Source organism: Mastigoproctus giganteus, chromosome 6 (genome assembly GCF_048544385.1).
Source record: "Mastigoproctus giganteus isolate SK-2022 chromosome 6, ASM4854438v1, whole genome shotgun sequence".
In the NCBI taxonomy this organism is placed as follows: domain Eukaryota; kingdom Metazoa; phylum Arthropoda; class Arachnida; order Uropygi; family Thelyphonidae; genus Mastigoproctus; species Mastigoproctus giganteus.
Window position 1 is genome coordinate 215,070,955 of NC_143580.1, and position 72,089 is coordinate 215,143,043.

Consider the following 72,089-nt stretch of genomic DNA (forward strand, 5'->3'; position numbering starts at 1 on the left):
TAAAACATCAAAATTATATTTTTTCCTCTAAGCAAGTATACTTTAAAGAATAGAATCTGGTTGAACAGTATAAACCACAACAAATATTTTTGGGGTCTGGGTAATGAACTATAGAGATTTATAAACTGTCTAAGTAATTCTTTACTTATCTATTTCACTCAGACAAATTATGTATTAAGTGTAGTCAATATACATTCATATGTATTTCTTATAAGTATTATTTTTGTTTACTAAAATTTCTTACTTGGGTTTAACATTTTATTGTATGTGCACGTAGATATCATAAAAATGCGGTGAATTTTTTCTGCACATGATCACAAGAATTCTTATATTACAATCCTTTAGGTTATTGTTGTTGTTATTTCGGTTTTTTTTTTTAGGGGCATTAGCAACTAAGGCCATATTCCTCCGGGGATATGCGGTGGTCATTCCCTGACCTTTCCACATCCTCTGTATTTCGTGGTCATGGGCTCGAACCCCGGTCTAATCAAGAAGCGTATGCTATGCACTGCTGCTCCTGCCCACCTGGCTACGGAGGCGCCACACAATCCTTTAGGCATAACACAAAGCCATGTGTTAAAACTAACAACTCACCATCATTTTTTTTTAAATATTATTTAGGAGAATGGAATTTCACAGACAACTTACTGAGGAGTACAATAAATTAACTTACTCAGAGAATTATTAGGAAAGCGTTTCCATCAGTCTCAAACAGCAAAATCATTGCTGTTTGATGGGACTGATGATAGTACCAAAAAAAATCAACTTTGGACATACAAATAATGAATGAATGTATGTGTTAAAAGGCTAAATGCAACAAGCATTGTTTATAATAGTTTCTTATTATACAATATCTGAAATCCATGGTTGAACCACATCTTGAAAATGGTATATAGGTCTTGAAGTCTCATTTCAGGAGGGATATCAATTTAATTGACGGGATTTTTGATTTGGTAGTTGTTGGCGCATCGGCTTCTGTGGCCATATTGCACCTCCCAAGGTTTTTGCAGTACTTTGATCCAAGCCCGAGGTGGGAATCGAACCCGCGCCCTTTGGGTTGCTGGGCAGGTACTTTACCCACTCGGCTAGCCCGGTCGGCAATTGACGGGATACAAAAGAGAGTAGCAAAAGTGGTTTGGATGCAAGGTGATGTTCTTACAAGACTCCAGTTCAACCTGCAAAGTTTGGAAATTGGCCATCTATGAGAGAATTTGATTGAGGTGTTTGAAGCTTTAAAAGGATTGAGAAAACTGAATTATGCAGTCATATTTTCTCCTTCAAGGATGATAAAAAATAGGACATAAATTAAGGAAAGATAACTACAGACTGAATGTAAGAAAATTTGCCTTTTGTCAACAGTAATCAACTATTGCAACAAGTTGTTACCTAGCTTTGTAGGGTCAAAGAGTTCATGTAACTTTAAAGAGGTAGTACATAAATATGTGGCAGCAGATAAAATATAAAACTAGGGAAACATTTTATTTTTATTTATTATTATTGATAGGAGATGCTATATAAACTTTGCTTCCTTGTTCTCCTATTTTAATAGTAATACTAAATTTTGTCATATTTTCTTCATAGATTGTGAGTAAAACGTAACAAAAAGATAAAAAAAATAGGAATTATTATTATTATGGCGCCATATGGTGCAAGAAAGCCTGAGGCTTTTGCTGCACCAGCCAAAAAAAAAAAAAAAAAAAACTGAGTTACCCTGAGAGAGAGAGAGAGAGAGAGAGAGAGAGAGAGAGGTAGAAGGGAATAATCACCAAGAAAGAGAAGAATAGTGATATCCAGCTCGGAACCCTGTGTGCTAAGCCCATACTCGCCAGATGTGAGCCCCTGGGGTTAATTAATTCAATAAACAGAACTGCTTTTACAATGTGCATTTTAATTAATTTTAACAACACGTGATTATTGTTATATTTAAGTGAAAAAAAAAAAAAAAAAGAGATAAATTGTTTAGAACGAACCCCAGGGGCTTACATCCGGTGGGTATGGGCTTGGCACACCCAGGGTCCTGAACTGGATATCATCATTTTTCTCTTTCTTGGTGATTTCCTTCTCTCTCTCTCTCTCTCATGGTAACTCGGGAATTTTTATTATTATTATTATTTTTTTTTTGGCTGGTGCAGCATAAGCCTCAGACTTCCTTGCACCATATAGCTAATAATAATTGCACTTGCATAGATTACAGTATTCACAATGAATAATTAATAGATATATTCAGTAGTATACAGAAAAATAAGAGTTTTTATTTATCATAAACTATTAGGAAGTAGAGCAAGATCAAAGTTAATACTTAACTATAACTCCTACTTGAATTCCATCTTGTTGTGAATTCGTCATGTAAACATTTCCTGACATTAATTTAAATTACTTCATATTTATAAATATCCACAAATTCTTATAGATAAAAAAAATCCTTTTGCATGCTATTTAGTTCCAATCTAAGCCTATTTTATCAAAAAATAGCTTCTGGTCAAAATTATAACAGAAACCAACTTTGAAGCTACGATTACTACTCCCAAAAGATTTTAGTGTGCATTCATAATATAAACATTTATTTCTAGTCAGGATATAGCTATCAATTTAACCAGTATCACTTAAATTATCACTACTAATTCACCTACTTTCAGAGAAGAAAAACTGAAACTAAAGTTCCGTTTAGGACTGTCTCTCTTTGATAAAACCAGATTATAAACATATGGATAAACGAAAAACGGAAATTCATTTCGTTCAAGTGTCACAGCAACTTTTAAAATCCGAACAGAAGCACCGACTCCCAGCCATAACTGACGAAACATATAATTTGATTTTATTAAAACTAATGTAATTATTTATATTATCGAATACAAGATCATTACAAACTGTGCCCGTGAATTTAGATGAAGCCGCACGCTTCGCGAGCAAATTTTTGTGGCATGTTTGTAACTTGTTTTGTCATGCGGCTTGATGGTCTGCGTTTTGATTGGTCGAAATTGGAGGGAGTGAACGTCACATCGCCCTCCAAACAAACTCGCTATTAGGTATCGTCGCCGCTAACTTGGCATGTCATACGGAGTTGTAATGCGAATGGTGGTGGACGATCTGCGAAGCGGAAGTTTTGTTTGGAGAAAATTTGATAACTGCGATCGTGCCAAGGTATGTAACAATTATGTATTAATTAATTAATTAGATAATTTCTTTCCCTCGACGTTATTAGCGTTCGTTTTAGAGTCGACAGTCCGTCGATCGTAATCGACAACCGAGTATAATTTATGTCAAGATTACTAGGTTTCAGATAAAATGATAAGATAAACGATGTACACCAAAAAAAAATACTATTAGGTGTTATTAATAGGGCAGTTTAAATTATTATTCATTACAGAGATTTAAAGTATCTATTAGTTTTTATTTATAGTTTAAGTTTTCATAATGTTTAGAAGTTGTTTTCATTTTTTAAATAAACAGTTTTAGTAAACAAGTAAATGACAGTGGAATGCAGCCAGTGACTAAATTGTATGATGCAATATAGATTGAATGCTCAGATAAAGTTAGTCCATCTGTTGCTCAAAAGGATTAGCGTCGCGGAATTCATGTCAGGATCATGTGGAGATTGAGCACCCTTTGATTTCTGCTGGGGTGCTAAAGTGACATTCGGCTGGAATTAGTTCTAATGGGTTTAAGAAGTGATGGGAAATATTAAATAATTTTAAATTTTATTGTAAATAGATAACACTAGGGGCCGCTTTGCTCAATAAATAAAATGAAAAATGTAAATAGATGACCATATTTTTTCTTAATGTGCATTGTTTTCACATTTTTTAAGTCATTGTATATAGGGGTCATAAAATGTAAGATTTGATTCACTGTATATGGTTTCTTGGCACAAAAATATGTATTTTGTAAAAAGTTTTTTTTTTTTTAATTTCAGTTTCGTGCTTTTATATGTTAATAACATTAAATATTTCATCCCAAATATCTATGCTACACTTTTTTATTTAAAAAATCAAAAACAACAACAAAGAAACTGGAAGCCATCATTAGTGATGGTAATGAAGCTGAAAATTTGCCAAACCATTCATTTTGGTAGCTTGTCGTCTCCTCACGTAATTCTTATGGTCTGATAACTTTACACACCTCAGGAAAACAAATTGCGATGTTTTGTTAATAGCTCATGAAAAGTCATAGGACATTGGTTAACCTTAAAACTAATAATGAACCAGTTTGAAAAGATTAACGTGCTGGGACAAAAAGATAAAAACTATAGCAAACTCAAACTTAAAAAATTCTCACTTAAAAGTTTTTTTTTTCCTCCCCTCCAAACCCCTTTTTATTTGTACCTAGAGTGTCATTAGCTACGAAGTTGCATGACTAGCCAGAGCTTAAATATACCGGTTCTGGAGGCAGCTCCCTAGCGCCTGAGGCCAACAGGGCTAGACGACATAGACAAGATTCAAAACGTCTGCTGTAAACTTCTGCAGACCTGACGTTTACGGCTTCGCGGTCCCTGCGTGAGATGGCGTTTCTCGGCCACTGAGATGATGCTGCCACTGACCTCGGACTCGTGGCTTATTATCTCTAACTGGCACTGTGCCAAGTTTTGCTTATTTGTATATGAAACCTTCAACCTAACGTCGATCCTATACATATTCGATTCTGTGTATACATATGTATAGGATTACATGTAGAAAACTTGACGAAATGAAGTTATCTTGAACCACCAAGTGTGAAAAGCATTAAGGATATTGAATTCTGTATGTTCAGGTAATATTGAAGTTTACTTTTGTATGCACGTGCATTTTGGAAATGCTGAAACTACCATAGCACCGCAGGGAGCCCCCGCAGAGGGACGCCTTTATGGTACGATTGTTAAAAAGCAGTTCAAAACACTCGCAGTTGGGGCCCAGACTTTGTAGTTACTCCTCTGCATTTTGTTGTTGTTTACAAACATTGTAGCTATCAAAAGTGCTAAACCCAAAAGGCACTTATGTAAAGCATTGAATACTATTTTTGTTAAATGTCTTAATTTTTTGACAGTCCCTGTACACGATTCCCCCAACTAGCTTTTACGCATTGTCAACCACGTGATCATTACGTTTTCTTATGTAAATAATTTCTTGGAAATAAATTCAAGATTCTATTGAGATAGTTAATTTTAGACAATCTAAATTTAGGATGACTTTATGTTTTATATCCGGACGTCAGTTACAGGTCACTCTCCCGCCTAAAAATCCCCATTTCCTGTGATTACGTCATTTGTAATGAAACATTGGCTTTATTGTTAAAAACAGGATACGGAAATGCATATTGCGGTGGCGCTAGCTAATCAAAATGCATTTGAACTGATTATAAGAAATAATTAATGTCATTTGCCACTGTAGGTTTGGATTATCTAATGTATTAATAAATGTTTGAATTTTTTTATCTAAAAGCAAAATAATGGTTTTGAATGAGGAGGGGCTTCTGATCAACACAGGATTGAAATTTGACCTGCAGTTATCTTTTAGAGATTGTTGATGGGGGTGATATGTTTACACTCCCAGATTCAGAGGGCAAATTTATCAGACGTCAAGAAAGGAAAAAATCTAAAAATTTGGTATTACTATTTTACGACCTTTACCGAATGGTATGTAGATCTTGTAAGTTTGGTAAAAGCCAGTGTTGTAAAATGGCTGTTATCAAATTCTTCGATGTGATCGCAGTTATCCAACACAAAAGATTAAAATTACTCTACAAACTAAAATTTTGACCTTTTGTATAGTAAAAAATATTTCCGAAATAGAAACATTTCGAAAATAGGCCATGGGTGCTCATGCCCGGTTTAAATAAAATAAGACACTCCTTGAAATTCAATTTGATAAGCCCCTATCTTGTACTTATTATTATTATTATTTTTTTTTTTTTCCATAGAAGTGCTTCTTCATATGTAAACATACATATGTATTGTTTTATCACAAAGCTTGCATTAACATTTTTTGGGAGGCATCATTTTTGAACATATAGGATTTTTTTATTTAAAAGGCACCAGTGTCTACTCGCTTCTTTTTAGGTTTAGAATATTTGTCCTCTGGACCTATTTTCACATATTTAGGCTGGAATTTTGAATTTGATGTTAAATCTTAACATCAAATTCAAATTCATCAGGTTTTACTATTTCTAAATTGAAATATTGCCGAATAAAGTGCATTTGTTTTTTTTTTAAATGGTAAGCTTATTTCCCGTTCTTGGTTTATTCTAAAAACGCCATCCTTATACTTCTGAAATGAAGGTAAACTGATTTTCTTTGAAGGAGGAAAAGAAAAAAACCACAACGGTTGTATATAATTTCCGCTCTTCGGCACACGCAGATTCTATATTTCGAGCTTCCAATCATTGCACATATTTATTACTTCTTTTTTTTCCCTTCTTCTTCGAATAAAGTCGATTTATGTTTGTTTCAGTTCAGAAGTACACCGATGGTGTTTTTAGACTTAATTTAGGACGGGAAATAAGTTTGTCCTTGAGAAAAGCTGCTGATTTCTAAATTTAAATTTAGAAATCGTAAAATCTGCGCGGTAGGACTTAGTCCAATATTAACACCAAATTCAAAAATTTCAGCCCAAATATGTCAAAAAAAAAAAAAAAAAAGTACAGAAGAGGAACAGCAGAAGCCCAATAAACGAGCTAGACCCGGTTGCCTTATAATTATATACAGTATTTAGTTTTCTACAACTACCATAGGGCCTAATACCTTTCGTGTTTGGGGTTTTCATTAAAAAGAAAGAAAGAGGAAAACAGTGATCATAGTTGTAATAATTGTAGACTAAAATATCGAAGTTGCGTCTCTCATGTCGTGACTGATTTCTGATCAGTACAAAGCTTAAAGCAGAATGAAGACCTTAATTGCCAAGTATCCCCAAAGCTGTTATATGCAGCAGGCTTACGTTCTTCTACGAACCTTATTTCGAAAACTTTTATTCCCATGTAAATAGCTGAAAATACTCTGTCATTTTTGCATTCTACTACGGAATGCGAATCCTTTGAAGCCCTTCAGAGAATAGCGAATACCTACCTTTCCTGTGCATTCCTTGAGCTATGATAATGTCCTATTTCACGCTTGTGTATATTTTTTGTTTATTTTTGTCGCTATTACGGCAGTGCAGTATATTGCTTGACACATACCATTTCATGAGTGAAAGAAAACCTTCAGGTCAGGGTCATTATCCGTGAGTCACCGGTTACCGTTTCATTTGGAAGAGCGCGTTCTTCTTTGTTTCCTGGGTTGTATGAGAGGGGCGGTTGACAGTTGGCAAGATTTACCTCCTGTCGACTGCTGCCGGAGAAGAGAGAGAGAGAGGGGAGAAGTTGTTCGCTGCGTGCTGCAGCGGTTGTGTGTGTGTTGGAGTTCACTGCCACTCCGCTTTCGCTGACCTAAATTCAAACCCCGAAGCCGCTGCCTGTTCTTGCACGCCGTGTAAACTCTACTGGCACGCTTATCTAAGAAATGAGCGCACAAGGGCACTCCAAGTGTACGGCATCGTAAAACAGAAGACGCTGAGAATTACTAATCGACTCCAATGAGAACCATTTATCACACGCGCTTTTTGTCATTACGTGATTATTTTGTTAACAAATGTCCCAACATCTACAGAATTAATAAACTTATTATGCTTATATAGATATGAAGTTAAGGAGTTCTGTATACGATTGAAGTTTCTTAATCGGATAAAAGAATATTGATGCTGCAGAGAACCAGCTTACTCATCGCAAATCAAGATTGCGTTGAATTGTGAAGGACCCACCAGCGAACAGGATAAAGTTCCTTTTAATTGGCCCAACACGACATGGGCTTCGATTATACTTTAGAAACATCAAATATATGTTCATATAAGGAGTAAATGAGTACCACTCCAGAGTATTTGTTGACAAATAAAAGCTAATTGTCCATGTATGCAAAGTGAAGCATATGTTTTGATTTTCTTCTGATAAAACCCAAATTATAATCATTTGAATAAAGTCCGAGGTCCAACTTCTTCCAATTTGGATTCTATTCTCATATTGAGCGGAAGGAAAATAATTAGTTTGATGGGCCTGAGATCCGGGTGATATCCGGTTCATGCTCTCCAAGAAAAGCGAAATCCGTCTTGTTCAGGTTGATTTCTTTGGTGCTAGGTAAGCCATGGTACCAAAACGTGACGTCAAAGAAGTATACACCTAAGGGCCAAAACGAGACAGTGAACCTATACGGATTTCTTTATATAAGAAGTTTGTGCGGATTCTTCATCAGTCTCTGAAAGAAAAAGGATCCATGTAGTCACATGTCAAGTGCCTGCAAAAAGGTGTTTTGCGTACAGAGGCTATTTTTGATATTGTAAATGCTATCTAAATCTTAATTGGAAAATTTTGACTTATTTCTTTGTTTTCACGATGAATTCATTCTTTTGTTAAAATTAGAAAGATGTCTCCCCTAACTGTCACGGTAAATGTTTGTACTTAGTTTTAATAAATGAGATAATGCTGCTGATTATAGGATTATCATAAGTAAAATTATAGTCACTTTATATACAGTCCCTAGTCATTTAGTACCAGCACAGTTACCCGTAAATTTATCGGTCATGTTTAGAGTCAACATTGTGCTAATCTTTCGTTATCTCTCAATGGTATTACATAAAATTGCCCAAAATGTGTTACAGAAAGAATGGCTTTGTTTGGCAAATCATTTATGCAACTTTCAATTTAGTATAAAAAAAAAAAAAAACCTACGGTAACATAATGAGGTAATGAAACTAAATCGGGACATGCTAATATCTGGGGTATTTGTATCCAGCACGTGATTACTTGTCAAAACAAACATGCTGATTTCAAATTATTGTTCTGGATTTTAAGTTATTGGCTGGTGCCTCTGTTAATAATTTATTTCAGTTGTTTAACGTATTCCATTGTACTGATAAGTTTCATGTTGTCTTTAACAGCGATGGATTCTTCATGTGAAAGAGCAACCAGCACTGGAGAACCCCCTACTCCAATTTCTGTGAGCCAGTTACCGGAAGAAAATAGCGCGTCTGCAGCTCCAGAAACCGATAGTGGCTACGAAGCTAGTCCGGCAAGCATTGCTGGCCAAGTGAATTTTACTTTTGACCAGAACCAGTTCGGTGCAGAAGATAGTCACAGAAATTCCTTGACCGCCTTTTTGTCACCTGCTGATAATTCAGACGACGAATCACTTATGATATTTGAGATGGAAGAACTGAATACATCTACTAATTACAGCAGATCCCATAGACGAAACAGCTTTGAGTATTTTGGTGCGACAGACGGGACTAATGCGGAGGGGCAGTTTATGCCTTATGATCACCGCGCAAGCACGCCGATCCCTATTCCTTCGCGCACTGAGCTACAAGGGTTTAGCGACCGTCGGTTGATGCTTTCCACTCACAGGAGACACTTGGAACCAGGAACGCAGCTTGCATCTTCGATTCCGAACTTTGTCCCTGTTGAGCGCGATGCAACTTTTGCAATGTCCATAGATCCCCGCCACCTCTCCTGGCCGACAGTCTTTCGGGATGGGCTACATCCTGTCATGCTAGGATCTCTCGGACATGCACCGTCTAGAAGGAGCATCGGTACTCAAACTTCATCTGTTCCACGAAGAAGAAACAGTGTGGAATCGTCTTCGTCCACATCATCTGAAGAAGAAGGCGTTGACGTTTTCTGTAAGTGTTCCATTTATTATTATTTTTTAAAAAAAAAAAGCATTTTTTATTTTGTCGTGCTTGTGATATCAGTAATTTAATTATTTTATTGGTGTTTAACCAACTTTTATGACAGATACTTATTAGATACAACGCGTGTGGAAATGCAGTTTTAATCCACAAATGGTTCAGCGAAATACAATGTGTTGAACAAGCCAGTAAATATATTTTGTTCTTTTAACTTAGTTATTTTAGGTGGACTTATATTATATTCAGCAGTCTTCATTGCTCACCTGATTAACTCTGTGGACCTCCTACCGGAGTATAATCAGAAAATTGATATATTTATCATAGGCTTAAAACAAATTTTAATTGTATTTGATTGAAATTAAGGCTGATGAAGGGCTGTTAATCTACCAATATTTTCATCCTACAAACCGTCAATTTACAAACATGATAGATCGACGCTCATAGCCTTGGTTCTTTTTTACGAAAACAAAATAACAAATATTTTGACGAACTATTGTAATGAATGTTTATGACTGAAAGCACATTTATTTAATTGTAATTTAAATATTGATCAATCTATTCGATGTACATCGCTAGAGTATTTCTGCATTCAAAGTCCTTTGATAATATTTCCAAAACGTATGTGAAAATATTTTACACCATTATTTAAATCTGCTTTATTAATTGTATAAAAATATGCATTTTCATTAAAATAATTTAGAATGAGTTTTATCGTCGACATAATTATTTTTATCACAACTAAGTTCGTCTGAGCCAGCATTAAATTTTTGAGGAATTAATTTGTTAATTGTTTTAAAAACAAAACATGTATATGACCGATGCGTGTCGCTGCAGTCTTTCTGTATTAAAGTCTGATGATTTATTTCGAAAATGTTCGTGCAGACGTTTAAAAAACATCTTTTAAATAAGTTTTAATAATATTTGATATAATTGAAATTTTTATTTATTTATTTTTTAAATTGAAATTATTAAAATAGCATTTCAATTATAAAAACTTAAAAAAACACTGGGTTATCAACATAACTGATTTTTTGAGATAATTTATTTTGGTGATTTTTTTTTAGATCATTTATTTTGTTGATTTTTTTGAGCTTACGTTCTGTTATTGAAATAAATGAACAGCGCTTGGGCATATATACCAACTTACAGATGAAATCATGCCATTTCTCTGCTGCATTTGTATCTAATTAAGGTTAGGGTTAAGGGGAGAGGTGGAATTAACCATCTGTGTGTTGCTTGATTGTTCGCCTCAGCCATTGACCTGACAGTATTAGCTGCTAATTAGTCACCTGACAGAGCACAGTAGTTACAGGTAATTCCCGGAAGAACTGGGTCTCGTGTGCACTCTGTTCTGTGCTAAAGGCAGGAAGAGCAGTTTATTGACAGACCATGAAATAAAGTGAATGGATAAAACACCTTTTAGTGACACTTGTACGCTGACCTTTGAGAAGGATTAAGTTATTGACCTCTCCGTAAAGTTCATGTTTGTGTTGTCTCTGTAAGCATGTTGATGCCGTGTTTATGAAGTTGGGAGGCTTAATTTCCGGAATTATATATGTGTCAAGGGTGTTTGGTATACGCATATAAAAAACATATTTTGTATTAATAAGCCTGATCGCTAAGATACAATTCTTGACCCAATCTCTTAATTAACTAAAACCGTATATGCTACGTTTTGGGTGTTCTCTGTAACCCTCCTTAGTGTCAAATGGGGGAGGATGGTAGTTCTCAATAATACAGCGAGTGACATCCCCTTACAGTACCAAACTACATGCATGAAATATATCTACCTTTCTTTATTCCGTTTCCCTGTGCATTTTGTTATATTAAACACTTGAAATACTCGTAAAACTAATTAGCATTTAAAATAAAGTTATAAAATGAAATGGTGATGTCAGAAGAGTATTATTATTATTATTATTGAGATGTCATATTATCTGAAGAATAATTATTAGAAGGTAAATTGTAGAAATCTGTCCTTTCATAAAAGTACATATCTGTAACTGTTTAAATATTCTGTGGAATAAGTTTTTGAGTTAAGGTGGCGTCTTATTTAGCATGCGTGCTTAACATTATGTTACCGAAGTTGGACGCCAATGATTCTGGAAACTGTCACTAGTTGCTTTAAACATGTCATTCGACCATTATATCACTCTAGTTCGTGGAGCCAGATCCCGTCTGAAAGTCTCTGCTGATAATCAGTCAGGTGTGACCAGCAAGCACGCTACACTTTCTTTGCTTTGCTTTTACAGCTTGTGTTAGTGTTCGTAATGATGTTGATTGCTATCAGTTGGTCAGTAATGTCTGAAGCGTGGATCATCTGAAGAAATGCAACGCACGAACCCCGAAAAGCAGACGATGAGATGGGTTCATAAACAGTGCTAGCGAGTCAGATACCTTGGCAAGTTGCCAAGACCGAGGAGAGCAGCTTTAGTTGTAGTGTTTATAGACGGAGAAGGGGGGAGGGGAACACAACCTGTCGCTCTTCGGCCCGAGAATGCTTTAGCATGGACCTTGCACGTGCGTACAGTAACTTCGCTTTGGTTCAAGCGAGGCTAGGGCTTCTGAACTGGGGGATGGGTGTTTAGTGAAGTTGAACAATACATTGCATGGTCCAGGGTCACAAAGTTGAGTCACAGCATTTGGAAAATACTCAATAGTGCTAGCTTGACGAACCATAGCAATTATAGATGTAAATAACCTCAGAAACATGGTTTGCTCTAAATAAGATTTATTTCTTTGTTTCTAATTCTATTTTAGTTTTCGTTGCTGAAACAGGAGCCCAATATATATTTTTGCCAACAATCGCAAGTAACTAAGTCAATGGGTTTTTCATCAGTGCTATACCAAAAAACAGTTACTTCAAATACACGTAACTAACTCACTACTGGGAAGGCATGGGTTAAAAAGTAATATAATAGGGTAGTGACGTCATTTCCATTCGTTTAATTTATTCCATTGATCTACTGTCATTTGGGATGCTCGAAAAAAAAAAGTCGGTTTTACCCAATATGAAGTCTCAAAGGAATTGGTGCGTAAAAAGTGGGTGAATGGATTGAACCAATTACCCATGACGTATCTCCTATTAAGGGTGATTAAAATCCATTGGTAGAGAAAGGGTTCTCCTAACTTCGGAAATTTTAATTAAACACTTCCGAGCTGGGCTTTTTCAGGCCGCGGATGCAAGTACTCAGTTATGGCTTGTATTTTATGCTGGGACGGTCTTTGTTCTATTAGCGGAAATTACATTCATTTTGTTGAAAATGATATATAGCTTTAGTCGTTAAAAACGAAGGGAGATTATATTTCGCTTTTGATGTAGAGGGTTATTTTAAGTGATGACAAGGATATTTTCAGTATGTGTTCTCTAACTTCTGTGTCGCTTTTTGTCTACTGTTTAAAAAAAAAAATGTGAAACTTGGGACACTAACTTTCCAAAACCTAAGAGGGAAAACAAGAAAAAAATATGGCAGTTACAATTTCATTTTAATTAAATTCGATTTTTATTAATTACACTTGATTCAGTGATGAGAAATTGTGAACCCACGGAGACAGACGATCCAGATAAACATTCGAAGGCAGACGATCCAGTTAAATTTGAAGGCAGAAGATGTCGTTTTCGCTAAAGAATTATTTCATGCATTTACGCCCTCTTTAGTCAATCATTCTCAGCATTTTGTTTTAGTTGTAATCGATTTTAGAATTCTATACTGTATTATTTATATATTTGAGTATACATATGTACCGTAAGTACCTAGGTATAAGATAATCTATGGTAAAAAACTTCTAGTTTCTTGACATTGGCTATCATTAGATGTAGCGTTCTCATTTACAGCCGTGCAGTCACGTCAGGCCTAAAAACAAACCGTGGCTGTACCGTTGGAGGAAAACTATCACGTTCTGCAGAGAGTACAGCAATGAAGTCATTTGTCTGACACATCAAGCATCTGTTTACAAGCGAACTGTGGCAGCGAGCGCCGTGCTTCAACCGTTAGTCATCCCCGTAGCTGGGAGTATGACATTGCTCACCTAAAAACATCACTCTTTTTTTCTTTCGTTTCGTCTTCTCTCTCTTTCTACTTTTTTTTTTTTGTAAAAGACAAAAGTCCTTTGTGGACAGAGGTGTAAATCAAAAAAAGAAACTCGAGAGCCTTGTAGATAAATTAAAATTAACTCGTGAATTTTATCATACTGTTTCTATCGTGATTCGTGATACATTCATGTTCTTTACATAATAAACTGTTTTTCGTATCAGCATCTTTGTGTTTACTATTTTTGTATAAGCTTGTATTCCCTTAATAAATTGATGGTGTTGTTGGTTAATGTCCAGCAGTGGTCTGCCATCATACTTGGCTTCCACCTCTCTTGATAACATTTCTCTCTGCTGACAGTATCTTGATGAAAACGTTCGCCGTCTTCATTACTAACCTGTCTAGGGTTATTTGGGAAAAAGTGTAAATGGGAATTGGAGGTGGTGTATTTTTAGAGATATTGCAATCGAGATTTTGGTTTATTTTTAATAAATTCTCCTCAACACACCGAGTGGAGGCTTTCAGTGGCGCGAGGAATTTTTTTGGCTTTTTTTCACAACGTAGCCGAGTTATTCGGTCTCAGGAGAGGGTACCATGGTTTTGTCATGGTACTGGGATCTGGAAACTGATTTTTCGTCAGCAAACTGGCAAATCGACAAGAGAACACACGCAATAAATTGTGTGTTCTGTGATCAATTTGCTGTTTGGACGACAAACCAGAGTTTCCGGGAATGTGCTACTAGCTAGGGTAACACACAGTTGTCTGTGGTCTCAGTCGTTGATTCTTATACAACTGCATAGCTCTGTTGTTGCCCTAAAAAAGTCACAAACTTTCTGAAGGATTTCCAAACGTCTAGTTTCTCATATATGCTGTACTTAATCTTAATGTATCTTAAATAAGATTAGTGTTTTTAATGAGCTGTGTCTGCTGTTGATCAATGTCCAGCAATGGTCTGCCATCATACTTGGCTTCCACCTCCCTTGGTAACGTTTCTCTATGGTAGCAGTATCTTGATGAAACCGTTCATCGGTAATGAGCCGAACATTAGCTGTGTAAATGGGAATTGAATTTTGAAGACATATTGCAACGGAGATGTTGGTTTATTTATTAATAAATTCTCCACCAGGATTTTATAGTTCTTGCCTTGTTGATGCCCAAAAAATGCTCGCCAACTTCCTGAAGGATTTCCAGACGTCTAGAGCTCACTTCTTATCCTGACCACCTTATTTGCAGCCAAAATAAAATTCTCACTTTCTATAGATGTGTTATAGACTGTGAGATTTGAATATTCGTTTAACATGAAACTGCTGCAAAGATCTGGAAAACTCCTGACTCCATGTGAAATGTCTTGTAAGCCGAGACCATTATTATATTAAAGAATTTTTTTTATCATAACCTATGTTAAAAACCCTCCCATAACCTATGGGAGGGTTTTTAGATACATTAACAGTACGAATTAAGACATATCCAAGGTTCAGAATTGTCTAGAGCAGGGATCTTGAATCAGTGGATCTCATTTTGTAAGTTAGGTAAATAAAAAAATAATAATTTCTCTGTCATCAATGTAAATAAACAATACAATAGCAAGGTTTCAAAGTGTGTTCTACTGCTTCCGCAAAGGGGATCCCAGAGGTCTGCAAATGTTCCGTTATTTTTTATCATTATGGAACTTCTGCCCGTGCATTACTGTTTTAAAAGATAGGGTTTCGCCGAAGATTTAGATTTATAAAAGAGTTGCACGGCTACAAAAAGATTGAAGCGCTGGTGTATGACAGTGTGTAATCCCTGCCCTTCCACGCTGTCTAAGGAAAACCTGGTTCGAATCCCGAAGAAGGAAAGACTTTTTATGGCCTTTTTACACACCGAGCTTTTCACAGTTTTTAGAGCGAGGATTACACGGTTTTTACATCCGGGAAAAAACGGTTTTCATCCATCAAAATAAACAAGACATCCATTGAAAACATGCAGCTTACAAACTGATGCCTCGTAGCCATAGTTGCTTTAGCACAAAATAATTATGCATTTGGGAGAGAGAGAGAGAGAGAGAGTTTTTGTTTAAATCTCATGGTAGATTGGAGGATTTTTGTTAAAATCGGACCTCCTAGATTAAAAGAAATCAGCACTCCAAAATATTAACATATAATAATAATTAGAAAAATAGCAGTTGTTGGTTAAAGTCAGGCTTTAAGTTTCCCATCCAACGATCAAGTATCAGACTAATACCATATTTTTTCTCAAGTTATTCATTGAGAATAAATATGGCAAAGTACAGTATTTGAATCCATATAATAGTACTGTACCATAAAATGTATAATTTCGAGAGCAACATTAGATGCACATATATCCGATTGCAATGAGCGGACTTTTAAAATGGATATTATGATCACAAATGGTGGTGTGTGTGTGTAAAAATAACTCGCTGCCTATTATTACCCCCAAAGCGTATCAACTTTCCCATCTTCTGCTAGGCTGTTGTTTCACCTGAAGGTCAACCTTCTCGATCATCGATTCCTATTCACGGTGTTCCTCTCGCGCTCCCCAAACTAGGGGGACCACTGCGATAGGAGGGAGGTTACGAGTTGTTAGAAAGCCCCCAGCTCACGAAGACTTGGAGGAAGTCTCGCTATGAAAGAAGCATGTAGGAACCTGTTGAAGGCCACAAACTCAGAAATGACTGCACTTTGCGTGTGCGATTTGGTAAAAGTGGACAAAGAACTCGGTGTTCCACAGCGGAACGGATTGCCCTTTGCGGAAACAGTGGCGAATGAGGTCTGCAGTGATTCACTTCTAAGCGCCTTTTTTAGAAGCGAGGGCGGAACGGGCTGAGGGTTGTTCCCACGGCTTCGTAAAGTATTTGATGCGTTTCAAACTTCGGAGGATCATGCCGAAGAGCAATAACTGTTCCGTCATGTTAGGATTTGTAGTCACGTGACTCTTTTTGTGCATCAATCTGTACATAAGATCGAAAACAAATATACAGAAACTTATTTTGCATTTAATAGTTTGCGTTGAGCCAAAGTTCTTATTGTTCATTGAGTATCTCAAACAAGGTAATCACGGATTTGCATTTCTTTTCTTATATAATGATTATTATTATTTTTCTAACCTGGAAACTGCGGTATGTTCTAAAGGTTTTTAAAGACTCTTGTGAACATGCCGGAGAAAAGTGGCACCATTTTTAAATGTCTCCTAGAACCTGACTGAGGTCCCAGTATGTGTGATTCTCCATAATTCCAAAGATTACTAGTTGGGGCCTCTTTGATTGTCGCCAGAGAGAGGGGAAAAAAATGAACCCGAAGCCATAATGTACTTCAGGTGCCTTCTCTACTAACAATTTGTTGCGCATGGTAGCACTGCTGTAAATGAACTAAAGCTTTAGGTAGTTGTTTAACCTTCAAAGTTTGACACCTACCGTAAGTTTGTTTTATTATACCATGAGAAACTTAAATTATTTACCACATTACACCTGCTTATTAAATAACGAGTGGAGTTTAAATTATATATTAATTATTCAGTCTACAGATTTAATTTTGTGATCATTTCTCTACGGCTTGATTTGATTTCAAGTTTCGTCTGCTTTTATTGACAATTCCAGAAAAATGAATAAATTGAAGTTTCGTAATGTAGTTTAACTGAATATAAATATAAAAAAAATAATAATAATTTGTAAATTAAAATATAAGAACTATCATCGTTTATTTTCTAAACGTATTTTTTATGCACATAAAACAAGTAAAATTTTCACTTGTATATTAGGTAGTTATCATTAAATTTCAGATAAACCGAGGTTCGAATTACCCGTTATTTTTAAATCTCGATTACCACGCCATTCAAACTGTCACAGCTCTTTCAGTAGATCGTTGTGAGGTGGTCACAAACTAACAGACCATCTTTAAAATAAACAAAAAGCGCCTTGAATTAACTTCTCTTTTTCCCATCGATGACTCTTTGGGACTGTCACTAGCGAAGACATCTTTTTTTTTTCTACTTTCACTGTTCCGTGAACACGAAGAACCTGTGATCTCATCTCCGTAAAAAGGGGGGGGGGAATGTTTTTACTACTCTTGACAACCTTTCCTCCCTTTCGCGTGACCTCTACTACTCAGAGTTTCTACAACCCGTGAGGCGCCGCAGTTTTGTACGGCAGGGCGCCGTTCTTGCTGCATGGAGACAAGACGGTGACCCTTCGAGAGAACGGAAGACAGCAGTACTTCTAGGTATACGTGTCTGAACCTGTCTTCGTATGTTGGTATTCCTGGGCCAGCTGGTCTCATGGTTTCTTGACCTTGAGCCAATTTGTCAGCGTTGTATCTACTGTGGATAGTCACTTCTGGAGGGAACTGGAAGGGGGAAGGTTTTGTTTACGGATTTAACATGGTAGCAGACACTGTTGCATAGTATTGACAAGTTTTATAGCTTTTTCTACGATGCAATTAAGCTGTTCGAAAGAATAATGACGATGGCTGACGTGTAATCTAATTATTGATGTGGTTTGTAGTACTACAATCCTTCATTAACTAGTTCTTTTATTTGTTTATTTTATTTTGTGTAAAGGACCTTGTCCTTGCTATAACAACTTGCATTTTGCTTAATTTGAAAATATTTTGAAAAAATAATTCATTTGCAAACGACGTTAACGTCGTTTGCAAATGAATTATTTGCAAACGACGAATGAATTATTAGCAAAGTGTAAAATTAATAATCCAAATTTCTAAAAATACGTAAATGTTTTGATATAATTATAATACATATATGTTCAGTTGGTCTTGCTGTTTGTGGCCAACTGGCAGCGGGAGTGTTCCATCGGGAAATGGTTTTTGGTCCCAATTCGCCCCTGTTTACTGACAAGGATCTTCTGTCCTTTGAGTATGTCCCAAATTTGTTCGGGTCAGTCTGTAACAGCTGAATGATCTTAATCATTGAGAAAATTTTTATTGTGGTCTTGCGGGATCACTAGTTACTTAGTTGAGATAGCCTCCAAATCTTTGCGCTTGGTGGGTCATTTCAGTAGTACATTTGTGTTAGGGTAGGTGATTTATACGTTACCCACTTGAGAAACCAATATTCTGGGGCGGGGGGGGGGGGGAGTTATTTAAAGTGGTGGCAATAGAAGTCCTATATTTCAGCAGCGTACATAATTGTGAAAGTAAACTCCTCAACTCTTATCTAAAAGATGGAAGTCAGGCTAATTAATGTTCCATCTCTTACAAATTCACTCCACTCTTGCTGGTACTGCACTGCCTCCAGTGTATGCGGGATTCCTGTGGTTTTTCGCCACTAGTACAAGTAGAACTTGCCCGCCTCCTCGTTGGCTGGTGCCGAGGCTGCCTAGGGTGCTCGTTATTCCTTGGTGGCTTAGGACCACCAGGGATAGTTAGTTACCTCGGTTGAAGCTTAGCTGCGGCCAACCTCTTAGCGTTGTAGACGGACATTGGGCAGGCTTTCCAAGTGATCGCCTTCCTGGTGACCACTTTGTCACCAGGAAGGCGATCACCTGGAAAGCCTTCTACTTCTGCGATGATACAGATCGATCTGTTCTGCACATTTCTGTATCATCGCAGAGTACAACGGCAGAGTTGAGCTAACGTTCTGGAGCAGCCGTAGAATAAGATAATATACATGTCCACTGTCTCTATCGCAGACTTTCAGTTTCTTCTACATTCCTTTCGAACATGTGCTTCAACTGCATCCATTCACTGTTCAACTCCAAACTCAGAACTAACTTCTTCATCCATCCTTTCTACTTCTATTGGTTGGAATAACCATCCTTCGCATGTATTTCCTAAAAATTACAACCCACTCAAATTAAAGTTCATTGTTAGCAGTTTCTTTGTCTTCTCAACCTTCAATCTATATACAGAATCTATAAATGTTTGCTGTCATCATCATAAAAATAGTATGTGATTCACATATATGAGATGTTGCTTTATCCTCTAGAAAACTGCTTAACTTATTTAGCACCGTCTCTACGTGACCATCAAATGATAGCATTAAGTCTGAGCCTTGTCTATTGACAACTGGAACAGCCTTTCCAAGAGTTGAGTTTGTATGATAGTGGGTGTTTGTTTCAGTTAGAAATTCGCTACTTCCGATTTGTTCAGTTTAAGATACAGGCCAAATAATTTTAGGAGGTTGCCGAGGTCTGGTAGCTTATTGTTGATGTTTCAAGATGGTGGTATGTGCGTTAGAAACTTTATCGTGTCAGCATACATGAGAACAACTTCTGGGGAATATTTAGGAGGGTATTAAATAGTAAGTCCGACAGCACACCATCTTACGGGAGATTAGTTCGTCTTTAAAAGCATTAAATTTCAGGATATGAGGTAAATGCCTCATAACCAAGAAATGTTCCAGTAGGGCAGATATATTAACACTCAGATGCTCTTCGACATCTGCGTACACGACAGCCATTTCAGCTTTTGCATCAAAGCATTTAGAACAGAGCAGGTTTGTTATAATTCAGAGAGAAATTGTTTGTACAAAAGGCTGCTTTGTTAATACTGAGAGGACAACCTTTGCCAGGAGCTTCAGGAGAGTGGACACAGGTAAGACTGCACTGGAAGTGGTACAACCGCACATTTATCCAACTGATTTGTAAAGGTTTGTTATGTTAATTATCAGTTTTCATAATCGTAATGAGAATAATTATATAACAATTTTCGATTTAAGTGGGCTCAGAAAACAGGTTACAATAACAAACATATATTTATTGTTTTCAGATTTCTTAATTGTTACTATGGGCAAAAGAAAGAGTAACAATGGTTGTTAATGCCACTATCTTAAATCTAGGAATATACCCCTTCAAGGTTACTCCCTCCAATGTTTGTAAATCTTCTTAGTAAGGAAAGTCTAGATTCATCCCTGGTTCCACTTTTAAATGACATTTGTTTACCAACTCCACTGAGCGGATAGAAACGGGAGCAGGTTAGTAACTTCTTCCACTGGTCAGGAGTATAAACGTCAACCCTTGCAGACTGTTTATTTGTCCGGAACTTTGTTTACGGGGGTATTGTCTGTGTTATCCTCTGACCTTCCTTAAGCTAGTGTGGACAAACCCCCCATACTCTGATAAAAACCAGTAATCCGTTTAGCTAGTGAAAACGTGTGCACGTGTTGGATTCATGGTTACTTAGCGAGAATGTGAGACTTGTAAAAGTGTTCAAGGACACTTGGAACTGGTTTGACGTATGGCCGAAAGAAATTGTCACTCTAGGAAGTCTTTTTGACAAGAGAGTTTGTTTAACTTCTTATACCTATGGTATGCATTTGTGTATTAATTGAAGGATTGGAAGACACGAAGATATGTCAAGTTGGATCCAATAATGGACTAATTAAGCAACTATGGTCCTGTTGTGCATGCAGTTTGTTATCCAGATAGGCTAAAAATATGTCTAACTTTTTATGATACTCGTTTGAGTTAATAAAGATTTTAACAATGAATCGTTACTATAAAATCTTGGTCGAAACTATTTCTTTTCTTTATGGCAGCGATAAACCGGTGCCATAGTGAACAATGGAATGTGCACTTTTTGCGATTGTGTACAGATTCCATCGCACAATATCTGCATTAGTAACCATGAACGTTACCTCAGGACCATCTCAATCAAAATGATTTCTGTATGAAAGGATCACTGGTTTGTCTAGCCGTGTTTATGTGTGTGAGATAACACAACTGTATTTTTTTTTATGAAATCTGTAATACTGTTACAAGTTTAGATTTATACTTTAGATTCTAAAAGATGAAACTCGCCAAAAAATGAAATAATATATTGCATAGTTATTATAGATGGACATTGGCTTGAATGGTTAGATGGATAGAAATGATAATGGATTAGTTGTATCTTATTGGGTTTACTTTTCGGACTTCGACTGCAAATTAGTGGAAACCCAACATCGCAGTTGGAATTTCAGGCAAGTAGAAAGTAATATTTAGTTGTGAGTACTCGGAAAATTCTCCTCTGTGGGAGGATAAAATGGTGATCAAAATGCAACTAATGTCATCATTAAACGTTTTGGATACATTTCAAACGACTTATTCCTGGAAGTATTGGATATTAGAAGGAACTATTTGCTTGAAGCAACTCTCGTATTTTCATTTCTCCATTTGACGCTGCTCTGTTGTCCAATGTGTTGGGGTATTTTTAGCTTGCTCTGTTCAGTTATCCATACTCATTACTCGCTTAGTATCCTTTCGGTAGATTAACCAGATTCTCCCATTTCATGACAGTTGTTAGTTTTGCAATCTCAGTGTTTGCTTTTACTTTTCCATCTGTAGACAGGCGTACGTAATGGCTTTCTAATGAGAGGTAGATGAAGCTGTCTTCTCTTCTTCGTTCTATACAAGGCGTGTCCGTTGGACACACATTGTTGTCTTAGTTGAGGTGTCTATTTGCCTTATTACACTACCAATAATGGTGCTCAACAGCCTACTGCAACGCGTCCTTTGAAAGTTGTTGTTGAAGAACAGATGAGGTCTGAAGTACTCGGGGTCCACCTGTTTGTCCTTTAAGACGGTGTCAGCGGGACAGTAGGATCGAGTAATCGGAAAGATAAGCTGGCGCAGTAATTCACAGGACAGTTGCTCTTCTCCTGTCGCCAAACCCTGTGCTGCTGAGCGAGATATGAAGGCCACCTCTGCCCTCCAAATTATCCGGGCAGCCGACGAGGTGATTGCTCCGTAATGAGTGGAGCCTGGTAAGCAGTGTTTCCATCCCTCCCTGTTTTTCTCCCTCCCCTGACGCTAAAGAAGTTCGCCTCGACTGTGGGGTCTTTTACTGGTTTCTCTGACGAGTATCTGAAGCGACCCTACCCCGCTTTCTCCCACCCCGAACTTTCCTCCCAGCTAAAATCCTGGCTGACTACACTTTCCATGCTTACGTCATCACTGCAAACGTGTCGTAGCAATACTAGGACAAGTTTGTTTTTCCCCTTTTCTTCTTCCCTACCCAATCCCCCCCCCCCGTAGTTCTCCGCCTCAAAACTCTTACTTCACCGGTCCTGCTGGACGATGCCTTCAGATGTCATCCAATCAGCTGTTTGCCCGGGGATGACAGGGTGCACGTTCGAAGATGTTCCTGCTTGTGTCCCGAGGCCGTATTTGACTTCACATTAGCCATGAGCCTCACAAATCTTACAAGCGTGACGGGCAGCGTAATTTTAAGTTGGTAATTTTATAACGGTTGCAGAGCGAATCCTCTGTGGACGGCTGTCTTCATAACGTGTAATTTTTGCATGGATTCATTAGATCTTCGATTTGCAAATGACTACAAGTGGAATGTTGCAACTAACTTTGCTTTGATTGTTTTATTATCAATTGATATCTGTTTCTTAGATCCCTGTACAACATAACAATCACATTTGTAAGGTTGGTTAACCACAACATCTGTAAACTACTCTGCATAACGTACTTAACACGAAGTTTTGTTATCTTCGGGCAATAACATTAAATCGAACAAACAACTCTCGCTTCTTTGTTTATAAACAACTTCGTTTAGCTGACAACATAAATAATAAAATGAACTTTACTCTTTCTGTTATGGACCATGAAAGACATTACAGACGGGAAAATACAACACAAAGTTAATTATTTAAAAATTTTCAGACTATGGACCACAGATAGAACATTGAATTTTTATCATGGTATAGAGGTATTTTGATATGAAAAGATTAACGGGCGATATTTTAGATTATAAGTTACTGTACGACGTAATTTGGCATTTTAACCAATAAATGTTTCAGTTTTAATTACGATTTAACTTTCATTTCATTATGTAATTTTAGCTGTGATCAAAGAACACTTTCCGATTAGCCGTATTCAGTTCTCAATTTTGTTTTGGCTGGTGTTGGAAGCCTTAGAATTGATTTATTGTGTAATGTGATTTAAGACCTAAATGTTCATTTATTTTTCGAAAGGTTTACCTCTTTGTTCGTGCCAAAATTCCTTAATATTGAAATGCAGAGATCCTATCAAGTAACAAGATTTGTATATCCACGCTGTAGTTCTTTGAGCCCCACAGAGGAATCCCAAAATGGAAGTAGGTGTTTTATTTCAGTAATACTTCTCTGGTTTCGGTTAATTAGATTTATTTACTTCCAAAAAGTTGTTAGTGTGAGATTGTGTGAGGAAAATTCCCTTTTGTAGATTATTTCCTTACATTTAACTTGGTGAATGATTATGATCTTGTTCGTAATGGAACTGTTCGATCTGTGGTTGAGATGAGGGCTTTTTCTTCCGGTGTTACACCAACATTCATTTTAAATGGTGTTTATTAATCATAAAACCTCCCAGCGTACAGGTACAGAATTCCTCAATGGCGTGTGTTCGAATCTGGACGATGTCAGAAAATACGCGGTCTGTTGTTAATAGTGAGCAGCGTATCTTGCTGACAGTCACTCTAGCTGAGGTTCCTCTTGAAAGAAATTTTAGGGCGCTCAGAAGAGTGCTGTAGATCTTATCAGTCTGGATTTTGGCGGTCATTGTTCCTGAAAAAATGAATATTAATCTTTCCATACCATGGTCATAGTGTGAGGAGAGTTCTTTTCTGTTTCAGCATGAAAATGCACCGTTGCATTCTGCACATACTATAGTTATCCTGTTTGAAAACACTGGCGTACAACAGCTTCATTGGTTTGCCCAGAATGCCGATTTAAACCATATTGAATATCTTTGGGATGAGCTGGAATGTCTGCTTCGGGTCAAGCCAACACGCTGTAATTTGGGCAATGAAGTGAATATATATTACTTAATAGTATATCATTAGCAAGGGCACCATCCTGTTGACAGAAAGTTCTTTTAAGGAATAATAGTGTCGTTTTTCATGGACTGTTCATAAACAAGTGAGAAAATAGCTCAGTAGAACCACAGTTCCAGCTACAATTCCCTAAATTAAATTTTATAGTGAGCGCCATATTCTCGGGCCCAGTTAAGGTTATTCAAAATTAAATGTTCCAGTCGCCACAATAGATCAGCTGACGATTCTTACAGATGTTTCTCTCAATTCAAAATACCTTTCTGATACGATCACGTTTAAGTCCAGGTAATGAGCAAGGTCATCTCTTCTACGCTGGCTGTTGCACACAAGTAGGAAGACATATTGACAACAGCTGTTGCTTTTAATAGAACTAAGTCATAGTGCGCATCCTGTCACATCCACTCTGAGTGTTCTGATAGTTACCAGATACGTTTGGTGTTTTTTGAATGGTCTTTATATCCCGTTGATATTTGTACCTCCCTATAGATTCAACAACAGTCATTCCTGGTGTGTATAGCAGGTGTTTTGTTTCTTTCCTTGTACTTTCGTACTTGATTGGATTGGTGGGCTATGGTGGGGGGACGAAGTCTTCTGAATGTTTCACAAAATACATTCTGCAAACGTCTGATGTACATTTTCCTGTTGCAAGATGCCACTGCTGTTGGTGAACAAGACAGGTGTATTTGGCATGTAAATATGTTTAGTTAGTCTACATTGTTACATTTTATCAGCTCACTTAAAGACTCCTCCCTTTTCAAAATAATAAAAAGTAGTAAAAAAAAAAGAACTCTCCAAACCGCATCGCTACCAGCTTACACTGGCTGAACCTTGCAAGTCGTGCACATTGCCTCGTGTTCCTTTTGGCTACATCCGGCGTCTACAGTCAGCGTGGTTCTTCAGCTTGGCAGTTTTCTGTGATGCGGAATTAGCCAGGAGTGTCTCAAACTGGTATGAATATTTCCAACAGGAAGACACAAAACAGTTTGCTTATATTTTTCGTGTTGTGCTGTCATTGTTGAGTTTGGTGTTATTAAACACGGAAGATGTGGGAGGATATTATTCAAGCAAAAATATATTAACTGTAATCCGAGCGCAGCCGAGACCATTCATCTTTTAATTCTTCAATCGTGTAGATAATTCCTAAAGATATTGTCCTTCGGAAATCCCCACACAGATTTAGACACTGCGAATACGGTGGCCAAGGCCATCTAATCCAACATCTTCCAGGACCATCCCATCGTTAATATATTCTTTCAGGAAATGAAGACCCCTATTCAACGTATGTGGTCTTGCCCTTTTGTTAGAAAAATATTTCTTCCATGTGTTGAAGGAACTTTAGATAGCGTTCCGCACTAAATTTGTCATCCAGGAAGATTCCTCTGAAGGGTCCAGCTGATGAAACGCATCATGCTATACATTTTTTAGGATGCAAAAGTGTCTCCATGACTGTCTGGAGATTTTCACTGGCCTGTACAAGTACACTATTATTGGGTACTTGCAAATGTGGAAGTGCGCTTTCACTCGGTGAACCATACGTACCAAAAAAAAAAAAAAACGTTCAATTTTTTTATAGAATTTTTTCGCTAGGGCGCATCGCTAACCAGTAAAAAGATTCCCGCGTCTTACGTCTTTGTTGACACCAAACTTAACTATAAATAAATATACGGACATTCAAAACTATCACTATTCTTCATGACCTTGTATATAGAGTTTCAAACTCAAAGGCTTCAGACCATACCAGCACTTTTGGAGGCTGCAGTTTTTTATTTATAAACTCCAACTTGTTCATACTACAAACCAACAAATTATGGTTACAGATTACACCATGCTAGACATCATTTAAGACAATTAAAATGCCATAACATCGCTCCTCATTCGATAAGATATGAAGAGTGATGTTATGGCATTTTAATTGTCTTCAATGATGTCTATCTGTCTGTCTAGCATAGATTGTAATTGTTCTCTTCTGAACGGCGAAGTGGAGGATCTTGTATTGGATGCCATTTGTAATGGTTTGGAATAAAATATTTTCTAATGATGATTCATTTATTTAAATTTGAAAATTCTTGGATCGCTGAACCAGAACATATTTCATAATTATAAGAGACTATGAGAGGGCCATCAAAAATGAACTGAGCGTGTCAGAAATAATCAGAATTGTATAATGCTCGTGTGTGTTGGCTAAACTTTTGACATACAAGGCTTCATTAAAAAGTTCGCGAATTTTGTCAAAAAATTAATTTTATTCAACGATAAACGTTTATTTTATTAATATTCATCAACATAATCTTCTTCTGCAACCACACTTCTTCCATTGTACCTGCCACTGATCAAATCCTTTTAGATGGCTTCTTTTGTGGATACTTTTTGGCCAATCCGTCGTGTTTGGTTGCATTTCTTGAATCGAATCAAATCCTTTTTTCTTTGGTATCGTGTTTTAATTTTAGAAATACCTAAAAAGTGCATGTGCCAAATCAGACGAATCACAATTAGTATAATCACCGTCCTCCCCACACCAGGTGGAAAAGACCTGAGTTCGAATCCCATCAATGACGCGAGTAATTTTTATGGATCTTTTTAACAACGTGGCTGAGGTAGTTGGTCCCAGGAGATGGTAGCATGGTTTTTTCATACAGCAAATCGACCACAGAACACACACATACATACGGTGTAACACGGTGCATTGTCTTGTGAAGGAGCCAACCATTTCGCTATTTTTCGTGTGGTCTATGGCTGATTGCGTCTCTCAACCGTTTTAATACTTCTCGTTCGCTGATAACACCATACCCTCGTTGTAAAAAAATGCAATTAGCGTGACCTTCAAAAGTGACTTTGACTTCCCCGCCTGGTGTATATCTAAGACTCGTCAACTGTCAAAAATTTTATTAAAAATGCAAGGTCCGACACAGCTTGCTCGAACAACTCAAAGCAGCATTACGCTAGACTGACGCTTAACAACGAGTTAAAACTTGGGGTAAGCTTGCTCAAAATTTTGGCTACCGCTATGCGTTCAAGAATTATAAGATCATTCACCTAACTTTTTGATCAAACCTTGTAAAAAAATATAACTGATCTTGTTTTGTCTCTCTTAACGTTTCGGGTCTTTAATATTTTCTAATTCGAGTACTGATTGTAATAAACTATTGTGTGAATTATACTTAATTTTGTGTTCACTGCTGATTAACGAAATTATTTACAAGAGTTGATAAATCATTTAAGTTGCGTGGAATGTTAGCGATCATTAAGGCTAAGGAAAGGTACAGCTTATTTAAATCATGTTATTGGAATTAAGTTTTGTCCTCCAAAAAAGTCGTAAACATCTTAAAAGAATCTTCAATAAAACAATGAATTTTTATTTAAAATCATACTTCGGGATATATTAGCTCAAAAAAATTATTTTTTTAAATGTATGTGTAATGTTCAGCTCTAGAAATAAAATTATTTCAGAATAAATTAAATATTTATGCGGTGTTTAATGTTTTCTTCAACACATTGTATAGTTGCGCCCTCTCGAAAAAGTGTTTATGCATTCTGTTAATTCAAATAATAATCGAAAATCGGCACAAATTGAACATTGGTAAATATCTCAAGAGAACATTCTTCAAGGTTTAGTCCTAAATGGTTGTCAAATGAACTAATGAGACTCGTGGAAGATAAGAAAAATGCATGGGGTGTATATAAATTATCAGGCGACACAGAAGCTTATGGCAGATATAAGCTACTCTGTAATCAAGTAACAAAGGAGATTAGGCAAGCGAAAGAAGATTACGCGAAATCTTTGGCAAAGGATGCTAAGAAAAACAGCAAGGATTCCTTTACTTATATAAACTCTAAAAGGAAGGAGGATAAATCAGATTGGTCCACTTGATATCGACGGTTCGACTGTTGATGATCCTGATCAGATAGCAAACAAACTGAATGAGTATTTTGCATCTACATTCACACATGAGGAGTTATTAAGGATTGAAAATGCCAGAAGGTTATCAAATTGTAGCAGGGTGCTTAGATTTTGTAATAACAAAGAGCAAAGTGGAGGATAAATTGTTGAAGTTAAACATAAGGCACCTGGGGTGAATGGGACTATCCAGTTATATTAAAGGAGGCGGCAAAGGAACTAAGCAAACCCTTAGCCATAATTATGAGAGCATCCTCGGACTCAGAAGTCCCCACGAATTCGGAGATGTGCAAATGTATCCCCAATTCACAAAGGGGGATCAAAGGGTGACACGAGTAATTACAGACCAGTTAGTTTAACTTCTGTACCGTGGAAAATAATGGAGTCACTGATTAAAGATGCATTGCAGGATCATCTAGACAAGACTGCAGCGATAATTCAGACACAGCATGGGTTTGTTAATGGAAAGTCTTGTCTAACAAATTTGATTGGATACTATGATGTGGTTACAAAGGAACTGGATGCAAAAAATAATTTTGATATCATATACTTGGATTTCAGGAAGGCTTTTGACACTGTTGCGCTACTGTACAAATTGGAGCAGAATGGGTATTAAGGGTAAGTTGCTACAATGGATAAAAGGGTGGTTGAGTGGGACAAGACAGGGTGGTAATCAATGGACGCTGCTCTTCACGGACTAATGTTATTAGCGGAGTTCCACAGGGTTCGGTGTTGGGTTCACTGTTGTTTTGTATATTTATCAGTGATGTTGATATATCAGGCTTAGTGTCGAAGTTTGCAGATGATACAAAGTTTGGCAGGGTTGTTAATGACAGTAATGGCAGTGTGTTACTGCAACAGGATCTAGAAAATTTGGGGTGGGAAGTGGCAACTGAAGTTTAACATTGACAAATGTTGTTGTTGTTGTTATTGTTTGGTTTTTAGGAGCATTAGCAACTAAGGCCATATTGTTCCGGGGATATGCGGTGGTCATTCCCTGATCTTTCCGCATCCTCCGTATTTGGTGGTCACGGGCTCGAACCCCGGTCTAATCAAAAAGCGTGTGCTACGCACTGCTGCTCCTGCCCACCTGGCTACGGAGGCGCCAACTTGACAAATGTAAAGTACTGCATATGGGTAGAAGTAACCCCAGAAGATTTGAAGTTTTCTGAGCAATACAGACAGGCTGCAATAGCAGGTCATGGGGTTTTGTCAATGATATACAGAAATTTTGCTAGCACGGAAAAAGAGGTGATTATCCCTTTGTATAAGGCAATGGTCAGGCCACGCCTTAAGTACTACGTACAGGTCTGGAGGCCTCATTTTAGGAAGGATGTAGATTTGCTTGAGCGTGTACAAAGGACAACAAAATTGGTGAGGGGAATGAAGGGATTCTCTTACATACAAGAGAGGCTTAAGTTCTGCAAATTGCATCAGCTGGAGACTAGGCACCTGCGAGGTGATCTGATTGAGATGTATAAGGCCTTGAATGGGTTGAGCACACAGAATTCGCCTTCCGCTTGCTCAGATTACAAACCTAAGGGGGCATACATTCAAATTGAGAAAAGACAATTGTAGAATAGATGTGCGGAAATTTGCCTTTAGTCAGTGGATGGTTAAATGCTGGAACAAACTTCCATCTGTCGTTGTGGAAGTTGATAGCTTAAATAAATTCAAGGAGGAACTGGACAAACATTTAGAGGGAATGGTTGTGTTAATTTTTTTATTTTTATTTATTATTTTTTAATTAATTTATTTACGTATTTATTTTATTTATTAGCTCATACGCTTGCTTTCTTGCATCATATGCCATCTATTACTACATTTGAAGACAATTTTGAAATGCATTTCGTATTGGTTCGTGCGTTCCAAAGAACACCCAATTCTATTCCGATATTATAAATTTTAGATCGATGAAATTGCTGTTCTCTTTTTAAAAATTTATTTTATTTTATTTATTTATTTTTGCTCCATCTAGTATATAGGTAGTTGTATGGTTTGCGAAGTGGTGGTAGTTGTAGTACTGTATTATGGATTTCCAGTGTGTTACTCTATTTTTGAAATTTCCCTTTTTATATCTTGACTTTTTCGTTTTATTATTTTCTTTGCTTGCGAAAAACATAAAAGCGTTTACTACTGTTGACTGTTTCACCACTTATAGCTGTTACCTCAGTGTGTTTACATTTTAAGAAAGTGCTGCATCCTCTCAATGTGTACTCATCAAGACCTGTTCCTGGGGCTTTCATTTTTCCATTTTACGATTTTTCTTCCATTCACACTACAAAATAAACCTAATTTACTCTTTCTCTGCTTCCCACCTTGGGTTAGAAGTAAAATAAGTGTGGCACATCATTCAGTTAAGTACTTTAAATCGTTTTTGGCACAATAATATATTTGCGTATTATGGAAACAAACTCGTGTAATATCCTAAAGTTCATACGACTCTTTTATGTTGTGTGCGTCTACTAATGAAATTAAGTTAGATAAGTGTGGAGTTTCGTGATGACCATCGGCGTAGATGACTTCATATTGTGCCTGGAGAGAGCTAGGGATGATATAAATTTTACATCCCACTTGCTGCCGGCGTCTACGTTTTAGCGTTTTGTTCTCAAATTGAAAGCACGCTAGCGTATCATTATAGTGAATAAATAACGGGTCTTGAAAATGTTTTGAAGACTCAGCGAATAGATATCATGTTTATTATGTCCCCTTTGAGACTGCACCCATTTGGTGGGATGTCAATCTGCATCTTATCGGAACGCGCGAAACTTGTGCGCTTGATAAGTAAGAACGCGTCGCCCGGGTTATGTAATCAATTGCAGCCTACCCAAAGTGCGCGCACAGAGCCATTAAATATTCTTCTCTATTCCAATAAGGGACGGCACTGTTGATTTTATGACGGATTGTGCTTGTTGCTTGTACGTGGAGCATAAAATTTTAAAGAGATTCTTATCCTTTTCCCCCCTACCTCTGATCTTTCTTCTTTACTAAGTGTGACAGAGTGATTGATAATATTTCTTGAATCCTCCCACTACGATGTCATGCGCTGGAAAAACAGTCGTATTTTACTGTTACTGTGCGCCATAATGGTAGAAGCTTAATTTTTGCATATTGAAATCAGTTCCTCACAGTCAGTTCCGAATCAACTTTTAAAAAAGATCTACGATTTCTAGAAAGTGCTTGAATTATCATGTTTGATGTTGGTACAAAGTTGCTTTGTTACAAACAAACTTCCATCAAACGTCTTGTTGGCTATTTCTAGATTATCTGCTGAATCCAGCAGATTCCAGGCCCCTTCACCTATAGAAAAATCTACCAGATACAGCCAGATGGGCCAGATGGATTACTGGTATAGATAGCATTAGTTTCAATGGTCGTACAGATCACAGAGACCAATGCTATCCATACCAGCTGTAGGCCAAGAGTGCATTCTGATTGATGACAAAGTTCAATCCCGTTGGGCAGAACTGGTTAAAAGTATGTTGGAAGGTTAGGGTATCATCCGATTGAATTAGTGTTCCTGGCCCCCCCCTCCCGACTTGAATACCATCGGGCATCTTGGACGCCTTAGGAAGGCGTGCTGCAGCTCTTTTGTTTTGTCCAATGACATTTGATCAGCTTGAAGCCGCACTAACACAAGAGTAGCAACTGATTCTAAACAATTCATCGATGTATGGTAGGCGCGAAACATATCTAGGGGCCATACGGATGTTGTCCTTGCACCCACAACGGTAACGAAAACTTCCTGCAATTGTACATTTATTTATTTTTTTTTTTTTCCGTCTGTTGTGTGATATTCCAATAAAGCCTTAATAACGCTCAAAGGAAGTCCAGCTGTGTGAACTGATAAGAACTTAGCTTCCACTACATCATGAGGTACGCATGTCATCATATTTATACAAGCATAGTTTGCATATTTGTAATACCCCTGATTGTTTTAACTAATGTATTACGTACTGCTTACCATTTTGGTACAAAAAAAAAAAGAAAAGGTTTTACTCGTTTGAGAGGTACGCGTAACTGTATATATTGACAAGAAATCCTTTCTTAGCAACAGTTGCATTTCGGGTTAAAAAAGGAAGGGGGCATTTCTTACATTCTTTCAGTATTACGTGATGTCCTGTTTTGTTATAATCGTTTAAGGTGCTCTCTGTTGGGACAACTTAAATAAATTTCCATTAGCTTGATTGGGATACTGTAGATTCCAGAGTTCTTAAACAGCCACGCATAAAGACAAAGCCAGCAAAAATAGAACTCTTTATCAGTGAAAAGCTGTACTAATTACCAACTTTTGTATAAAAAGAGTTTCTGTATTCCTGACAGCAGGGAATGCGACAAGAATGGCAGTTTTATGTTTGTTTACAGGTTTTTCACTAGTCGGCGACTTTGTCCTCTTCTTGTAAGGGAATGAGTCAGAAGCTGGGCTGAAGTCATCCATTATAGTGTGATGTTAGTTCAAGTTCCGTAAAGTTGAAAAAAAAAAAGCACTTGTGTTGGCATTTTCTTTTTGGTGGTGTATTTTGCACTGCCCGTGGCTATTGAAAGAAGAAAATATAATTTAGATTAATAGCCGCACTTTAACCACTAGGGGGAGTGTTGATATGTACTTTTATGAGCAGTTACAATTGGCAAATTGACAAAAGAAATAAATGGACTGAGCTTTCTTGGTCCATTAAAACGAAACGAAGTTAATTTTTTTAAAACTAAAATTTTACTTCCATTTAATTTTATATTTTTTTCGAGTTCACAGCAGTTGAAATATTAGCTCGTAATAAAAATGACTAATGAACGTTAGCCTGTTATGTTCAGGGGGAAAAAAATAAGGTAATTCCCCCTTAATAATGCAGGCTTTATCAAAACTAACTTCCAATCTAAATATGTAAAAATGACTCGCTTTGAAAACTTCTGTATTTTGTGTCATAATAAAAACAAGGGTGGGGGGGAAAGTCCGATGAGATTTTCAAAGTATGAACAAATGTTAAAGTGATAAACTACGTAACTATTACCGTCACTACAGATAACTACGTAACTAACTATCTTCAGAGTTGACGATGAGGTTTGGTATGTATATAAGCTAGGTAGCTAATGAAACGTTTTAGGTTTCCTCGACTTCCTGCCTGTGGACCTAATCAAACCCTTGAAGTTATTTTTGGTGGTCCCTAAGATTTCTTATTAGCAGCTGTTCCGGAAGATTTTTTTATTTACATATCTCGTTCGTGAAATCTAGTCAGCACTGGTTTCTTCGTTTTACACTTCAGAAATATATTTTCTAAGAAAAAGAAAAGCACTGCCTTAAGTGTGGATTTTTTCTAAAGAGCGAATACTAAACTTATAACCAGCACGAATTCTCGAATATCTTTCAATAAAGTCAAATTTTCAAAAATATAATCAAATTAAAGATGTGAGTTATTATTAATCAGAAAACAAACAATTATTTAAAAATAAGAATTAGCAATATCATTATCTACAGCGCTTGAATTTTAGTTTGGTTTGGTTATGTTGGAATGCATTACTTTATAAACCTTTTCGATAAGATTGTTCGGTGTAGACTTTGCTCTATGAAGGGGCCTGAGTCTGCAATGTATGTGCAAATTAACTGTTCATATTCCTTAATTAATGATATTTGCTCATAATTTTATTTTTTTAATGAATGTTTTTAAAAAGTCCACTTAACGTAGTACCAGCATTAGCAGTTAGTACTGTGATTACTTTTATTCGACAACAAATATGCAAATTACTCATATGCATATTTGTTGGAGTATTTTGATAATGCATAATAATTATGAAAAATGCATGATTAAATCAGGTCTTTCTGAGTTAAAAAAATAAAGTAATCAACTTTTTTCTTAATATAATAGTCTTTCAATATTAACTGTACCCTGAGTAAATCGAGTATCTTTCATACACCATTAGCAATAAAGATTAGCCAGAATTAACCACTAGGGCTCATAGCAAAGCGTTTAGGGATTTAACCATTGAAGAAGTACCTGTATTTTGTTTATTATTGCGGAAGTCATGTGACGCAATTACTTGGGGAGTTAAATGAACTTTCTTATCTACAAAATTGACTTAAGTAAAACCTGATTTTTCTGAACATAGAAAAATAAAAACTGGGCTACTTTAATCTCGAAAAGGAAAAGAAATTTTTTTTTTCTTTTCTTTTTAACTTCGCTCAGGAGCTGCTGTCTTCAAAGAGAGACAAAAACTAGCTTATCCTCCATAGCCTTTTCGCAAGTTATTTATTACCGTACAGAACTTTCGTTCACTCAACTAAACTAATCCCGGGGACCAGCAAGTCGCCAACCCACAGTTAGCTTTAAAACATGCCCCCAAGCCGTCGTCCCAGGCAGAGGCCAGTGCCCCTGTGACGCCCCAGTAGGCCGCTATATGCAAATGAGTTTCGGGAGTAGGAGGGAAGGGAGACAGCGCTGGCGAGCGTGCGGTTGGAGAGACCTGGGACGCCATTGTACACGCAATCTCTAGGTACCCAGCCTCTATTCGCCTGGCGGGGAAATCACGTTTAATCTCGGTCCATGTGCGGGCTACGAGAAACTGTTGTAGCTCCATAGCAGTAGTTGCACCATTGGTAGTCGTACGGCTGACAGACCCAGACTGGAGCAAGCAGCTCGGAGAAATTCCTACGTTAGCTGGTGGCGTAAATTAGAGAGGGCAGCACACCATAGAATAGAGATGCCACGAATATGCATGCAGTTCCTATGGAAACCAGTGTAAATGACGATAGTGTGCATCAGGATGCAACGTGGGCGACTTGCCTTGTTTGCTTGGTGTGTTAATGTCGTTGCCAACTGCACACGCCTTCAACTAATTAGCACATTACTTCCCTTGTAATGGTAGGGGAACACTGCATGAACTTGCATTTGCTAATAATGTTCCCCGAACATATTCGGTACACTAACAGTTATCGGGTATGGATAATGAGAGTCTAGAAGTAAATCTTTATGCGTACATATATCCTGGATCATCAGGGTATTCTTGCGAACTCGTTTCTTAGGTTAATGTGGGGTTGTACGAGTTGACCTGTAATCTTTATACGAGATGCTTTTTCTTTTCTGTTAGTCTTCTACCTAGCGAAAATCTAATGTACAGAGTACCACGTGATAAGGATAATCTTGATTAATTATTTATGATAGTGCAGTACTATTTCGTGTATTAGCTGATTAAACTGGGGAAATAATCTTTGGACACTCGCAATATTAACTGTTTTAGCTGGTAGGCCATACTTTACAGACTGAAGAACGAATAATCCACATACACAACATACACAACTCCATACACAACTTCATACACAACTCCATCCTTTATCAGAAGCATTTTCCCGATGCGATTATTTAATATACTTCAGTTTTTAAATGTAAATCTGCAGTATTTACTCTAAAATTGATAAAAAGTTGTAAATTCCCAATTATGAGAATTTTTGTTTGATTTACTAGTGTATAGTTCTTGCGCATGCCCAAGCTGATTTCGAAATCCATTTTCCACTCTCTTGATTTTATCTTGTGAAAACTAAACATCAGTACTATGTATAACTTTACAAATATTGTGAAATGCATATTTGTTGTAACATTAAAAGTTAGCCTGACTCGGTGTACCGCGGGATAATATTTAAAATACTGCACTGTAATGATTTAATTTTATAAATATTTTTGAAAAGTCGACTATATTCAGAAATATTTTAGAAGATAAATGTTAAAGAGTGATTACTAGATTTAATATACTTCTACAATAGCCCTCGTGACACTACAAATAGGCAAAGCAGTAATTTTACTTTAACCAGAGGTATGCGGGATTCAATGATCCAAGAGAATTGCAGAATGCCGTGGAGGATGGTTATAAAGGTCTAAAATAAGGTTCCAGTTTAACGTTCAGTAGTTGATTTATTTTTAATCAATACATTTCCTTCCCAGAGACACGCTTTTTTTAATTTACATCTCTCATTTATATCACTTCGTTCAATTTTTACTATTATCGTGAAGTGATCATGTTTTCCTTTAAACGGGAGGATCTCTTTCATTACGGATTCCCTAGTATCCGGTCGCTTATAGTTCAATTACCCCTACGTTTTCCCTACCATTGCGCTCCCGTTGTTCGCTGTTGTTCTCAACAAACACGAGCCATATTAAGAACAACTATGGTGTAACTGTAGGTCAAGAGCACGCCTTACAAGGAACAACCAATAAAATATCAGGAAGTTTTTTATGACGCACTTCTTGCGAATTGCTCTATTCATATACACTTTTCCCTTGGTATTTCAATGTTATGCCACAGAACAGGAGCAGGACATTCTGGAAGCAATGTTCTACAGAACAGTGTGCGAGAACTTTACAGCGAGTATAGAATTTGTTGCTTTTCATCAAGCACCGCCCATCATCACACACAACTGTAATGTCAAGAGTACGTCTTGCAAGGAACCAACCAAGATGGAATAAATAAAATATCACGAAGTTTTCTCATGGCGCAGTTCTTGCGAATTGCCTTATCAATATACACTTTTCCCTTGGTGTTTGAATGTTACGCAACAGAACAAGAGCAGGACAGTCCGGAAGCAGTGTTCCACAGAACAGTGTGAGAACGCACAGCGAGTATAGAATTGGTTGCTTATCATCAAGCACCGCCCTCCATCATACACACCACTGGTAAGGAGTCCTGTTTTTGGCTCTATGAATATTTAAACTAACAGATCTTTAGCCTTCCTTCACAGTTATCTTTCGTGATTCTTAAATGATTTTAATGTTTGTCTTATCGTTTAAAACCCTATTATTGATTAGCACGTAGCCCAAACTTTTTGGAGGGACATCCATATAATGTTATATATTTACGAGCCAGGTCCCAGCTGCTTATATCTCAAATGAATTGTATTAATAACACGTATATTTGAATGTATGTAACCTCTTGCGTAGTACAAACTTTGCGAAATGTGTTAAAAAAGTTATATTTCATTACCGTCTCTTTAATTTACACGATGTGCTTAATTTTTCTTTCTTTCCTCCTCCTCTTTAGTATTATGACTCCGTTATAATACTTCTTATTCGAATTTTATTGCTTCCCTCTTGGTGTCTTCGTCTCTTTGCTTAGCTAGGCTTCGCACGACCCTAAGGACATTAATGTAGTGGCTGACCAGCAACATCACCGAAGGGTTCTGGAGATGTTTTACATAGCTCACTCGGCTGGTGATTTATTAGGGGTCTCGTGGAACAGAGACGGAATAGTGCAATTAATAAGAGCGGAGTCATCGAGAGCGCCGAAGAACGTCAGCCTTGTCAAAGCTGTAACGACCAGGGTATAGAGGCCGTTATGACTGTTGTGTCCCGAATTAATGTCCCGTGACCCATTATTATTCCAGTCAGGTTGATAGAAAAAGAGTGAGATGTCGCGAACATTAAACATCGAAATTGTTCCGTTAAGAGATCGTTATAGGAGACTGTGATTGGGCAGAGATGGACCATACACCAACACTGTCGTTTCCCGAGACGCAGCATTATAAAGTGGGGACAATATTAATTTTATAGTCCGCGGAGTCTATATAGGAGCCTCGGTCACTGTGGGTTGTTAACGCACTTTTTGGTGCTCACATTGTACATGACGGCCGGGAGATGAATATAGTAAACTGTAGGTTGGAATGGTTCCTATATATCAAACTCTGTAGGGTTCCTCGATTAAGGATAACGTTTTGATACAGACTAAGGCCTGGATGAATACTGCACTAATATTTATAAATCATGACAACAAAAACCATCGATAGAGTAAATGGTCATCAATCTTGCTCGCTGTCCATCTCTTTGGTGAGTATATCAATCCCCTTCTTAAACTCGTCAACAAAAGCTTTTCATCCCTTAACGGATGAAAAGCTTTTATTTCTTAAATAAGTCAAAGCAATGTTAAAATAATTATCAAAAGTGTGCGTTATGTATTAATATTTTTTCAATATTTTTTCGGTTTATTTAGAAACTTTTCTGCAAGTTTACTGAATTTATTTTATTTTATTAATCTTGCAACCATTAATAAATCTGTTACATTCGCTAAAAGTCAATATTATTGTAGAAATAATAAACTGATAGCGCAACAAAAAGTAGTTCCTGCACCAGTATTAAAATATGTAGAAATAGAAATGGCTTAGTAATCTTCACTTTTAAAATATTCGAAATAATATCAAAATTCATAACTTTTTCAATTAATGTCTTTTAAAAATTAATAAACATTTTACATCTCATAAAAAGTTGAAATATTACCCTATAAATAATGGCTAACTCCGCAAGGTACTGTGCGCATGCGCCCACCAGCATTGACACTAGTATAAATAAAAATGGTTTATTTAATATTATTCACTTTTCTGAAATTTAATTGAATATCATGTATTCTAGCTCTATCTCTCCGTTATTAATTAACAACGCTTTTCCATTTCATAAAAAAAGAATTAAAAAAAAAGAAATAATAAGATAAAAATCACATATATTACAATAAAGCTAAATATTGGTTAGCTCTCTGCACAGGCGCCATTGTTATTCTTAAAAATAAAAGTATTTGGTGATCAAATTTCTGAAATTTTGCTGATTTCTTTTATTTTTAGGTATGCTCCATTTTTCACTGATTAATAAGCTGTCTTTCATAAAAGTCATTAGAAGTGATGACAATCTAAAATTGGAGTGTTGAGCAGTTTTTTGCGCATGCGCCATCTGATTGCGTCAATCTCAGTGAATTTGGTTTGTTTTTAAATTGATCGAGTTATAACTAAATTTTAAAATAATATTTATAAGATATAATTTATAATTATGAAAAATAGCAGCAATAAGTCTTTCATACAATGACAAAAAGGATTGTTTACCATCAATAACGTATTTATAAATAAACACTTAAAAAAACTTAAAAATCCCTTGAATACAGAACACAGATTATCTTTTTATTCTAAGAGGATTTTGTTCTGATTCGAAGGATCCAGTTTTTAACGGTAGCTTCGAAGTTCCGGCACAACTGTTTCAAGCTATCGGTACTAATTATATCTGCGTGGATACCGTGTACCCTATCGTGTGTGTCATGTGACTGTTGCGTGCCTCTGTGGGAGGTGACACTGGCACGCGGGTGTAAACGCCAGATTCTCCCTCTCTCACCAGCATCGGGTTTATGGTCTCTTTTCTCCTTTTTTTCGCAATTGGACAACATGCGTTCTGACAACAGGCTTATATTAACCACAACACGTGCGTGACCTCATAATTTGGATTGGCATCGTGTAAGACACGTGCTTCCGTAATGTGTTTACACCCTCTTAGTTAAAAAGTGGTTGTCGTCATCATAATAAATAAATAAAAAAAAATAATAAACAAGTGGAATTGTATACTCAACAGGTAGATTGACTTCTTATAAAGGTCTATTTTTGACCGAGTTATAAAATAACAGAAAATCATTTTACAACTAGATTATGAATTTCTGCAGTTTATGAACTTTGTTTTAATGCTTGTCGTTTTTGAAATTATTAGATAACGACATGGACTTGCCCGTTGGTGTTGAAAATAATTCAGCTGTTCCGTCCCGACGTGAACCACTGCCAGATATTGTGCAGCACGAGTTCCTTGATCCACCCCAGTTGGGAAGTAACAGGTCAAGATCGGTGTCTGTATCGCTTCCTCTGGAAAGCTCCATGACTGCTGTTATCAGACGAGTCGGGCGCGAGCTCCGCGAATGTAGCGACGCATTTGCCGTTTCCCGTTCAAGATCCAACTCGGATGTAAGTATTCCCTCATTTGTTCAATCATATAATTACAGTTGGCTGATGTATAATTTTCAGACTCAAATAGTATATTCGTTGCCAGCAGTTTAATTTTATTTATTTAGTATATTCTTAATAAGTTCTGTTTTTAGGAGAGTATTTTTCTTTCTTTTTAAACTCATTTTCGAACGCCTACTAATTATTGTAAATAACTTATCTGAATTAGCGTAATGGTAAATTCCGATAGATGGCACCACAAGCCTATCGTATTTCTTATAAACGATGGAAGGTGAAAAGTTGGATTGCATGTACCGTTATATAATTTTAAAGATTTGATATTTTTATAATAATTTTACGCATCAGCCTCTTCCTTTATTTATCTTTACTAATAAATTTACGCAAGATGGCGCTTGTGTACATCGAATACTACGTAAACAAAATCAAGTGGGGGAAATAAATGAAAAGTTATGACGTAATTTATCTTTACAACTCATTAATGCAGTCTCCGGCTTGTAACCTGTTTTGGAGGTGAAATAATTAGTGGTGGTACCACATCAGATCATACGAATCGTGAGGTAGTAACACTAGAAAGGGATTGAAACCGGAAGCCCCCGAATGCCATAAATAGAGTCGAAAAAGCAGGTGGTTCGAGTTGTGTACGTAGATCTAGTTGCAGCAGGCTCTCTGGGTGGCAAAGGTTGTTATTACGGATCTATAACCCAGCAGGTTGGAAGTCGACCTCGACGTGATTAATGACGTAGTTTGAGCGAAGAGTCCCTGCGTAGCGTATATAAGTATTTGCAAGTGACGCGCTATCTAAATAAGCGACGAATAAATAAACACAAGGTCAATAACTCCTTCCCTTGTTTGGGACTTCAACTTGTTCCATATTATCTTTTTATTTTCAGTATTTAGTATTAGCAATGCCAAATGATGCGAGGGAACGTACTTTTTTCTGTATCACCCCGAATAAAATAACAATAATAAAAAAATAACGTTAGTAACCAATCTAATTATTTTTATAAATTAGATTTTAACTAATTAATTTACTAACAAAATTAACTAAGTAAAAGACAAAGTAATAAATACAATTATGAACGTGTATCCTTTTTTTAAAATTGAAGTTTAATTTATTTAAATTGATTTTTATTCCTTTGCTACATCTGTTTAATTTCAATATGGTACGTATTTTTCGGGTTAGAAAATTAATAAATAATTGCCTTATTTAATTCAAATCCAGTAAATTGTTTTGGTGATTTAAAAAATGGCTTCCAGCTTAAATATTTTGGCACTCGGTTAAACTCATAGTGATTTGTAATCTGTAAAATAATAAAACTATGTCTGATACAATTGTAGTTTAGCAACTATTAAAATGAAGAAAACAGCTACTATATTTTTAAAAAATCTTAAATTTTGTGCAAACCTTTTTATGAAAATCCTTGGATAGCGATGCTGTTCTTTATTATGTACATATAAGACAACAAATCACGTGAACACTGCAGATTGCAGCGTCACCTGAGGTTAAGCTATCAGAATGAAAAAAAAAAAAATAAATAAATAATAAAAATAAAATAAATATATATATGAATATATATTTATTTTATTTTTATTTTTAATAAATATATATATATATATATGTGTATATATATATATGTATTTTTATAATATTACAGTTAAAACTTTAAATAATAAATAAATGTTAAATGAAATATGTATTATTATTAATATCTTTTATTTATTATAATTTTCGTTAAATTTTATTTAACTTTTCATAAATTTTTAAATGGTTTTGTTTTTTTTTACTGATTACCCTTTTGTAAATCTCCATCGTTTTCTAGAGGGGGGGGATCTATAGAAGCCCACTGACATCACTGTACTCTAAGCATATTTTATAGTTTCCGTAATGAATGAAAGAGTTCTTTTTATTTGAAATTTTCTTTTCTTTTTTTTTTTTTTCCTTCGACAAGACCTATAGTGCCAGTTATTGTTCTGATGTTCCTTTGTGAGGGTTTAGCAGTTGTGTCACTTCCCGCTCTTTACTTTTTGAGTAAGACCTAGGTCCACTTCGCCCCCACCTGAAGCGTATTTTTATTTTATTTGTTTGTTCCCATCCACGCAGTTTTTTTTTTTTTTTTTCTCTTCATCTTTCTTTCTTTTTAAGGGGGGGGGAGGCGGAGATTCATTGGAAAGGACGAGCCTTAGCGTTGCAGTCATGGTGTGCCTTCTAATCCATCTGATACTCAACAGGTGGGAGGTTGAAGTCACGTGACAGGGCACGTACTAGTTTTGGCTCGTTCATTGTTGTCACAACCGACATTCCCACGGTGGTGAGATCACGCGGTCCCTATGGAACCTTGTAGGGAATAGGAACACCTGTCCAAAGCACCCTCCAGAAACTGACTCACTGAATCCTCTTGGCCGATCCGTTAGCAGTCTCTTTTACGCCGTGGTGGAGGTTGTCATGACAACCAGTATACTAGCACAGTGGCGTCACCTATTGTATCTGTCCACATAGGGTTTGTTCTGCGTCGTCAGCTGGTAAAGATTTACAGCCCTGCAATAACATCATATCCCATGCTTCCTTTCCTTCTCCTCTCCCCTTGTCCCCCAACAGCTGTCTAGTGTCCCACCTGGTTTATTCCTGGTGGCTTTTGCACGTTTGTGGAGGTCTCTTATTGGGAAAAGGTGTGCAGCTATTTTGTTTAGCGGGACCTATTAGTGGGAGGCTAAAACGACAAATGAAGTAAGAAAAGAAATTTGTAGGGGTGGAGAGGGGGTTCTTTTCTTTTTTTTTTTTTTAAACGAAATGAAGCTTGCAGAAGAGAATGAAACGATCTAGAAGTAAACTATAAAGATTTTGCAAATCGAATTATTGATATATTTTTTAAAGAACCGTGAGTATTTTGTTTTCATATTATCCCTTTGTTGTAAAATTACTTGGATTGCTGTACTCTTTGATCTAAGTTGAAAAACTGGAACTGTTTCTTTTGGGGCTTTTCAGCCCACAGTATGCAAATCGATGTGCTACTAGAAATTCTATAATTTTCCTGACTTTTTGAATAGTTGGACAGACAATTTGAGTAGTCGAGACCCGCTAAAAATTAGGGGGTCTCGACTACTCAAGTTGTCTGTCCAACAGTCTAATAAAGTTTGGAGACTTTAGGATCTCCAAAACTTTTTAATAGTGACGGCTGAAACACGATTATGTACCTATATTTTTTAATATTCTGTTTTTCTAGACCAGGGGTGGCCAACGAGTCGATCATGGATTTAAGTTCGGTCGATCACGACGAATTTTAAATATACAGTCATCCCTCGATTTGTGCACCTTGTGCAATGAAATTTTTGAGATGGCAGATCGCGGCACATTTTTAAGGAAAAAAGTAGATCACATCACAAATTAAGTTGGCCACTCCTGTTCTAGACTCGAAAAATGCATTTAACTACTTTAAATTTAACTAAATTTAAAGAAAGGAGAACATAATTCATCAGTAACATTTGCACATGCAGTGCATGTCTTTTTTAGAATACATTTTCACGCCCTTTGTATCAATAAACAGTGCAAGAGTGCCTGGTTTCGTAACGGTATTTTTGTATCCTTGCCTTAGCCTTCTCTTCCGTTTCGAAATTGGCGATAGTCACCGTGTCAGTAACCATCATGGCCTTGACCCTTCTATTTAAAGCCAGTTAGCTACGCAGCTTAATTAAAAGTATCAAATAAAACGCACATATCCACTATGCTTGTTAGGAGTTCATGCATTGTTTTCAGACTGCAGCCATTAACACAATTTATATAATTAGCCCAACTGTTGTTCTTAATTCACACGCTGAGATACGGTGGTGGTGTTAAAACATATTCTTTCTTTCTTTCATTTTTTTTTTCACCCGTATAACGTCCGTGATCCTGAATTCGTCACATTGTATATTTAATCGCTCACCCATTAACAGTTTATTTGTTTCAAGGAGTCTGTTACTTTCTTCGTAAGGGAGGAGGGGTGTCAGGGTCCACATCACCGAGTGATTTATCAGAAGTGTCTCTGTCAGTTATATCCGTACTTAAGGTGTTGCCAGAGATGTGGAACTAGTTGCCAAATCCAGATTCCTCCACCCCCCGACTCTGTAGCGTTCTTTTTTTTTATGCTGTGGGTGGTGGGAAACAATTTAGATGAGGAAATGTGACAGCTCTATCGTTAGCCAGCAAAAGTCTTTCCTAGTTTTGTTTTCTTAACTTACAGCAGTTTATCACTTACATAGAATGTCGTACAAGTATAGGACGAAACGGGACTCAAGAATTCTACATTAGCGCTTTCGTTCGTTCCATGGTATCACTTTCATTGGTGTAAGTTCGTATAAGTCATTTTAGCAATGTCGGCCGTTGTAGGTTTCCTCATCGGCTGTCATTCTCATCTCTTCGTTTGTTGAGTCCTCTTCTGTTTGTTAACAACTTTTTTTTTCTCCCCGTTTTCTAGAAATTGAAACTCAAATTCCTTTAAGGAAGAAACTATTTTCTCAGCCGCCAAATATGCGGTTTGTATTTCTTTAGAGCAAACTCTAACTTCACTTAGCGGACCACCCCTGATTCCTGTGTACATCCTTCATTACCCGTAGCTTCTTTGGAAAAGCAGACAGTCTTTTTAAGCTCACTGGAGAATAAATAAATCGTTTTTCATCTGAAAGGACGGCCAATGTACCATCCACAAATGATACATTATCTTCAATGATCAGCAACGGGTTTCGGGCTTTTAATTGTTGCCGTGTGCCACTCCTTAATGCTAGACTAGACTGTTACCATGGGAACCGGTTGCCATGGTCTTGACTAGATTTCCGGACTGTGTTGTTTTCTTGGTACACTGGTTGCATCCTTATGAGCCACGTGGCAGGCCTGGGGCTCCAACGAGCAGTTGGATACCCCGGGAAGTTAATTTGGACCCATGATATATTTCACGTACAAGTCACCTCGGGCCTTGTACTGTATGATTGTTCTCTTTTGAGAGCGAATGTTCGCGTCACGTTTTAGTAATCCCGGTTGACCTTTAGGATTCGTATAACCTTTACCCCCCCCTTTCCGTCGGGTTGCCCTCTCTTCGTGGAATAACCCGTAGAGCTTTCATCTTTGCTACAAGCATTGATTTCTCCGATCATTAGTGTTTTCAGACTAATGGACAACGGAAGATTATAATTGTTCGGAGTCAACTGTACCAAGAGACCACTGGAAACTACTTTGGATTATATAGTTCCTTTAACCTTCATCTTTTCTTTGTTTACGTCAGCAATTGTTATGTATGGTTTCTCATATTCTTTATCATCCCTGCACTGTTTCCATGGCAAGAGTTTTGTACTCGTAGCAGCTTGTAGTCATTAAATGTTTTATTGTAAATACTCACTGTCGTTGTGGTTAGCGGACTGATGTCCCATAGTCAGGCAATCGTGTTGTGTGAAGACTGTACAGTGATTTTCATTTATTAATATTCTACCCCCTGAATTATTGTTCCTTACCACTTCAGAAATCGCTCAATTTCTGAAAGACCTTGTTTCAACACCAAGTTTTTTTTTTTTTTTAATCCAAGACATTAAAATAGTAAGGAAGGCTAATGCCTTCTTGGCATTAGCCTTCCTTGTCTCGGATTACTAAAAAAGTCAAACGGGAAAACACGTTTAGCAGCAAACAGGACTTTCGTGTTTAAGGGTCATTCAAATAACATACGCATTGGAATAAATTTGTTTTTTTGCACAAAAGCAACTAAGGCTAAATTCTGTATATTCAGTGGTACACTTGCTTGTTTTGCTGGATTAAAACTCGAATCTCCTGGGTAAAAAAATTTACAAAATCTCCTAAGACCGACTAACTCGGCCACGCTCTGAAAAAGTCCCCAGTCTTGACGGGGTTCGAAACCGGCCTTTTCTACACGCTGTGTAACCCTTCTGTTATTCATATAGATTTAGGCTGTAGGCAAATCGTTGCAGCACTTCCTATGCTGTGCACCGATGCATGCATTAAGCTGCCTGGCTTTGTCTTTAAAGGCTATTCTAACTGCTCAGTTGTTTGGATATAGCGATGGACATGACTGGTACTGTGGCGAAACTAGACTATCAGTAGCTAGTATGGAGTAAATTTTTTCTGGTGGGGGAAGGATTGGGATGCTTCCCTTGCAAGTTCGTGCACTTGTTTTCTTGGAGGAAATCACCTGCGATGATTTCCTCCATAAAATATTAGACTGCAACTGGCACTGTTCCTCACCAAGACATTTCAGTAAGAAGTCGATTCCTCTGTACTCAATGTGGACAAGGACATGGAGATGCTGCACAAACACTGGGTGGGATAATCTCACTGGCCGGCCCTTTAGAAGTCTGGACTCCAATTCCGGGACGGGAGCAGCTGATTCATGTGCCCCCCTCCCCACACGATCATGTATGCTTGACCGATCGTGGTGGTCTGTTCCACCAGGTAAGCTGCTGTTCCTGTATGAACTGCGAATTCCAATTTTTTTTTATTGGGATTTTTACAATTCACCTTCTGCATTCGAAAATTTCATTTCTGCACATTTGAAAGACTCTTATAGATGTGTCTAGTCACTAGTGTGATTCTTATAGATCATGTCTGACGACATGATCGGGCCAAATATAAAAATACATGTATGTATTTTATGTTACAACTAGTTATAAATTCCCTTTTTTGAGGGAAAAAATGTCTTTATAGTAAAAATTATCAAATTCACTAAGAATTCATACCTTTTTTAAAATAAAAATATATATTTGCTTATTTAGAGCATTCATTTTATTTAATTTTATGTTTGTACACTTGCAGGGCCAGTCTCCAGAGACACCAAGGAACAGCTTAAGTAATATTCTTCGGTTCCTTCCAAGAAGAAGGAATACATGACTGGATCTGTCAAACATCGTTGACAGCTTTATTGGATTTTTTCTGATCGCATCTGTTCATGGACATTGATTGATGACAAGAGATTCTTTTCAGGTGATGAAATCTTTGTGACATGCCAAAGACTCCTTGCTCAACTCATATGCTTTTGAAGGGATCATCCACAAGGACTTTTATCAACTAGCTTACGAAAAAATCATCATTCATTTCATCTCAAACTAGAACTGTAAATATTCTTTTGTGGTTGAGCCGAAATTTCTACAAGGGAGCAAAACTCTTGAACATTTGTGCAGTTGGCAAAAGGATCTGCACGAAATCAGCTAAGGACGCTAAAAGAGCGATGGATATTTAATAGGAGCTGGCAAGGACTGAACTTCGGATGGTCTCGAAATGTAAAAAATTAAAAAAATTTCTCTTGAGTGTGTACAGAATAACTTTTAGAAAGTTACTGACTCCAGGCTGGGCACATGTTTCCATTAACAAGCAGTTGTCTTTAATAGAATTCGATTTGTATTAAAATATATATGTTTTTTCCTGGATTCTGTCGTTTGTTAATTGCTACAACATCCGCGCCACCTTTGAAACTATTTTTCTTGATGTGAAACTGAAATTTGATTTTAGTTGCCAAATATTTTGGTAACTGTGTGCATTTTACTTCGCTACAGCCATTTCAGTAATTTTGAAACTCTATACAGTAAACTATCACTGCCAATGGTAGTATGTTGTATAATAAGATAAAAATCCACAATGACCACGTGGATTATGTTCATTTATTATCTTGACGTCAAAACTAATTGAAAAGTTAAAATGAATTTTTTATTTAGTTTCTTTTATTTTAAATCTTAAATTATTTTCACGAAGCAAATTTGTGATTTTTATGTATTGCAGTAAATCGTTTTAGAATGTGTGATCGCCTTGTTCTTGAAATATTGGTTGATCGGTCCATTTGATTTATTATTATTATTATTTTTTAGTATTATGAAATTTATTAGAGATTTTCATATATAAGGATGCATACAGTTATTTATTTTTGTGCCATTTTCATTTTCAGATCGTTTATACTTAATATTTATGTATAAATAGGTTTAAATATTTACTGCGGTACTATATTTACTGCGGTACTGCAATGCCAGTTATTTGTAGCGATTTAAGAAATGCAGATTGTAATGGAAAAATTTCCCTTGCTATTTTGATTACATTCACTTTTTTTTTTTTTTTAATAAGAAACTGAATTATTATTTTAATGTACCCTTTTATCATATTTTGAAAGTTAGCTGTAAGATTTTGAATGTAAGAAAACTAGAAATAATTGTATTTTGAATGTTTTTCTCAAACAAACAAAACATTTTTTTTTTTTTTTTGAATAATTCGTAAATACTGAATGTAATGTTTTAACTGTTTTAAAGGTATACTTTAACCTTAAAACTGCATTTGTATTTTCGGTTGAATATATGAATTTATTATTATTTTGTATTCAGTGTCAACTTAGTTGTATTAAATTATTTCAGTAATTTTAAATTACTGAAACCATTTTGTTGTGGTTAATGCAAATATTAACCATATAAAATGAGGAGTTGTGTACGCTGCAGTAGCTCTTTATGCTTGAACTATATAAAATGTGCCTTCTTATTCTATGCAGTCAATCCGATTTTCTGACTTCGCTTTTAGAGTCTCAATTAATTTGATCCTCCCAGGAAAACTTGTAAGATGAAATGTGTTTTGCGTATATAAAAAAATAAATAAATAAAATAAACGCACATTCAAATTGTAGAAGCAGATCAGGTTTCTTTATTCTCTTTGGTGTTATTAAAATATGCAAATGCGCTTGTATTTGGTATCTTGCTAATAAAATCATTATTAACTCTTTAAGAGCTAACAATGATTGCTTACCTCGCTTAGCTGTACATGACTTCATTTTTTTTAAAGATACGACTGTAGCGCCCCCTCATATATTTTAAAATATATTAAATGAATTTATAATAAAATCTTTATCGAATGGTTGCTTTGCAGTTGCAATTTTTGACAGGCACGAATATATTTTTTTAGTTTATTGGGAATTTATGCCGTGTTCTCATGAGGTTCGTTATGTTGTACATTCCCTGACCAAAAGTATTTGTGCGATTTTAGTAAGTGCTTTTGTCTGGTATTAATACCAACATCCAGTGTTTTATTTGACCGATAACGGAAAATTAACGTTATGGTTAATTGTATTTTGGTGATGGATTATGTTGGGCAGCGTTCCGAGAATGGACACTTAGTTATATTAGCCACGGCCAGTGGTTCTTATTGATCTCGTTTTGTTGTGATATATTCCATTTATTAGTCAAAGGAACATTATACAGAAAATTTATCCAGTATTTGGTATTCTGTGTTCAATAAGCTGACAGTGGTGTTTTGATGTGAAATAACATCAGAATGGAGACCCTTCCCTCTCAATGGGCCCTAAACCCCACTGTTGTATATATTGTGCGCGTGTGTGTGTTTGTATTGTCATGCATCACCCGTAGTGTTGCTTTTTATTGGTAACTCTCCCAAGTGATATTTTATATTGAAAGTGGGGAGGATTTTTGTGAAAAATTGTTTACACGTAGAAATGATTTTGGGGCCTGCCGTTGACCTGGCTTCGTAAATTTTTGTATGGAAATATATAATAAAGTTTTTTTTCTATGTAAAACTGTCTTGTTTTGTTCATTGTGTGGTATGGTATTTCATATGCATTAAACAAAGAGTTGTTCAATTTTCTTCCATAGAAATTATGGAAGAAAGTTGAATTATGGTGTAAAAGAGGTCATGCACAAAGACCATTATGAATATTTAAATATATGCGGACTTCTGGGAAATTCCAGTCGTGTGGTATGCTAATTCGATTGCACGCTAGGAATTCGCATCAGTTTTGAAGTTGCATAATTACTTTTCCCAGAAGAGGTACTTCGCAGATTAAATGGTTCACCAGACTATTGAATTCACCAGACACACCTCAAAATAAGAACCTTAGGACAATTTTGCATGGTAGTATAATTACACAGTTTGCTAGTTATTGTACGTAAAATATGTATATAACTAGTATATATTATAAATACATACATACAATGGTGGACAAAAGTTGAAGTACTAAGGACAATGGTTTCGTAAAATAATTGATAATCAATAAAATTTTTAAATGAGTGAAGGTTGTGAAGCCCACTCTTCTTAACTCACGAATGGATGAAAACTCAAAATTTGTCTTCTTTTTATTGCATACATGCTCAATGGGATTCAGATCAATAAGTACAGAGTGAGTCTGATGGTTTGGAGTGTCATTACGTCCAACGCATATATAGCGCTGATAAATTTGAGTGGTCAGCGACCTCCCAGAACCTTACATGGGTTACAAACTTCTTCTGTAACAGTGGACTTCAAGATAGTCAACATCTAACAGAGGGAGTAACTACAACTTCTGGCCCACTATGAGATTTTACAACGCCCCCTGCTATTTAGAACCAGGACTGTTCAGATGCCCTTGCCTCCCCTGAGGGATGACGGGGGGAGGGGAACTGAGTGGGATTGGCTTAAAAGAATATAGGAGATATGATGCAGAATTCATAAACTTGAACGTCTAATAAGGCTGATCGTGTAGTAACCGTACGAAATAAGACATTTACATCAGAAACAAAGAACATCAGAAAAATGTACTTGTTCCATTACTTATTTTCTATTTGAAGGAATGTAACGACTTTGTATTCCACATATACACATTCTCGACCAGATTGTATTAAAAAAAAAAAAAAAAAAAACCTGTCACAAAAAAACAGTGGGTTCTGTGTTCCCCACACCGGGTGGAAAAGGCCCAAGTTCGAATCCCGTCGACGACGCGAGGAACTTTAATGGGCTTTTTCACTCCATGGCTGAGTTAGTCAGTTTCAGGTTCTCCTCCCCCCCCCCCAGAAAATGGGGTTTTTCGTTCAGCAAAACAGAAAAATCGACCATAGAACACACGCAATTAACAGACATAAGACACAGAACGGCAGATGAATTTAATTATTCGGGTGGCCTAAAATTAATGGTTTTTTTTTTTAGTAGTGGGTACTATGTTACTCCTCGAAATAGTCCCCTAGAGACTTCATTTCATATAGTGATGGTAGCAATCACCCTAACTCATATGCTCTGGAAGTGCTTCCAGCATTTCCAGAGTCTCTCCGTTTTGTGATTTTTTCGGAAATACCAGATAATCTCTTCCATTATTCAAAAGTTCATTTTGGAAACAAAAGGAGAACCAGATCTGATGAGTGCCAGTTTAACAATTTCTGCCCAAGAATTTGCCAATTTCGTGGCTAGAAATTGTCACCCATTCAGATTGGCGTGAGCAATCTAATTAACACAATCAACTTGCTGTTGACCAGTTTACTCCAACCTGAAGCGGGGAGAATTTTTGGTGAAGACAAAGAGGAAATGATTCTCTCACTTCCTCACTTCTTATACACTGCTTGACAAAATAAAAAGAAAAAAATATTTTTCATGACTATTTTATTGTGAACAGTGAATACTTAATATAATAGGCATCCTGGTATGCAAATTCCGAGTATCCAATATAAAACCATTTTACAGAGCCGCACATTATGAAAATTATACATACCTATAAAAACAAGGATTGCACCCACATCACTTCATTCCAGTTTTTTTTAATTTACTCAGTGGGATAGCCACATCTGCAGTACTCAGGACAGCAAATCATCGTCCTTTAGATGATTCTTTGAGATGGCAGCCATAGGAGGACTTGAAGCCGGGCAGTCTCAAGTGGAGGTGGTATGTTGCTTTAATGTACCATGCAGTATCGTCTTGGCGCTATGGAAGCGGTTTCAGGACAGGAACCATTACAAGAGGAGCTGGACAAGGTCGCCCGAGGGCTACGTCAACCAGAACACACCGCTATCTGCTTCTAACAGCAAGACGGAACCCTACGATGTCCTGTCATCAACTATCTGTTAAAGCTGCTGCAACCACAGTCAGAACTATGCTAAGAAGGCTCAATTTACAACCACTGCAGAGCTAATGGAAACTGGTGACTTGGAGCTCTGACAAATGGGATAGAGTTCTGTTCTCTGATGAGTCCCGTTGTAGCGTACAAACAAATTCTAGACGTTATTTCATCTGGAGACAACGAGTAATGCGGTACCATCTCTCCAACATCAGAAAAAGGGACATAGAGTTCAAGTGGTGGAGGAATATCTTTAAACTGAAGATATGCAACGACTGCCGTAGCCAGCACAATCACCAGACTTAAATCCAATCGAACATTGTGGGACGCCCTTAGGCGTCGCATTGCACGCCGACATCCAACTCCTCAGTCACTTGGGGAGCTAAGGTCTGTGTTGGTGGAAGAATGGGATTTGTCGCCACAGAATCTTATAGACGCCCTTATATCGAGCATAGTTCACCGCAGTCAGGCCTCTTTAGCAGTTGGAGGCATTATGCGCCGTACTGATGTTAGGTGACCATCTTTCGAGCATCTTGTATCGACTTGAAATGTGACCTTTTTGGTTATTTCTTATACAATCCATATAAATGTCCATTATACCTGTCCGAATTTTCTCGCTGTCTCCTCATTTCATAGTTATTCGATGGGACACCACCATACCACCTTTAATGGGCTTTTAAGGCTATGTGTTCTGTTAATTTTGTCGAGCAGTGTAGAAACTTAATTTGCTGAAAGAACTAAGATTTCATACTTTCGGATATCCATGAGAAGTCGCAGGAAAAGGTAAAAAAACATGCTCTCCAGAAATACGCCTAACATTAGGGTGTTAGACGCGTTAGCAACTTAGGCCATATTGCACTGTATGTCTGTTCTTTAATTAATTTGTTGAGTGAAAAACCCGATATTTCGTGGGAGGGCCACTGAGACCGATTAAATGAACCACGTTGTGAAAAATCCTCACGTCATTGACGGGGATTCGAACTCAGGTGTTTTCCACCCGAGCAGGGAGGACAGCTATTCTACCAATTGTGTTACCCACGAGGGCGGGTCAAAGGAGAAGATAACAGCATGGCATAACCAGATAGTAGTGGTGACAGGCTCATTTTAACTTAAGTCCAATATTAAAAAATTGCAATTTTCTTTGGCTGCAACCATTTTTTTTTTTTTAAATGGGGTAAATGCTATTAATTTTTGTGGTACTACTTCGCTACAATGTATATTGTGGAAATCCTTGTTCTCTGACATCTACTGATGCAGCACATGGAAGATATTCTCTCTAGTTTAGAAATATCCTACGTGAGGGGTAGTCAACTGCTTGGAAAAAGCGATCCATGGAGTGTCACAAGTAATCATAGCTCCTTCGTGGAATCCCTTCTTGTATAATAAGCGATTAAGGCAAAAGTAAAATTAACACACACATAAACCGATCATTCGGCTGACCCTTTTATTAAAGCTAGGATGCTAATAGTTATTTATTTTAACTTTTATTGCATACCAGAAAAATGACAATCATGCATACAGGAGTTCGCAACTTGGCTTCTAAGGAACCTCATGACACATCCTCCAGATGCTTCTTCCACTAACAGGTGATTCAGTGTTGTTGAGGAGACCGCTGATGCTTTTCGGGCAGGCTTGTTTCAGAGAAATTGGGGATTCATGATTAGACCACCACGATGAGCATGTTGGATTGCATTGTGGTTACTTCCTCGATGGATGACCTGATGCTGTGGTGTTATTGCAGTTCCATGGACTGTACATGGGGACTTGAGGTATTCCCCTTTACTATTAACTGCTGTACTGTTAGGAATATTCAGGCATTGAGGAAAAGTTTACTTCTTTATTGTGATCTAATTCCTGGTTTAGACATCTACTTTCTGGATTGGACTTCCCCCTCATTTTCAATCTTCATAGTGGACCTACAAGTGCCAATTTGATCCTTAGAGATTATCACAACCTTATGTTGGGACTTTATAGTGTCAGATACCTTCACAGTATTGCATTGTGATATGGACATTACATCGATAACGAATTGACCCTCTACGAGAGGATTTGAGATAATTGTACTTTAACATTGTTAGTGGCACTACATTGTAAATAGATTGTGGGGTTGCCTGGATAGCTGACTGGGACTCATAGTACATATAAATAAATAAATAAATGTTTGTAACTTGACTGCTAACCTACAACCATGTATCCATGTATTTATGTGTATTTTTGTCAAAACTAGATTAAAAACAAAGAAAAACCAATGACAGCTTAACCAAAAAAGTAACAACCATCAAATTTTACACTTAGTAACCGTTTACATATAATGAGTTGGCTTTGCATTAATAACACCCCATTGTAGTTCTCACACGTGGGCGATCAGTTTTTTAGTGTCTGCGAAGAAGAAATGGTCAGCGTCGAGATCTTTCCGATTCGAACGTCTAATTGTGAGGACAAGACATGCAAGTTCCAGTATCTCAATAATACCAATGTGATTTAGTGCTCCCGTTCTGTGATATCATGAATTAACAGTGACTGGCTGAACAGTAGTCGAACAACTATCTAAAGGTGAGATGTGGAATAGCTACGAGTGGTCAACTCCAGAAGCGAGTGTCGTGTGCTTCGATATTTAACACAACAGCGACCCAGCTAATCATCCGTTCTACAACCCATCTTGGAATCTTAACCGTTATCCCGATATGTTACTGTTTATAGAGTAACTTCCCGCGCTGGACTGAATAAAATGCTTTGCTAAAACCCAAATAACGTTGAAATTAGTCCTTGCGTCCAGCTTATGAACAATGTCAGAACAGCTAAGCAGGTTAGTTAACCATCATTTTGCTTTAACAAAACCTGTTGTGCCTCCTTCAGAATTCCATTTCTATCTAAATGTCCCTGAATTCTCCTATTTATCATCTCCATGATTTTTCCCCCCATTTAAATCAGAGTGTCTGGTCCCTGGTTGGCAATACATTGACATTTGCAATCTAAGGAATTGCTCCCAAGTTCAATTGTGCCCTAATAATTAACCTTAATAATTCAATGCATTCTCTCGCGTCCTGCTTTTAAGATTAGTAGGTAAATTCCTTCGTGGGTAGTACAGTTGGTATTATCATTATTCTCCCCCCCACCGGTGGAAAAGACCTCACTTCAAATCCCATCAAGGACGTGAGGAATTTTTATAGGCCTTTTTCACAACATGGCTCAGTTAGTTGGTCTTATGCGAGGACAGCATAGTTTTCCTCCCAGAAACTCAGGTTTTTCATCCACCAAGACAGCAAAATCGGCCGCAGAACACATGCAATTTACAGACATATTATGTAAGAATAATATGGCTTATGTTGCTGATGTACCAAAAACATTACAACAAAAAACCAGCAAGGTATAAGCTATCAACTCCAGGAGCCTTATTTGCGTTTAGACTCGAAGGTTTGTATAATAAATAAAATTCTATAATTTCAATATTACAGTTTGGCAAAAGCGATAGGACAGAGGTCAGTGAATGTCAGATCATATCCCAAATGTGTTTAATGGGCGACAGATTTAGTTGACAATATGTGTAGGCATTGTCCTGCTGGAAGATACCGTTTGTGATGTGGCGTAGAAACTACAGAAGAATTGATCGTAGGAAGGTTTCGATATAATGTCTTCCTTTCAATGTGTTAAAAATACCAACCAGAGGTCAAGACTAATACAACTGATGTCTCCCCATGATGGAAATCTTCCAGCTTTCGAGATACACTGCTCTCCGATCTTCACCCTCCAGCTACTTTAAACTCAAAGCATTACACATTCTTAAACGGTCATTCGCTCACCCCTTTGTTGGTCTCCTAACGGTTACATTTTTTATAGCACCTTCCGATTCTTATTAGACGCTCTACTGCGTCGATCAGCATGATTACCACTCGTTTACGTCCATATACAGCACATTTATTATGCATGAAAGTTTCCAATATCGAACAGCGTATATTCGGGATTTTATTATTTATTATATTTTAATATGGAGACAAATCTTTGTACGAACTTTAAGGCCCCTTGGTAGAAGAGACTCCCATTGTATCCATGATAATTCTTGCGTTCTTGAGGTCATTTTTTATGGGGAAATCAATCACGGTAGCTTCTATGTGTGGTGTGCATACTGTACAAACCATTGGCCAATACATCACTCGCGTTTCTCCAGCAAGCTCATTGCAGCGATGATAGATCATTTTTTTCCTCGCCATTATAATGACTACCATGTTTCCCAAAATGTTCCTCTAAATCCTGGTACATTCGTTACTTTTTTAAGGGTACTGTGAAAACATTCTGGCGGAGGGAGAATCGAAATGCTCTGAGAAGAATTCCTTTTTGACGGATGGGCAACAAGGAGGAGGAGCAGACAAGCATTTTTGTGCCATCCACCTGTCGACCACACAAGAACCTTTGACGGAGATAACCCCCCCGAAGTTTTTATCACTACACAGATAGCCTGACTATCTTTGCCATTAGTTGCTGCTAATGTTCTATTCTTTTCTCTGACTGTGAGCGTCCCCAGGTTCCAAGGCAACTCATAAACCAGTTGTTCATGGAAAGACAAAATCCCCTAGCTTGTCATAAAAACTGTTAAATGTTCATTTTATACAGCTAGAGTAATAAAACATATGACAGATAACATTAAATACAGTCTCTATACAAGCAGCATGTAAACAAGGCTTGATCCAACTTCTGGTAAATTCAGGGTCTTTACAATTAGTCATTTTGATAAGAATATAACCGAAGTGATCTTTTGTGAGGTGTATTACAAAGTCAGCAGTCACTGAAGAAGTGTTAAGAAAATACCACGAAACGTTTGACTCCATTATGTACATATTTCTAGTTCAGAAATAAACATAATTATATCAACTTAGGTTTGAATGCATTTTTATCTTCAAACGATTTCATTAACGGGTGCAATCGGTGGAAAGGAGTGGACCAAGGGGTCAGGGAGAGCGCCAAGAGCATAATTTTTTTATAAACATAAAGTCTTATTATGATCTTTAAAAGCATTAAACGAAATACATATTTTCCGGCTAACTGGTCACTCCAAAATGCCTACCTTTCTGCTGATCGAGATCGACAGCCCACTAAACTATCAACATCTACTTTTGGGCCCACTACGATTGAAGGGCCCGGACACTCGTTGAATAGACCATGCACAAAGATAGCTTTGATCGTCCAGTAAGGTATTCATGTCAAGCAATTTGCAATAATGTCTTGAGAAATCCGAACCGATTACAGGCTTTATAGTTACATTGTACATAACTAATAAATAAATAAACATCTGGGATTTATTCATTAATTCGCTACTTAATATTCAACCAACAACTAGCTTTCTTGCTAACAAGCAATCATCGGCTGAAGCGCATTAAATTAAATTGTAGGGTAGTACCAAAAGACGATATAACGAAGTTGCAAAAGACAATTTAAAATAAGTAGCAAAAGATGGCTTCAATCACAATCAAATTAGCAAAACTTGATTTCAATAGGTAGCAAAAGACGATTCAAATAAATAACAAATGAAAAACAAAATAATAATAATAAAGTAGCAGAAGACAACATGCGTGAGTAGCAAAAGAAAAAGCTCCAAAAAAAGTTATTTATCCACTGAGAAAGTAAACGAACAAGTTCAGTGTGACCCGGGAGATAGTGGGAGGAGTTGGGAATAAGTAACATTCTCTCAGAGTTCATTATAACAAATAAGGGTACAATTTTTATTTAATCTCCTAAATCTGGTTTGCGGTGACTCATCCTAGGTAAGAACACCGGCTTTCTTAATTCGTTGCTTCTGGCATGTGTGAAGGGTGACGTCATTCGCTATAGGTATCCGAACAGCCTTTGACTCATCGTGGATTTAAGCAGCCAAAGGGTCTGGACGAGATTTGTTGTCGAGATGCTCGAGAAGGAATTGGAACGAGCACGTACAGTGAAGCAGAAGAGATCAGTGACTCATCTGCATATGAATAATAGTGTGAACCCGCAAACAAAATGTTCAAATCCTGAAAATTAGGATTCCGTTAAATTTAAATTTAATAATTATTTCATTTATTATTTATTATTCTTCATATAAACATAAATTTTTATTTTTTGTGTGCATCTAGAACATTCTAAGCAGGCGCTAACGTATTTTATAATTTTTTTTGGTAATCGTGAAATGTTTAAATCTACCATGATATTTTATTATAAATAAAAAGATTTTATGATATTTTTATCTAGTTTCAGATTATTTTCTGTTTAAATTTAATTATTTGAAAAATAATTAAAATTTAAAAATATAATTTGTGTTTTATAAATATTAATATCAGAAAATGAAGGCATTTTCTTGGTGTTCAGGTAGCCTAGTGGTTATGACGATGTGTTTTTTTTTTTTTATTGTAGAATGTGTTAATGAGATTTGAGTTCAAATCTCTAGGATTATTATTATTTTTTTTTTTTCGGATTTTTTTGGCAATAATAGTCTAAATTTATAAATAAAATATATAAATATAAATAAAAAGCATAAATAAAACAAACTTTAATAAATATATAAAAATAAAAAGTATATAAATTTTTTTTGAAGTTGCTTTCAGAACGTACATTTATTTGTTTTTGGCTAAATAATAGACAGACAAATATGTCTTCTTTTTCCATTTTATTTACTGTTTTTTGTTTATAAAAAAAAAAAAGCTTTAAAATCATTAAAATTTAAAAATTACTTCATTTCCCAGACATAACAACCAATCTATCAATTAATGTTAATAAAACCCAGAATACAATAACAAGAGATTTTCCAGCATCCATTTTATGGATCATTCTAGAGCTTATTTTATCCACAATTCATCTTCGCATTCGTCTGTTTTCTTTAAATTGCTGGTTTTATAGACGACTCCGGCCCCGAAGACAGATTGAGCTTGTAGGGAGAGTAGGGACGGAAAGGGGGGAACCGATTAGAGTGGGAGGGAATAGAGTACTTGTAGGATTATCTTGACAGCATCAAAAGTCCAAACTTAGGGAGGATGGAGAGCACAGTTGTTCTTTCTTACTGTGATTAATACAGTTTAATACAGCATACAAAATATCCTGAGTGTGCTTTGTACGGGAGAGGACCACTTGGTTTAATCAGCAAAGTGAGGTGATCCCACTGATGACACACTTCGCTTTCACTGCAGCTGACAGTTAGGTGCAGGTCAGGTCCACACATCTACCTGCCACGATGCTTTTCCCCAGTGGAAAGTGATTTGCAGCTGTCTGCTACTGCTAATACATCTCTGTAGGCTGACTCTAATGACAGCTTGCGAGATGACATTTGAATTAATGGTTGTTGAGTGTTGACCGCCATTTTTCAAACCCGTCTAAGTTACCATACAGAGAAGCCATGTAAAGTAGGACTATCGCTATCACGCCCTGACTATGGACCTACTAAGGGAGGAAGAGGCTGGTGGGGGTAAGGAGGGGGGAGTTAGATAATCCACGTGCTGATAGCGAGGCGTTGGCTCAGTAGAAGGTGTTTAATCAGTGTCATCTGGGTCTGGAGATGAATACGTAGATTGGATATTCGGAACTCGGTACCGCATCTAACCCTAACTGTCACTTCATGATCGATGGTCGTTCTACAATGCTTGGAAAGACAGAAGGATGGTATAGGGGATAGCGGAACCACTTAGGAACAGAGCTACTATGGGGATGGTCCAAAATTCAAAACATCTCTCGTAGAGACGATGGTTGACTTCAATTTGACTAATGAGCTGGGTGATAATCCTTGGCCAATGTAAAAAATTCCACCGTCAACTTGTGCTAGTTGACACACCGAAAACAACAGTTGTCCTCCGTGATTAAATTTCTCCATCTATTCTAGTGATCTGCAGCTTCACTCCGCCTTAGCGTTCAATACGTCAGTGGCATCTGAGACGTTGACAGCAACAAAGTTTTTTCTTTTCTTTCTTTTTTCTCCCTTGCTCCTTATAAAGAGGGCGTTATTTTAAGGTTTGTGACAGGGGGTCTGGAGAATGCACGAAATACCATAGTGGCCGTTTGCCCATGCATCAGAAACCCCCCAGAGGCCGAGATTGTTGGCATAGCTAATAGCTTTATTTTCTGTCCGGCCCCGAACGTTTCTTTCGCTTAACACTAAGAGGGGGAAGAAAACTTTCTACTGCACGTTTATGACAAACAAGATGGATTTTTTGTCACCCGTAAATGAGGGAAATTTCATCTGTGTGGTAAATAAAAACGACCCTCTAGGATGTCGTCTGTTCCTTTTTTTTTTTTTACTTTCCCCCCAAATATCCGTTTCCTACTTTAGGTTTAAACGTGCGAAGTGAGTTGCAATTGCTATAGAAACTAACGATAATCATGGTTGCGTGGTAACCATTCCATTTTCTCTTTAGCTTCACTACTTTAAATGAGACAAAACAAACTGATATATGCATAATACATGTAGATGGCGCTGTCTGCCAGTTATTCGATTGATTCGGATAATCGACGCTTCGGATGAACCATAACTTCTTGCTATATACAATTTAATTGCGTATTTAAGTACTTATCCTTTTTTAAGGTACTTTGGAGACCGTGAGGTGTATCACCTGATGTACTTCCCCACCCACTGCGTAAGATCCTGGTGTGACATAACGCGCAGCTTAAATAAAATCGCGCTACTCTTTTGGCTCTCCACTTTTCTTTGGGGGAGGCTTTAGCGTCTCCTGGCGATGACGTATCAGTGAGTCAGCTAAATTTTAAACGAAGATTTCGATTCCAGCTATCTTGGCTAGATGATTCATCACAGATACAATATTGAAGTTAAAAATGGAAAGGAGAAAAAAAAAGAAGATAAAAGCAGTTCAGTGAAAGCCTCACAAGTGGCCTTTGTGTGCGTTCATTGCTATATTGGTATCTGACGCAGCTTTTGGCAATAATTAAAAGTTAAATAGGTAATTATACGCATACATGGAGATGAGAATCGTTTCGGATTCACCATACCAAGTCCTTCTGTATTGTACATTCTTAGTATCGATTATTCATGATTCATTTTTTACTTTTAAACCCGCTTTGGACTCCAGAAAATCTGGACACTTTATGTATACGCTAAATACCCCGATGATCTGTTCTTTTATTGTATATGGCTCTTTATCCAGAGTTTTGTCAACACAAGAGCAAGGAACTTTGGTCTATTGTTTGCCCCATAAATCAGCCCAGCAACATTCCATGACTTTCGAAGCGAGCAAATGAGGGCTTGGTAAACTTGGCTGCTTGCCAAACAACTTTTTATTACCAGTAAAATAAGGATTTGTGCATTGTTGGAATGACCGCCAGGTGGCTGTAGTGTTAGAATGTAAACAGAAGCCCGCAGTAGCTTATAAAGGTAATTATGCAGCGAATCAACAATTACTCCAAAATCGTTGAGAATTTTACAGCCTTGACCCAGTAGTAACCAGTTATATCTCAGAGATGCAGCTTCATGTTAAGGATTTAAATCATGTTGCCTGGTTGGACACCCCTTCAGGTGATAACGCGAGGCATAACAATCCCCGCTGTGTTTATATGATGCGTGTTAGCTGACCGGTTTTGCTTTCTTTTTTTCTTTTTTTCCTTCCCTCTTCGGTCTTTGCATCTTGTTTTTGTGCATGATGGGGTGAAGGAACCGTTAAACATAGACACGGAGGTTAAGCAAGAAAAGCATTAGTCAAAGTAGATGTCAAGGACTGGGAGTATCAGCATACAGGAAGAAAAAGAAAGTGAAAACGGACTTATAAAAGATTGTAAACAGTTTTTATGGAGAGCAGATAGGGAAACTTTGAACCACTAGATGCATGACTTCGTACAGTATACGGGACTGGATGTCACAATCCTTAAGGTAGCTCATTTAGTGGACTCATCAGAAACTTTTAGGGGATGGCTGTTGTTTTGTACATTAAGCCCCAAGGACACGATGTATTAATATTTGTTTCTGTAGATTGCTTTTATTCTACGTTTAGTTTGCTAACTTGTATCGGGATGAAAGACAACTCCATTGTTTTTCATCCCGGAAAAGCCGCTCACTTGCCATTAGCATTTGATTATTGCTAAATGGTTTTTGACTTTAAATTATGTATGACAGAACAGCGTACTTGTGCAATGTAAAACTTAAATATAGAATCGTCCTTATGTGGGAACTTATCAGTTCAACAACCTTGAATTTCCATTTCTTTTGTGACCTGGAATGTTATGTTGCAATGTCATCTCCGGAATCGGTGTGTGGGTACAGGAACATTGACATACTTCTCTCTCTCTCTCTCTCTCTCTCTTTTTACCACCTCAGTTACATAACGTGTTGAAAGTGCTGGCTCAGAGAGGACACTGTATTTAGAACACCGGAAGGTGTGGGAGCATTCAAGCAGGTTAGGTGGCTCATTTTCTACATAAATAATTTCCCAATATTGTTTATACATTTTTAGCGAGAAGGCATTTAAATTGATAGATGGAAGAAACAATAAAAATAAATATGTGTAGAGAACTGTCGAAATTTATGAGGATGGAAGGCAAGATGAAAGATTTGTCTTTTTAAAATAAGAATGAAATTGCATTTTGAAAACAATAGAAAAAATTAACTTTCGCATACAGATGGGGAAAAAATTCAAAAACAACAGCGAAAACAAGCTTTTAATAAACAATAATAACTGAATAAAACATTAAAAATGAAAAATTAGCCCTCCATAAAGAGATATTAACTTAATTTCTTAAAATAACTTTGTTCTTATTAATTCTGATCTTCGTAGTAGTTCTACTGATGTTTTAACAGTACCATTAGGCTTAATCTCTGGCTAGTTCAACTACTGGATCCATTACCCACCGCAGTCATTTGTCCAAACCAAAGAAAGGGAATCCTCAGACAAACAAACATTACGACAGACACAATTAGCATTTGTCTGTCCTACTGACGAGACTTTGTAGGGATGACAGATGGCCTCGGAGGTTGAGAGTGGTCTTCTATTATTAATGCACGTCTTGACGAATCCGTGGTAGCTCTGCAAAAAAAAAAAGAAATATTTTAATTAATTAAAGTATCTCTAATTAAAGTAGCCTAATATGCAGATGCTTTGCATGTTGAAAAGTTTGATCATCAATCAAATGACGTTCAATTAAAATAGTTCCTTGCTTGATGAGTACGGAAACCGGGAGCAGAGACAGAGATGGAACTCGCACAATGGCTGTGAGCAGAGAGTGAAGGCTTAGAAAGGGTTATATGGATATTAGAAAGTGGGGAGGGTACGAAAAGGGGTCAAATATGCGGCAGAAAAGGGGAAAGGCGTGCTTTCAGGTAATGCTCCATTTAACTCGCGGAAAGGCTTAACTCAAAGCGGGAAATTGTGCGTGCTGGCATGATCGCTTACCACTGTCATTAGTAATTTCTGATTAAAAACCTTGTTGCTAAGAGAATCGGGCTACAAAGGCAGTGGCTTGCTTGGGGGAAGTCATCGATATCCCCTCGACCCGCTTGGGAGTTGTAAAAACTTTACAGCCCACTGCATCTTTATGAATTAGGGACGGAGAAGGGTTGACAGATCCCTTCATTTACTGAAGTAGAACTGAAACAAAAAAAAAAACAAAAAAAAACACGTTGATCTTTGCATATTAGTGACTAGGCTTAGTGGTTGTGTTGTTCAACGTTTGGCCACGCGCCGTTAGACATGACTTCCGGAGCTGGAAACAGATCAGCGCGGAGACCTGCGGTGTTGAAAGGGTTATCGGAGTAGAGGGTGCTCCGTAGGATGTCCACGTACGGCGTTAGGAAGTGCAAAAAATTCACTCCTGTTAAGGCAAATCATGGCTTCAAGTGGATGAACCGCATCGCTACTATAGAGCTGTGATGATTAAGGTACAACGTCACCGGAAGTCGATCTTCTAAACATGGCATCGCTGTCGATAGAATTACCAGGGCTCTCCACTCGCTCTTCTGGCTGATGGGATTTTAACCCTTTTTCTCGACCATCAATTACCTCATAGCGTGCTACCAACATATTTCACTTTACCACTCCATTGCTGCGGGGCTAAGAATACACCCCTTTGGCTGTTTTTGGAGGGGGATGGGGTTCCACTTTGGTTTTAAATCTGATTGTCTCACTAGAGGGGCAACTACTGTCGCGTGTGTGTTTCATTATTTCCGTTGTTGTATCACTAACCTCCTGCTGAGCATATTTTAACTTTGGTGACAATGCCTTGAAAGAATCCTGTTGGTTTGAATTTTTGGAACTTTTTTTTCGAAGTGTGCTTTGAACTCGGTGAATGCAGGACCAAATTTCCAATTCAGATATGATATTTGAAGGTCCAGTGTTTGTTTTTAAAGGAACAAGAAAATCAGTCTATCTACAGGAACAATGCAAATTAGCATCCTGAAACGAAAAGTAAAATTAATATATCAAAAGTTAGTCTTCAAAAAACCCAATAAAATTAAATTAATCTTCTGAAACGAACAATAAAATTAACATATCAAAGGTTAGCCTTCTGAGAAGAATAATAAAAACAACGTATTCAGAGTTAGCCTTCTGGAAAGAACAATATAATCGCATTTAGCCTTAAGAAACGAACAATAGATCATATCGAAAGTTAGCCTTCTGAAACAACAAAAGGCTAATTGATAAGGCAGAACAATAAAAAGTGAGTCGCTTGAAATAAAGAAGTTATCGCAGACAAATGTAATTTGTATCCGCTCTACACATTAAAATTTTCTTCCTTTGTTCTACTAATGCGCAGATTATTTATATTGGAAGGTTTAACCAAAAAACAATAGAATTAGCCTTCATATATCAATGACCTGTTTCATAGTATATCCGTAAACTTTGTAATATGCATTGCTTTTCGCTGCTTATGACTCTTAACAGATGGTTTTGAGTGCATTTATAGCAAAAACAAAGTAAAGGTTTTTGGCATTCAATACCCACCTGTCAAAGAAAGCGTGTCAACTATCTTTAACGGGTATTGAACCCTGCGATGGCATAACAGTTCCACGTGTCTCAGAACAAATGCCCGAGGGAAACCATCTCTAGTTCTGTATAGCTCGTAAACATCTATTTTCTTTAGAATATAAACGCAATAAGTTTCATCTTTGTTTTCCTACACTTATGAAATAAATAAAGAAAAACGATTACACTACTCTACAGACCTAGAAAAGGTTTTCCTCTTTTTTTGCCTACCCCACGACCAGTCGCACTTTGGGACGATAGAGGTCATTTAGAAGAATGGTAAACAGATCTTGTTGCTATCACCGAGGTCTAAATACGGCATTACACTACTTGTTCGCGTATCGGGGAGAAGGGTGAGTAAGACGGGGACAAATTCGATGGGGAGAGTTGCGATCTTACTCTCTTGTCCATCGGACTGCCGGGCGTGACCTTGGTTAACGATGCCAACGGTTCACGCTGTGTCTTGCTCTCGACCTAATCATTCTGACCATCCGCAACCCCTCTAAGCAACAATTGAGGGAGAGGGGACGGCTTTTCCAGCTGGTTTGGCTGACGCATGGCAACAGTGTCCAAACAGTTCAACACACCTATGTAAGGTGTGAATCATCGGACAGGAAGGAAGGAGTGTCCCGTTGGAAGGGGTACATTGTATAAAAACACACTGTCCCGGCTATCTTTATCTTCTGGGAGGAGACCACGAACCGCCAGAGGGACAATGGGGGACTCTTGGGTACCAGAGGGAAGAAAGATTGATAGCATTAAGTACAGTCTAGAATGGGACTTGACTTAATTCGCGAGGAGGTTTGACACTATAATTTTTGGTGACTCACTGCCGTGTTTCCTTTATTCATATATATCTGCGATTTAAAGTAATATCTGGAGGCCCAAAGAAACATCTTACGACTTTGTTTAGTATCTAGGAGGTTCTCCTTTTTGCCATACAGAACCAAACATTGAAATTATCTTTTGGGAATTTAACTACTGTTATACACAAATAGTTTCTGCATTGTGTTTTGAGCAATCTTCAGTTGTAAATCTGGGAACTTTCAATCAAGGGGGGCTGTAAGTTTTGGGGGGAAAAACAGGTTGCTACCGTTGATGAATAACAGGATGGAGGTTCATGTTGATGGAGTGCTTCACAAGAAATTCCTTAATGGAAAGAGCCGAGTGAGCAGGGAATGCCAGCACAAATTCCATAAAGCCTAGTTTTCTGGCCGGTTTTTCCAAACAACATCACATTTTCTAATATTCTTGGTTCATTGTTTGACCATGCGCGGCCAAAAAAATGAACCAAGTTTTAGCATAATTGAGACTGCATTGGAGACTACTTTAAAGGAGATCTAAATAGCTGATACCTTTAATTTCCAAAATATTAGTTTTATTCCAAACTTTTTGATCGCACGGAATAATGATTCTTTTGTCCTTTACAAACAGTAGTTCTGTTTCAATGTTATCTAAAGATAATTCTGGCTTAACAACACCCGTTCTTCTCAAACACCTGTGCTGACAATCTTGGCAGATCTCCTATTTATAACAGAGACATCCTTCCGAATGCTTCCTTTGATTTTTTTGCTGGAAAGGTAGCAGAAGAATTTCGAAAAATGCTGATAGCAGAAAGTTTTCTGTTTCTGTTACCATTTTTTCAATCGTGTTTAAAACTAACCCCAGAGTGAACTCTCGTCCACAGCCAACGTTTACATTCAAGACGTGGACTCAGTTAACTCCGAGGGAACTGCATTTATGGAGAGAGTTATACGGTTTGCCGATATTTTGGAAAAAAGCGAGAGTTTTTCATCCAGCAAAATAGATAACGTTGACCACAGGATAAACGCAATTTAAAAGCAGTACTAAGGTGCCTCACAGCATTACTTGCTTTGATGCGAGGAAAGAAAGAGCGAACAGAAACAATGAATCTTTAAAATATTATGATGGCGCAGTGTTTTCTCCGGAAGCCTGATCCCTCATCTAATCTTACCTCGTGAAGGCTCTTTTTAAGTATTCGAGATACGTTGAGCTCTTTTGAAAGTGTAAGAGAATTTTCTCTTTTGCTTGTGATCCGCCTTTCCAATTGCGACTGGCGAACAAAAGTTGTTTAACAATAGTAGGCTACCAGGGCGAGATAAGGAGGGGATTTTAGTAAAAATGTATAGTTGTGGGTCACATCGTAGTCATTTGACATCTTGTGAAAGACTCTTCAACTTCCAATACAAAACCAGTTGGATTTTTGTCTGTTTTATTTCTGAATTTTCTGCCCACTCTAATCTCCCCTTTGTTTAGAGTTGTGTAGGCGACAGACACTTGGGATGCAGGGGTTCTTCCAGCGCTCGTCGATCACCAGTGTTTTCCTTTTCATGGCTTCTAAGCAGTCCATACCTGGCATGTATGCCTTTGTGCTCTCAGCGACTCGTATCCAACTGCCAGACATTCACTTCTGATTACGTGAAAAAACACTAAGATAAGAACCCTGGCATGCGGAAGTAACGGTGGTTGTCTATTATGTTACAGAGCTTTTACTCACTTAGGACTTCCTGCGAAGTAAGTTCGAGTAGGGTGGAAAAATAGGGGGATGGAGGGGCGGTGGGTTATTCATCTGTCATAAAAGCTGATATCCTCCCTGTCATAGTGTGCGCCGTTTTTAACACCTATGCCACACAAGAAGACGCGTCACAAGTGGTCAGGCAGAAAGAAATCCGTGACAAGTGACTCAAGGTTGGTTGTATCCCCCGGGTCAGGTGAGTCACTGGTACCCTTTCAAAGGTAAGACCGACCGCATTGACGTCAGAAGGCTTCGCAAATGACTTCAAAGAATATCCGCGAAGGTGAAAGCAAACAAAAAAAAAAAGCAGAGTACTCAAGGAAATAACTTTTTTACCAAGTTTTCGAACTGAGATGCTAAAATGTTACCTTGGAGGCAGACAAAGACGGTCTATGGGAGGTGGGAGGAGAAGAGAACTGCAATTCATAACATCAAAAGGGAGTCCATCTTGGATTTCGCGGATGATAATCGGATTTATTGTTGATCTGTTTAACAAGAACTTGCAAATTCACACTCACATTGTGTTAAACTCACCTAACAGGACAGTGATCGGTCCCTTACCATTAATGTTGTCAAACACTTTGACTTTGTATGCAATGCAGATATGCTTCTTGGTCTGAAAAAACCTCCGATTTATCTCGTATTGAGCATATTTGGGATAATTCAGGGATGGCTTTTAACCATCCCAAAACATGCTGGTTTTCCACATTAAATAAAGATCTTGTCTTACCTCTACTCTTTATCTATTTGTATACCAAAGCTCAGAAAATTGAATCTATGCTTTCAGGGACGGACAACGTTTTTGTCACTGAGTGTTTATATTCCAGTCGATATATACTGACATGAAATTCATGGCACAATCGAAATGGATATAGCCAATTTTGTTTTCTTGATATGAAAATGTATCATTGTTGGGGAAAATCTCACCAAAGTTTATTTAACAAAACCCTCGTGGGTGGCACAGTTGGTGAAATCGTCTTCCACCCAACCCCGGGTGGTAAAGACCTGAGTTCGAGTCCCGTCGATGATGTGAGGAATTTTTACGGGCCTTTTTCACAACGTGGCTTTTTCAAAAATATAAAATTCGCGCTGCATACTTTGTGAACAGCCCTTAAAAATGAACAAACCCAGCCATTCTAGACTCGTTGAAACTCTTTATTTACGTTTTGCCCCTTCCCTCATAAAAAAAAGAAAAGAAAAAGATTTAATCTACTCTTTTCTTGACGACTGGACATCTCGAGTTCCAATAAATTCGATACGATAACACTTTCCCGCCATTTGACCTTAGCCGTGCTTGATCACCCCGTTTCAGTGTTAGTTTAAGTTAGCTGTCAACATTAAAGGGTGCTTTTCGCTCAACAGAAGCGTACTATGTAATACGCAGAAGCGTCGATGAACTGTGATCTGTTTACATTGAAAAGTAGGTCTGCCAACAAACATGGCGGCCATGACGTCATTCTCCTGGTACTTAAAGAGGTGACTAAAAGTTGCGCTATGTTTATCTGCGTCATTTAGTACGTGACAGTTGCGCAATTTAACTACCCAGGTGTTAATCCGCCGTTGAAAAATAGCTTGCTAGGGGTTTTCCATCAATTGGAATCAAAAGTCAACATCACAGGTGATTAGGATATCAATCTGGAAGTGAAAAAGGGACTTATATGTGATTCTGTTACTTTTTTTTCACAGTCTCGTGGGAAATAAACGCATATGTGAATCCCCTGGCATTATCGTACATGGAACCTTTGATAATTTTGAATATTTTCCTTGCACAACCTTTGCGTTTCTATAATTGCCACAATAGCTTATTTCCCCTCCTTCTAACTAAAACATTGATGATTTGGCTAAGTAGAACCTTAAAATATATACTACCTGGCCACTTTATTTGGACCAGAGACTTTGGGTTATGTGAAAAAGGCACTATAAAGCTGTTTGCATTGTGATTTATTTCAACTCAACAACAACCTACTTGCACTAAATATGCGAAACGCCTACATTTGTTCACTTTTCTATACTTAGCACTCACTGTCACTGGAGGGACAACAACGTCCCTCCAGTGACGGCTGTCCTGAAAAACATAACGCAGAAAAGAGTTATTTTATGCAACTATTTCAATTTATGTGACAGAAAAGTCTGAAGAACACCAGGAGGAATTCAAGCATCTGTTTAGATCAACTCAATTCTTAAATTTGAACATCTGTGGGATGAACTGGCAAAGTGTGTTCGCTAGCTCAATTCTCTGCCCAATCCTCTTCAAGGATTGTGGACAGTTAGACGAATGGTCCAATATTTCTCGTGTCATTTTGCAACTCCATACCACGTAGTCCTGCGGTTCTGTGATTTGGACCAATTCGCTATTAGCGCCTGGTCCTAATTTAACGTCCAGGCAGTTTAATTCTCTGTTCCTTTGTGCATAATAAAGTGGATGGTTGATTTGAAGTCTCGAATGTGAATCAATTATAGTTATTAGTTAAGAAGATCAGCCAGGATCTCCTGACAACTTCTTCTGGTATTTACAACCTCAAAAACGTCTTTCTCCCTTTCATGTGTAGCTGTTCTTTTTCCAATGATTGTACATTCAGAGTCAATTTTCTAAGGGATCTTCAGGAGAACCCCCCCCCCCCTTTAAATCGGATGATATTCATATGAGAAGAAGATTGTGCAATGCATGTTTTTCACAGTCACACGATATTTTCTAGGACTGCTTTATGTTTGCCGTTTCAAAGTTCGCCAACTGTTTACTCCTACCAAAGGTAGTTTTATCTTCCCCGTCATTTAGATATCAATATTTGACCTTTCACCATCTGTCACGATGTTCTGACTCCAGAACTTTTTCGTTTGCTCAGTGGAAAGAGAATACGACAGTCATCTTTTGGAGTAACTAGTTGATGCAAACCAGGCTGCTCATGGAATTGGTGAATAGTCTAGTGACGTCATCAACATCTTCAGAAAGTCAAGCTGATGACGTTATTCGATCTTCTTGACTGTTTTGTATTCCACACAACTCTGAGATCAGTTATAATTTCTCGTTTTACCCTCGGCTCGTCCCTGTCCCCTTTGTTGTCTGGGGAGACTGAAGTTCCCGCCACTATGCCGCCGTCACTAGCGATTAGAGACCGGAGTGGGTTCCTAAGACAGTCGCTGTTTATGGTGGGTGGTGTTATCGCGTAGATCGGCGTGTCTCTTCGAAACAGGTCCTGGTGTCTTCGGGAATGAGGGACGTCCATCACTTATTGAAGAGGGAGCAGGGGTGCTAACAATGAAAGGTTCATTACTTCGACTGTTTCTCTTCCCCCCCCTTCAAAGTTAGGTAGTCCGCTTAAAAACAGGAGGTCAAGTTGAAGAATACTAAATGGACAACTTTATCTTGTCGTAGTAGCTGTCATGAGCAGAGTGTAAACCCCTGTTAGGGGGATCATATCGAACAAAAGAAGAAAAAGGGATGCAGGAACATCTCTAATTAGCGTATGCAGAGAGAGAGAGAGAGAGAGAAACTGATAATGTCTTAGTTTTTGCTCTGTTTATGAGAGCGAATACAATTCCAGCCACACGAGTTGGAAATCGATTAACTCGGAACTTTCATCTCTTTTTGAATAACTCTGGCGACATGTAAAAGAGAAACTGAACACGCCAGGTATTTAACGATGCCCTCAGGGACGGCTCCATCACGAACATCTCTAATTAGCGTAATTATGTAACGATCATTCTAAAGGAAGGGAAATCACTTAGAGGTCATTCAGACAGTCTTTTTTTTTTTATTATTCATAGGGGAAGAGAAAAATGCAATCATAAAGTGATTTTGGTGGTTGACTCCCATTTCCCCCAGTCATGTGATTTGTTGGCTACCATATTTTACGGTTCAGTGCAGAATAAGGACCCGGACACGCACTGAATTTCCACGTAAGACTAGGAGGGAAAAAAAATGGAATGTCTAAATTAAAAAAATTTAAAATGAACCAATCAACATTCGGTAGCATTTTTATTTTATAAGAAATTATGCAGAAAAAAACAAAACTTAAAACTCTTTGATCCATACATCTATGGAAAAATCGAAGAAAAAAAACTAAAAAACAAGTTTGTAGGACTATTATCCTCTCAGGTATCAATGTCTTAATGCTTATAGCAGAACAAACTTTACCCTTCGCAACTGGTATTGCACTACTTTCAGACAGCCTCGCCAGAAGGTCTATTTTAATCTGCTAGGAACTCCTTAAAGACTTTACCCTCATTCTTCGAAGACTACATACAAACAGGAAAATATTAAAAATTCATAATTAGCGGAACTAGCATCCGTCTTGAATCGGCAAAGACATCGGTCCGTCACGCATGTATATCGGTTACCTTGACCTCTAACAGGTGGATATAGGTTCCATCTAGTGAGCTGATTCATCAAAGTCACTGTTGCAAGTTCCTTTTATTATCATATAATTGTTTGACAATGACGTCATAACCGTTTCCGCTTCCGGTCCACTGAAAATATCCCAGAGGTTTTGTTGAACGAACAAGGTGGAGTTGAACACGCATGCAAGATGACTAATCCAAATCGTTTTTCGGTGATATGGACAATTACAATCAGCAAAGATTTGCATCGATAAATTTTGTTTGTATATTTGATGACTGTTGGGAAGATTATAATAAATACTTTGTATGTTTCATTAAGGGCCGGACAGAAATGAATTGAAACAACTCGATTAAGGCTATTTGTTTGTACAATTACTTACACAAGAATCA

The 72,089-nt window shown here is 37.3% G+C and overlaps 1 protein-coding gene across 1 annotated transcript; it reads left to right on the top strand.

Moving 5' to 3' along the window:
* Positions 1–3,045: 3,045 nt before the first annotated feature.
* LOC150084947 (uncharacterized) lies at positions 3,046–47,358 on the top strand. The gene is made up of 4 exons (XM_090375663.1): positions 3,046–3,141; positions 8,934–9,674; positions 39,851–40,098; positions 46,886–47,358. The coding sequence occupies exons 2-4, from the start codon at positions 8,936–8,938 to the stop codon at positions 46,958–46,960; spliced, it is 1,062 nt and encodes a 353-aa protein (XP_090231789.1). The 5' UTR covers positions 3,046–3,141; positions 8,934–8,935; the 3' UTR covers positions 46,961–47,358.
* The last annotated feature ends 24,731 nt before the right edge of the window (positions 47,359–72,089 follow it).

Coding starts and splice junctions, on each gene's coding strand:
- LOC150084947 (XM_090375663.1), top strand. CDS start 8,936: ATGGATTCTTCATGTGAAAGAGCAACCAGCACTGGAGAACCCCCTACT. Junction 9,675..39,850: donor AGAAGGCGTTGACGTTTTCT/GTAAGTGTTCCA, acceptor TGAAATTATTAG/ATAACGACATGGACTTGCCC. Junction 40,099..46,885: donor GTTCAAGATCCAACTCGGAT/GTAAGTATTCCC, acceptor GTACACTTGCAG/GGCCAGTCTCCAGAGACACC.